At 33.9% G+C, this 58025-nt stretch overlaps 7 protein-coding genes across 34 annotated transcripts; 4 read left to right on the top strand and 3 right to left on the bottom strand.

The window, feature by feature from the left end:
- The first annotated feature begins 3091 nt into the window (after positions 1-3091).
- Positions 3092-6531, top strand: LOC112794773 (WAT1-related protein At3g02690, chloroplastic). Of its 11 annotated transcripts, none has more exons than XM_072236717.1 (9): positions 3092-3644; positions 3810-4048; positions 4187-4234; positions 4347-4469; positions 4566-4590; positions 4634-4808; positions 5182-5414; positions 5600-5660; positions 6026-6531. In XM_072236717.1, the coding sequence occupies exons 1-9, from the start codon at positions 3281-3283 to the stop codon at positions 6126-6128; spliced, it is 1371 nt and encodes a 456-aa protein (XP_072092818.1). In that variant the 5' UTR covers positions 3092-3280; the 3' UTR covers positions 6129-6531. The 11 variants fall into 11 exon arrangements, 10 of the variants coding, with proteins under 10 accessions (XP_072092818.1, XP_072092808.1, XP_072092820.1 ...); XM_072236707.1 differs by having other exon boundaries at positions 3786-4048; XM_072236719.1 differs by having other exon boundaries at positions 3783-4048; positions 4639-4808; positions 5243-5414.
- Positions 6532-7257: 726 nt separating this feature from the next.
- LOC112794708 (pentatricopeptide repeat-containing protein At4g20770) lies at positions 7258-12928 on the bottom strand. 13 transcript variants are annotated; one of them, XR_011881802.1, is made up of 5 exons: positions 12422-12928; positions 9252-12102; positions 7924-8133; positions 7790-7834; positions 7258-7517 (listed from the first exon to the last, which is right to left on the bottom strand). XR_011881802.1 is itself a non-coding variant. In XM_072236694.1 (2 exons), the coding sequence occupies exon 2, from the start codon at positions 12040-12042 to the stop codon at positions 9724-9726; it is 2319 nt and encodes a 772-aa protein (XP_072092795.1). In that variant the 5' UTR covers positions 12043-12102; positions 12422-12928; the 3' UTR covers positions 7258-9723. The 13 variants fall into 13 exon arrangements, 2 of the variants coding, with proteins under 2 accessions (XP_072092795.1, XP_072092800.1); XR_011881797.1 differs by having other exon boundaries at positions 7258-7834; positions 7924-8241; XR_011881788.1 differs by having other exon boundaries at positions 7258-7834.
- Positions 12929-16660: 3732 nt separating this feature from the next.
- LOC112794696 (protein TIC 40, chloroplastic) lies at positions 16661-24758 on the bottom strand. 2 transcript variants are annotated; one of them, XM_025836679.3, is made up of 15 exons: positions 24248-24758; positions 23304-23418; positions 23050-23107; positions 22927-22944; positions 20975-21281; positions 20409-20512; positions 20250-20313; positions 19700-19772; positions 19182-19222; positions 18872-18917; positions 18022-18116; positions 17670-17773; positions 17544-17591; positions 17072-17113; positions 16661-17023 (listed from the first exon to the last, which is right to left on the bottom strand). In XM_025836679.3, exons 1-15 carry the CDS (start codon positions 24465-24467, stop codon positions 16997-16999), a joined length of 1362 nt encoding a protein of 453 aa, XP_025692464.1. In that variant the 5' UTR covers positions 24468-24758; the 3' UTR covers positions 16661-16996. The 2 variants fall into 2 exon arrangements, with proteins under 2 accessions (XP_025692464.1, XP_025692470.1); XM_025836685.3 differs by having other exon boundaries at positions 16661-17000.
- Positions 24759-31519: 6761 nt separating this feature from the next.
- LOC112794687 (jasmonate-induced oxygenase 4) lies at positions 31520-34443 on the top strand. Its single transcript, XM_025836671.3, has 3 exons — positions 31520-32021; positions 32720-33148; positions 33971-34443. Exons 1-3 carry the CDS (start codon positions 31611-31613, stop codon positions 34217-34219), a joined length of 1089 nt encoding a protein of 362 aa, XP_025692456.1. The 5' UTR covers positions 31520-31610; the 3' UTR covers positions 34220-34443.
- Positions 34444-35147: 704 nt separating this feature from the next.
- LOC112794679 (pentatricopeptide repeat-containing protein At1g10910, chloroplastic) lies at positions 35148-39793 on the top strand. The gene is made up of 10 exons (XM_025836665.3): positions 35148-35767; positions 36108-36192; positions 36280-36543; positions 36794-37096; positions 37315-37419; positions 37641-37740; positions 38023-38342; positions 38672-38848; positions 38937-39065; positions 39385-39793. Exons 1-10 carry the CDS (start codon positions 35502-35504, stop codon positions 39598-39600), a joined length of 1965 nt encoding a protein of 654 aa, XP_025692450.1. The 5' UTR covers positions 35148-35501; the 3' UTR covers positions 39601-39793.
- A 1427-nt stretch (positions 39794-41220) lies between these two features.
- On the top strand, positions 41221-44169 carry LOC112794662 (RNA-directed DNA methylation 4). Of its 4 annotated transcripts, none has more exons than XM_025836659.3 (3): positions 41221-41560; positions 41666-41736; positions 42879-44169. In XM_025836659.3, exon 3 carries the CDS (start codon positions 42901-42903, stop codon positions 43963-43965), a length of 1065 nt encoding a protein of 354 aa, XP_025692444.1. In that variant the 5' UTR covers positions 41221-41560; positions 41666-41736; positions 42879-42900; the 3' UTR covers positions 43966-44169. The 4 variants fall into 4 exon arrangements, with proteins under 4 accessions (XP_025692444.1, XP_025692436.1, XP_029153159.1 ...); XM_025836651.3 differs by having other exon boundaries at positions 41221-41578; XM_025836656.3 differs by having other exon boundaries at positions 41263-41588.
- Positions 44170-47079: 2910 nt separating this feature from the next.
- LOC112794646 (F-box/kelch-repeat protein At3g23880) lies at positions 47080-48654 on the bottom strand. 2 transcript variants are annotated; one of them, XM_072236677.1, is made up of 2 exons: positions 47768-48587; positions 47080-47666 (listed from the first exon to the last, which is right to left on the bottom strand). In XM_072236677.1, exons 1-2 carry the CDS (start codon positions 48438-48440, stop codon positions 47638-47640), a joined length of 702 nt encoding a protein of 233 aa, XP_072092778.1. In that variant the 5' UTR covers positions 48441-48587; the 3' UTR covers positions 47080-47637. The 2 variants fall into 2 exon arrangements, with proteins under 2 accessions (XP_072092778.1, XP_072092777.1); XM_072236676.1 differs by having other exon boundaries at positions 47080-48654.
- Between the last annotated feature and the right edge of the window lie 9371 nt (positions 48655-58025).

Here is a 58025-nt window from a genome sequence, read left to right as displayed (position 1 = left end):
AATATATTGGTATCTAAAAAAAAGTTTTGATGCACTATCAATAAAATAATTTTATACATACATTTAATTACGTAATGTGACATTAGTAAAAATAATAACGTGAATGATCATAAAAAAAAGATGTGAAATGGTTGTGTGATTGTATAAAACATTTTCTATTATCTGTACATTAAAATTAAACTAAAAAATTATAAAATTATGATTTGGTTAATATGATTAGGGTCATCAATCACATGTGCCATATATTCAACGTTTTCGCTTTCTTTTATTTTATTTATTATACTAATGTTAATAAGTATATTATTTTTGCCGTCTTGCTAACTTTTCTTGCTTTCTCATTCATGAAAATAGGACTATAGGAGCCTTCTATTGACGCAGCACGAAAGCTCTGATCTTGAGTGTTTCTGAATTTTGTGTGTTTATAATAAAGTTTTTTGTGGGAATCTTTTTAAGCTTTAGTTGTGTTTATACTCATTTTCATTATTTCCATCAATTGTTATTACAATAGTCAACATTTTTGACATAATATAAGTGTGATAGCTGAATATAATAGCGACGTCACCGTTTACTTATTCACACCATTTATTTTTTTTCCTCTAGTTTTTTATTATGTTTTTTTATTCTAATAAAAAAAATATGTTACTTTTTATTACTTGTCCGTTACATGAAATAGTCATAATTTGTGCGTCACATTGTATGTTTTTTTTTTTTTTTAACTAGAAAATAAGCACCGTCGTTTCTAACTTTCAAAGTGTCATGCTCTATTTTGTTTCTAATATAAATAATAATTCGTATTTCAACTATACTAAACTACTGTAGTTAATTAATATCTATATTTCATTATTTCCTCCATATAGATATCAATAATCATGGCATTGCTTACGAGTAAAGGCACCCTTATAAAATAATAAATATCTTGTAAATAGACAAGGATATTTTAGAATGTTCCACTTTTATTAGTTAATTTTTCAGCATCACACCATATAGTACAACGCGTTTGCTCCAAATTAAAGACTATGTTATGCGTGTATTAGTTAAATTTTGAATAGTAAGTAACCACTATGTTAGTTAAATTTTACATAGTGTTTTTTGATGTCTCTAGATAGAAAAATATGAGTAATATATACCCAAATCATCTCTAAGAGATTCTTTTTCTATATTTCATTCTCTAATAATTTTTATTAGTAAATTAGTTTTAGAAAGTTTTATTTTGTAAACAAATTAATCTTACATATGAATATTTGTCTACGTGAAACGATTGATATAAGAATTTAATAGTTTTTAAAATGTTTATATCTTTATTAAATAATAATGAAACTAATTTATCTAAATATTTTAGCATAATTCAAAATAAAATTTATTCGTCTAACAAAAATAAAAAATTAAAGACAAATTTGATAATTAAAATTTGTCAAAAACGAAAATATTAAACCAAAAATGTATTGAAAATTGATTTCGGATATTACTAAAAAAATATAGAACCATTTAAATTTGTAAAAAACAAAAAAAAAGAGAGCTGAAAATAGAAAAAGAATTCTGAATTATTCTTTGTTTTATAGCTTACCAACTTCTAAGAGTATAATCCACTTTCTTTTTTTATTATTATTTTTATGGGTTTGGAATATTCTTTTTTTCTTTCAAAAATTAAAGAAATACACTTTATATTTTTGGTCTTGAGTGTTATGTATAGCTAACACATGTAAGAATCATACAAAATTTAACTTGGACTCAACTTAGGGGAAGCCCTTTCCCTCCAAATGGATTAGGCTCAGCACCAAACTTATTGGACTACTTCTAGGGTTTTTTTTCCTTGAGATTTCCTTTTTCTTTTATCCAACTCATTAGTCATCGCTGTGTTTGTTTACAAAGATAGAATATTAGGACAGAGATACAGAAATATAAAATCATATTTGCTAAAAGAGACATAAACAAAAATAATGTGTCTAAAGATATTGAATTAGTGTATTTTATGCCTATACTGATAGGAAGAACACAGAGACATTGACAAAGGACACAACTTATTTTTTATTTTTTCTTTCATTATCCTTATTAATTTTTCATAATTATACTTTTTATTATTATACTTTTCATCTCAAATTTTTTGAATGAAAAAAATAAGAATAGATTAAATTTTCATCATTTGTTCTAGTTTATCACCAAATAGAATACAAAAATACAAAATTTTGTGTCTCTGTCTATCACTGTCTTGTCTTGTCTTGTTCTCAGTGTCTTGTCCTGTTCTCAGAAACAAACTCAGCCTAAATCCTTAAATAGAGTTCAAAGACTAATGATAAACCCTTAAATAGAGCTCAAATTTGCGACGGATTAATCATTAACCTGTCGGATTAAAAGATACAGTAAAAAATTAAAAAAATATTTTTTATTCTTAATATTTCAATTAAATATTTAAAATAGTCTTTAAACTTTTTTATAGTTAAAACTTATTGCTAAAATTTTAATTCTTAAATTTTTTTCGTATTGTTCTTCTTTCAAAATTATTTCTCTTTTCTTTATCTCTATTAGATCATAAGACTTAATATTAGATATATGATTACTTTTGTCTTTGATAATAATTCAATGTAAACATGTTGAGTTAAAAAAATATATATTGATCAGAATTATGAATAAAAAATTCAATAAATTATTATTATTTTTTACATTAATTTAATTATATTTTAGATTAATTTTAATACATTAATATTGTAAATTATTTTATATAATTATTTAATTATATTTATTTTTTTAAATAATTATTAACAATATCCATATAAAAACAAAAAATATTATAAAAATAGTTATTAAATTAATGATCATGGATTTATATATAAATAAATATATTATTTAATTTATTTTAATTATATATTTTGTATTTTTATGTACTTTATATAAATAATTAATTTAATAATTAATTTTTATATATATAATATTAATATAAAAATAATTATTTTATTAACATAATATTATATAATTAGATACATATTTAGTATTGAATTAATTTGTCGCAGAGATGCAATTTAAACATTATTTAAAAATATGGCCAAAATGAACTATTATATACAAAAAATATAATTTGAACTCTTAATACTTGTTAATCTAAAATTCTTATTAGTTTGCGTTCAATTATAAGAAAGGTTTATATGGAGAAGAATATACAAGTACGTGTGATGCTAGGGACCCATGCTTTGTAAAAAGATCATACATCCATGAAGTGTTTCAGGTGCAGTTAGCGGTTATAACCACCACACATTTTTCCCGCTACATATTTTCCGACACAACACTCATGGCGTGCTGCTGCACCTCTCCCTCCGCCACCGCCGGCCGCTACTTCTCTATTCACAACTCTCGCAGTTCTCAATTTCGCATCAACACTTTCCCATTCCTTCCTTCTCCATCTTCTACCGCTGCATGTTCCATTCGATTTAGGGTTCCGCGCACCACTTCACTTAGACACAAACCATTCACCGTCTCCTGCACTCCCACCGGCACCGAACAACAACAGCTCGACTTCCAAGATCCCCCTCCTTCTTCCCCCCTAGATTGCGTCGGCACCGGCCAAGACGTCGAGTGCGTTGCACCCTTCGCCAATGAAGAACAGGGACAAAACGGCACCGTATCGTTATCTTCGGAGAACAATAAGGAACAAGGTATCAGTCAATTTCCCTAACTAACTAATAACTAACTGTAAGTCTGTAACTGTCAGTAACGGACCACACTACTAACTAATAACTGTCAGTAACAAAAGAAATCTGTTTAACTATAGTTATCTTGTGTGTGGATTGAAGAAGGTGAATCATTGAAGTGCCTTGCAGAAGGGCTTTGGGAATTGACAGTGCTGGTATCACCGTTCTTCTTCTGGGGAACTGCAATGGTGGCTATGAAGGAGGTGATTCCAAAGACAGGCCCGTTCTTTGTGTCGGCGTTCCGGCTAATACCTGCCGGGTTCCTCCTCGTCGGGTTCGCTGCTTCAAGGGGAAGACCATTCCCTTCGGGACTCGATGCCTGGCTCTCAATCTCTCTCTTTGCATTAGTTGATGCAGCTTGCTTTCAGGTCTGTTCATATCTTATGCTCTCAAAAGTTATGAAAATTTCTATGGCAGTATATTTGTTACTTCGTTAGTTTGTTTGTTTAGAATGAAGGGGAATTGAAAGCAATGCTGATTGATTGGTGTGATGTTAATGTAAACAGGGTTTTCTTGCAGAAGGGTTGCAGAGGACTTCGGCTGGTTTGGGCAGCGTATGTTTGCAGTTAATCTCTTATTTATGACTACTGTTATTGTTATTATTAGTGTAACTGCATTTCAACTAATCACATTACGTTAAATAAGTATCGGTGCTTTCTAATGCAGGTTATAATTGATTCACAACCTTTGACAGTAGCTGTGCTTGCAGCTTTGTTATTTGGTGAATCCATTGGGATTGTTGGTGCTGCTGGTCTAGTCCTTGGTGTAGTTGGACTTGTATTACTCGAGGTAAACTTCGAGTCTGCATTTATACCAAAGGCACTAAATTACTTATCCTACTCATTAAACACAACCTGAAATTACCCGTTTTATAAATATATGAAGGGTGCAACAGTTACCAGCCCAAAAGGTACAACTACCTATGAGTTACCTTCTATATGTTTGTTTGGTAGTGAAGGATCACCGTGTTTGTTGCAGTTACCGGTGCTGTCATTTGATGAAAGCAATTTCTCACTATGGGGAAGTGGGGAGTGGTGGATGCTTCTTGCAGCCCAGAGTATGGCAGTTGGCACAGTTATGGTTCGATGGGTCTCCAAGTACTCTGATCCTGTCATGGCAACTGGATGGGTAGGCTCCAAATCTATTTATAGAATCTAATGCTTGTTGATTTCATGTTGGTTACCACATTTGGATACTATGAAACTAAATTGCTTGGTTAGTATTGTTCTTCCAATCTAGGAATGATCAGACAAAATGCAATACTTTTTTGGTAATACAAGATGGCAATTTGTGCTTAACTATATGACCTTGGATGTGTTGGAGTTTTTGTTATGGATCATCATATATCATAAAGATAATTGTCTCTAAACTCTCTATAACTAGTGAAAATGTATCATATAGATCTTAGGCTTGTATCTTATTGATTATTTTATCTAAAAGAAAACTATACCTGTCTAAGAAAAGAGGATTGGGCAAGTGATAGGAAGAAGCTATTTAGCAGATGGCAGCATTGTTTAGGTGGAAGCATAGCTCAAATGTTTACCCTGCCATATTTGTTGCAGCATATGGTTATTGGTGGCCTCCCTCTAGTGGCATTCTCCATTCTTAACAATGATCCTGCTCTCAGTCAGAGTCTTCAAGAGTACAGTTCAACTGATATATTGGCACTACTCTACACATCCATTTTTGGAAGTGCTGTGAGCTATGGTGTGTTCTTTTATAGTGCAACTAAAGGTTTGTATATCTGATGTCATGATATTCCTCTTTTCTTTCTATGCAGATGAGTATTTTATTATTCCTTCAAGCTTCCACGATAAATATGAAGTTAGAATAGTTCATTGGCTCCTGTTTAGCTATGAGATTCTTTTTGGTTTTCAAAGATGCAGTGTAATGATTTTGCAACTTGTGATATGCTGCAGGTAGCTTGACCAAGCTCAGTTCACTTACGTTTTTGACCCCAATGTTTGCTTCAATTTTTGGGTAAGGCTGCCTTACTGTGGAACAGAATTTTCAGGTTTTTTTTGTTACGTAGTAGGGAGAATGAAATCAGAAATAAATAACAAGTGACTGGTGATATAGCTATTCTTTAACAGTAGAATATTAAAGAGAAGAAAGTACCTATTACAAGTTTACAACTAAAAGCACACATTTTTGGAAGAGAACCACCACCTTGATGCATCGTTCATAATCTTCCTAAGTGTGACCTGGCCCTATCATTTTGTTGTACATTGTGCCACTCACATTTTCTCTAGGGATTTACACTTATTCTTTTGAACTTTCAGATTCATGTCAATGTATCTGGGTTTTACCTTTTATGATTCAAACATTTTGCTTTGGTATTTCAGGTTTCTGTATCTCGGGGAGACCTTCACGCCTGTACAGCTAGTCGGGGCCATCGTTACTATAGCTGCGATATACATGGTTAACTTCAGAAACACTTCAGAATAAATTAAAGTAATCAGTTTCATACTGTTCCTTTCAAGTTGCTAATACAATGGACAAAAACTACTCGTGAGGCTAGATTTGTGTCATCAACTCAAAAGGAGGAGTGGTACTAGCAGCTGGTTTGAATTTTGGATATAACACGAATATGATTGGTACATTCTCCAGCACATGATCATCATGCTTTCTTCTCCTGTAAATACAATTTTGGTTAGTTCTCGGTACAGGTCAAACTGCTCGAGCCTCTTGATATAGCTAAGCCTAAAACATGGTAGCTACCTGCGTTGAATTCAGGCCTTATACTGGAATAAATTGTTTCTTTTTCCATGAATATTTGCTTTCTTGTACAAGATGGCTTTGTATGTTACATTATGGCTGAAGAAGAATGTGTAGAACGTAGATTTTGGCTTGCTTGTGAGTTGTGACAAGTTTGTGTTTTGTTAATCACATGAAAGGATAATATTGGTAGTGGGTTCTGGACACTAGTATTTATCAACCATTTAGGAACAGGGAAGTGCTAAAGTTGTGATGTTCCAAATATGATGTCTTCTGTTGAATCTTTTGGGGAAACAATAAAAAAAAAAACCTGACAAACAAACACGTTGACTAAAAGGTGGATATTCTGTTAGCCAATTGCAGATAGTTTTAGTTAGTAGTCACTAAAAGGTGGATATTCTGTTATTCTAATTTGTCCACCTCAACAGCTCCTCTGCTCTAATGAGTGTGTATATATATACCTACTTCAATGTATGAAAAATGATATGAAGTGATCAATTCTGTTTAGAGGTGAACGCGGATTGTATATATATACCTATTGTGTTTGGAATACAAAATCTAAACACAAAATCTAAATTTCAGCATTATTATTCCAAATATCAATTTAAGTATGTTATTGAATTTAGATTTTGTGTTTAAAGGTGAACGCGGATCGGATCCGGATCAGATATGACCAAAATTTCAATCCGATCCGCACTAAAATCATCTGATCAGATCAGATCCAATATCAGCCGTTTTTAAACTTCATATGCTACTTTTGTATGTACATTGAACAAATCTATTAACATGAATGATCGGATTCTTTCTTTTCATATATATAGATATAGATTATAAAGCATGCAACAATAGAATAAGGTGGTTTGAGGAAATAAATATTATAGAGAAAAAATATATGAGTTTACAAAAAGTTACTTAGTAATGGATAAAACCTTTCTTGAACTCTAAACGCTAGGAGCCTCAAGGGACTAAAATCTGAATCACTGGAAAGAAAACAAAATTTAAGGTAAATACTCCCAACACGCAAATAGTAGTGCACCCACCTTACTCCCAAGCTGAGACAACATTTGTTGTACCCTCTTGCATTGATTCCAAACCAAAAAGTCCTAAAGCCACAAATACCTTACCCAATTCATAATTCATAATTAGCAAAAACACAACACCCTGACCAGATTTATTTGCTTGTTGTCTAAAGTGTTATCTGGGAAAACAATAATTATAGAACAATCTTAAAATATTACTATGACAACAATATTACTATGATAACTATGAAAATCAAGCTATGACATTGTGGCCGGATAACCAGCTACTTAAATACATATATCATAGTAATATTGTTGTCACTAGTTCCCTTTTTCCCAGATCTTTAAATCCCATGAATCCGTTCCTTTTACCTCATCATACACATGAAAATTTGTATTTTTCATCTTCTGAAGTTGCTGCAAAACAGAAAACATAAACAATAAATTAAACTCTTGTATCTACTTTCGTAGTTAAATTCAATAATCAAGAACTGAAAGCATAATACTTATCAAAATGGAAAATTAGAATTTCCACTTAGTCTCAACGGCAAAAAAGAAGGGTTGAATCAAGCAATCAATTCCACTGCTTCCAACTCCTAAATTTCCACCAAATCCAATCATCCATTGAAAAAGAAGCCACCACAACTTCAGAGATTCAAACAACTTATGACTGACCCAAGTTGCTGCAGAACAAGCCTTCAGAAGCACACCCGAATCTGCATTTATGCCCAAAAAAAATTACCAAGAGAAGGAAGTGGTCACCCCAATTCCATGGTCTGTGAAATTCTCATGGCCAAACCAAGTCATGGGGATGCTGTCTGCTCCTGCTTCATAGGAAAAAAAATTACCCCACTTTATGAGCATATATATGATCATAGCTTTCCAACCAATCTAGCTTTCCTCTTATGTTCCACATCCATTGCACTTGGTTTTTTAAAAATGCATTCCTTTAAATCATAGGGTATACATCACAGAGTAAATAATAATAGCATAACAAAACTTATTTGGGAGATTGGATCACAAAAGGTTGGAAAGTACAAACATAGATATGCACATCAAAATATAGGGCCCATAAAGGGGTGTTCGGAATTTGCTTTGTATTCAATCAATTTTATATTCATACACTTCAGGTCATAATAGCACAAACCATAATGCCAATTATAACTAGATGAGGGAAAGTCCAAATGGGAAGATACTCCTGATGTTATGATGTTCACATGAAAAGCAGAGAGCACAAACTAAGCTCTTAAATTTGGACAAAAAACTAAAAGCTAAGTTCATAAATCTCTGTCGAAAGACTAAAATAAAATGACACAACTATCTCAAATACAAATAAACAACCAAAGCAAGTCATTGTCGACATATTATTCATAGAGTAAAGTGACAATTAGATCCATAAGGATTTCGACCTCGGACTAATTAGTCCTTAAAGGAAAAAAAAGTATCAATTAGGTCCTCTACGATAATAAATGGTGAACATGTATGTCCTTTTGTCATTAGATAGTGCAAAACGAAACAAAGTTATCAATGTATTTCGTTATCTACAATGGTGCGTGTACCGTTGCAACCACATGAGCATGGAAATGATATAGTTTTGGGTAGTAAAGCATTTATTATCTTTTGAGTTTATATATAACCTTCATCAACTGCTCTCTATTTACTACGAATCCTATCAAAACAGGTGAAATTTCGCTCCAAAAGTTATTATTTACGTGACGTATTTTATAAATAGACCCATCACATTAGTAAATGGTATATATAATCACTACTGTTAAGATTGGGGAGCAAAGCGGAGGTGGTTGGAGCAATTATGGAAGAAGGCGGCCATGAATACCTTTGAATCCCATTCCGCCATATTCCGCCATGGAAAAGACACCGCTTTGCTGCCATCAATGTCTCTATCATGTTTCGGTTCGCTATGGTTACCAACCCCATAAGTGAACTTTGCTATTAATAGGACAAGAAGCAGCTTGCAAAGCAAGCTTACTGCTTCCACTCCCACCACTTGTACGCATCAATTGAAAAAGAAGCCACCAAATTGGGAAAGAACTGCACCACAAACCACATGCCCGCACCCAATTTCACCCTCTGAAGAATTTGCAGTGCGAAGAACTCATGGAGTGATGAACGACCCAATTATGATGTGAGGTGCTGCCACCTCCTACTTCAAGGCCAACAAAATGAGTGAGCTTTACATGTATGTATAGGATTTCTAATGTAAAGATGGCATTGATTTTTCATCCACTATCACAGTGATATCATATTTCTTAATTGAACTTGTTGCCAATCAGGTGGAAGATTATAATCTACAGATTGTTTTCCATAATGTTCTGAATATCATTCTTGTGCTCACTCCAGCTATAACCAGGATCCTTGCGGACCCTATTATCACTCATTAGATGCCTGACAGCCCTTGCATCCTCCCATCTTCCCAAAGAAGAGTACATGTTTGCTAGAAGCACGTAAGATGCCGAATTCAGAGGGTCCAACCGGAAGAGTTCCTCCGCTGCTCTTTTTGCTAAGCTCAAGTTAGTGTGAATGCGGCATGAGCTTAAAACCACTTCCCAAACAACTGGATCATCCTTGCATGGCATAGTATCTAGGATCACTTCTACTTCCTGGAATCGCCCTGCTCGGCCGAGGCAATCTATGATGCAAGTGTAATGATCTGACTTTGGCACCACTCCAAATCTTTGCTGAATTGAATTGAATATCTCAACTCCTTCATCGATCAATGCAGAGTGGCTACAACCAGTTAAGACGGCAACAAAAGTAATATCATCAGGTTTTTCACCAGATGTGATCATGTCCTTGTAAAGGGAAACAGCCTCGTCACCATATCCATTCTGTGCATAACCATGTATCATTTCGTTCCAGGTAACAGTGTTTTTACTTGGCATTATATCAAAAAAGTATCTGGCTTGATCCACATTTCCACATTTACAATACATTTCTATAAGAGAACTGCCAACAAATATGTCATCTTCATAACCATCTTTTATGATCTGAGCATGAACCTGGCGTCCCTGGGATAATGAAGAGAGTTTTGCGCAAGAGCTCACAATGGTAGTAAATGAAAACTCTGAAGGATAGAAGCCGCATTGGCGCATCTGCTTAAAGAAAGAGAAAGCTTCATTGTCCTGAGAATTTATTGAGAACCCTGCTATCATTGAGTTCCAACAAACAACATCTACTTTGGGCAGCTTATTAAATACATTCTTTGAAGACTCCATTTTCCCGCATTTTGAATACACATTGATAAGACCACTTGAAACATACTCATCCTCGTAGAACCCAAACTTCTGAGAGGCTGCATGAACCTGTTTTCCAGCCTCAAGAAGTCCCAGTTCCGCAGATGAACTAAGAATAACTGCTAATGTAGTTCGATCAGGAAGCTGATATTGGAATTGCATTTTTCTAAACATTTTTAGTGCCTCTTCATGATCTGCATTCTGGCTATAGGCTGAGAGTATAGCATTCCATGAACTCAAACTCGGGCAAGGCATGCTATCAAATATATCACGCCCGGTTTTAACATCCCCAGACTTGACACATGCTGCTAGCATATTGATATAAGTAACATCATCCGGTTCATATCCACAACACTGCATTCTCTGGAGATACTCCACAGCTTTCTCACTGTTGCATTTGTTGCCATACCCAGCTATCATCACATTCCAAGAAACAACACTATGCCGACTCATATTCGCGAAAACTTTTTCAGCGCTATCCATGTCCCCTATTTTCGAATACATATCCAGCTTCGAGTTGCTTAAATGGATGTCTCCCTCCAATCCCAGTTTAATTGAGAGTGTGTGCACTTGTTTTCCATGACTCTGATTGCATAGACCAATGTCCCTTTCATCAAATCCTCCTTTTGCGCACACACCCAATATACTGGACAAAGATACAGAATCAACATGAACCCCCTTTTGCAGCATGAGCCTAAACATCTCCAAAGCTTCCTTGACTTGATTCATCTGTGCTAATCCACCCATCATTGTAGTAAAGGTAACCTCATTAGGCTCATCAATGTCATCAAAGACACGAATTACATCCCCAGAAAGGCCACACTTAGCATACATGGACAAAAGGGCATTAACTACATAAATGTTACCGTCAAGACCAAGCTTGATCACAACCCCATGATTTTTCCTACCGCATCCTGCATCCAAAAGAGCACCACAAGCACTAAAAACAGTAGTAAAAGTTATATGGGAAGGTTTAACACCTTGTTGCATAATCAAATCATAGGTCTCCAATGCTTGTCGTTCATAGCCAGCACGTAGCATTGTACTGATCATGGTGTTCAACGAGATGGTGTTCCTTTCAGGCATTTCCAGGAACAAACAACACGCGTCTTGCAAGTTGCGGTTTTTGCAGTAGGCAGCCAAGATGGCGTTCCAAGAGAAGATGTTCTTTTGAGGCATTTTAGCAAACACTTGATGTGCAGAGACAATGTCACCACAGTTGGAGTACAATTGGACGAGGTTGTTGGAGAGAAAAGTGTCGGAGAAAAGGCCCACTCGGAGGATTCTCGCATGGAGAACCTTGCCGGATGATAGAGCTTTGCTGGCAATGCACGACTGAAGTAGCTTTGCCAAATAGGTACTCTTGCTTTCCATCAATAACTTGCTTCACTTTGAACTTCCCAAGTCAGACTATATAATCTATTATTGGTAGCACTGAAAATTAAAAAAAGGACTATCTTGAAACTATAAATACAACAAAATGAATTCAATCTACAAAAAAAAAAAAACGGAGTTGAACCTGTATTTCATCTATTCATGACAATGAACTGAAACTGAGGCGGCAAGCAATGAACCAATTATCTAATTCTAATCAATAATAACTAATTACATCAAATTAAACAAATTATCTAAACCCACATCAAAATTTATAATTGAAAAACTGAAAAAATCAGTATAAAAAATTGATAGAATAAAAAATGAAAAAAAATAAATAAAAAAACAACTCAGCGAATAGTGAAGTCAGTGAACTCACGCACACTGCAGAAGCATAAGCAAGAAGACGGCAACGGGAACGAGGAGGAATCACGAGCAGAGGAAGCAGACGCACGGATGAAGCAGAGGCAAACTAAGACAAGCGGCGCTGGGGACGAGGCAGAGGAGCCAACGGTGACGGCAAGCCGGCAGAGAGAGAGAGAGTGAGCGCTTCGACACGAGCAGAGCAGAGGAGGGCTTACCAGAGAGAGACAACGAGGAGGAAGGTGAGGGACTGCGAGGTAGGCAGAGGCCGGAGACCGGAGAGGCAAGTCGGCGAGGTGAGCGACCGACGGCAAGGAGAGAAGTGGGAGTGACGTGAGCTCGTAAGGGACAACGGCGTGGTGAATGACGCGGGCGGTGGTGATGCAGACCCAGAGGCACAACCATGGCAGCAACAACACCACTGCCGGCGACCGGAGGATACCTTCCCTTCTCTGTTACAATTTCATGGGAGAGAAGAAAGGGGTTGGAGTTTGATAAAAAAAAATGAAATTGTGTTTGGGTTAGAGTTAGATTTTAAATTTAAGGGTATTATTGTAATTTTAAATATTTTAGTTTTTATTTTTATTTTAAAATAAATATAATATTAAGGCATAAACATAATTTAATTCAGTTCACTTTTATACTAAATATAATATTAAGATTTATTTTAGTATGAGATTTTCGGTTTTAGTTTTTTAATATCACGCTATCTAAATGCTAAATTGACTTATGAAAAGTAGTAGTATTAATGTCTAGTGTAATTTTCAAAATCAAATTGCAATTTTTTAAGAAGCAGCTTATAGAGAAGTTAAAAAATAACTTCTCTCATAATACTTCTACTTTTCATCACATTTCTATAAAAATAAGCACTTTTAGAATCCAAACACAAAATAACTTATTTATAAGTTACTTTTAACAGAGTCATTTATTGTTTAAGTTATTTTATCAGAAGGAGCTTAATTAAGTTGATTATCCAAACTGGACCTTATTAGTTTAACCAATTTAACTGTAATTCAAATAAAATAATTAAATTATAATAAAATAATATATAAAATATAAATAAATACACAAAATGAATAGCCAAATTATTATTTATAAATACATTATTATTTTTTTACAAATACATTATTATTTCTAGAAGTAATAACCAAATCAGTATCCGAAAGATTCAAACGTTGACATTTTGGTACCTCACTATCGTTATTGACAAAATGGTCCTTAAAAAATTTTAAAATTTGACAAGCGTGCCGCCGAACTCGCCGGAGCAATTTTCGTCAAGCATAATGCTGATGTAGCTACCGTGTTTTGGTGACTTGGCAAACCACCCCTAAAGTTTCCTCCCCAACGCACACTCCCTCCCCTTCCCTCTCTCCCTGTCACAGCCCCCATCCCAACGCACACTTCTCCCCCATTGTAGTCTCCGCCGTATCACAAGCCCCTCCCCAACGTACACTTCCCCTTTCTCCCTCAACACCACCATTCACAGCAGCAGCAACCTCCACCACTCTCCCTCTCCAACGCACACTACCCCTCCCTCCCTCAACCCCACCACTCGCAGTAACAATAGCCTTAATATCAACAGCAACAATAATCTCCACCACTCCCCCTTCCCCACACACACTCCCCTCTCCCTCCCTCAACACCACCATTCACAGCAACAACAACCTCAACATCAACAGAGTTGTTCCAAATCATGAATTGTCCCAAATTTTTAGGTTAAATTATCATTCAAAAAAATTAATAAAAATAAAACTCAGAGAAAACAAACAAATTCATATACAATAATCAAAATAAAATAAAATAAAACTTAATACACCACCTCCAAAGTAAGAATAGAAGAACACCAGACACAGAGAGGGCACGACACGATGGAGTCAAGATGGAACCCAGACAGAGGAGGCATGGCAGCGACTATGAAGGCGACAGCGGTGAAGACGCACAGACAACGCAATGCCACAAAGGAGATAGACGACACTGGCGTACGCAGAAGATTCGAATGACGAGATGGCGACAGTGCAGTGTCGATGACACTAGCTCTGTAAGACTGAGAAGGTTGAACTCCACTGCTATTTTGGGGGAGAGTGAGTTGAAAGTGTGAGACACTGTGTTGGAAAGGGGATTAGAATTCAAAGGGACAAGAGAAGAGGGATTAGGATTCAGAAAGAGAGATTTTGGATTGAGGAGAGAGAAAGTGCATTGAGGATGGGGGATTAGGGTTAGGGAGGGGGAGGGAAGAATTAGGGTTGGGGGAGGGGGGGAGAGTGCATTCAGGAAGGGGAGGGGGAAGGAGAAGGAGAAGCGCGTTGGAAAGGAAGAAAGGAAGAAGTAGGGTGTGGGGGGAGGGGGGATTGCCATGTCATCAAAATGTAGTGGCCATGTCAGCACTGTACTTGTCGGAGATGTGCTCCGGCGAACTTGTGGGTATGCTTGTCAAATTTTAAAATCTTTTAAGGACCATTTTGTCAATAACAATAGTGAGGTACCAAAATATCAGCGTTTAAATCTTTCGAGTACTGATTTGATCATTACCTCTTATTTCTAAGTACTTTTTTATTTATACTATTATTCATACTTCGAAAAAAAATACACATAATTAAAGCTAATTTTAGTAATGAACAACAAAAATGTTATAACAACTAACAGGTTGTGGGGCTGATTAGTTCAACAAAATGAGAGCCCAAAGCCAAATCAAATCCAAAACTTACAACCCCTAAGTCAAACACAGCAACAAGAATAAACAAAAGACAAAGCCAATATAAAAAATACAAAAAGGCAGTAAAATTGTCACAAGAATGAATAGCCAACGATAAAACTTCATACTAGTTGAGAATCTAAGTGAAAATACTAAGTAGTTAGTTTTTGGTTAAAAACGCAATATGAGAAAGAGAGAAAATGATCTCACATAACAGAATTGATCACTTCATATCATTTTTCATACATTGAAGTAGGTATATATATATATATATATATATATATATATATATATATATATATATATATATATATATACTCATTAGAGCATATAAGCTAGTAAAGCTGTTGAGATGGACAAATCAAAATAACAAAATATCCACCTTTTAGTGACTGCTAACTAACACTATCTACAATTAGCTAACAAACTATTTTCTATTGTCAGGGTTTTTTTTTATTGGCTAACAAACTATGCATCATTGATATTCACAGTTCAGTTCAGTAACTTCAGTTCAATCAGTTCATACTTCACAGCTCAAAGAAAAATAAAATATCATTAACTCACATATCAGTAATTCAGTATCACTATATCAGTACATCAGAGACATGCAACAGAGCTTCAATGACTTCAGTTCACAGAGCTCCACATAATCAAAAAATTACTCAACCATACTCATTAGTGAGACAGAGACATGCAACAGAGTTTCAGTGACTTCAGTTCACAGAGCTTCACAAAATCAAAAAATTATTCAACCATACTCATTATGGAGACAGAGACATGCAAGACTGCAACAATTATTCAATCAATTAATCAAACAATGATATCCAAAAATATATTACCTAGAAGGCTGGAAGCTTGAAGACGCCTTCAGAGACACCGAGTGACCAAGACAAGGAGCAGTGGTGGAGCATAGCACCTTCGAACCGAGTGACCAACAGAGCTAGCAACAGCGTGGGTGCGTGACGAAGGCTTCGACGTTCCCACGATGGCTGCGCAATGGAAGGAAAGGAAGGTTGCGATGGCTGCTGCGCGATGGAGGGGAAGGGAGCAAGCTGATGGTGGCTGTTCGAAGGACGACACCGGCGGCACGAGGAGGTGAGGGACGACGAGCTCAATGAGATTGGAAGGAGCCCCGCGTGAGAGAGGCATTCTAAGTTCTGGAAGTTGGATCTGGTTGGGGGCTTAGGGCTAATTGGTCTTGCTGTTTACCCGAATCGTTTTCCTCAACGGTTCACGGTTAAACCAATTCAACCGACTAGTCCAAACCGGTTTTCAGAACCTTGAAAATTAGTATATCGAGCTCTTGTTTCTTGCAATTTTATGATCGGAGAGCACCGAATCGTACTTCATCTATATAATCTCGCTTTTTTAAAAAAAAAAAAAATCTACTTTAGTGCTCTATGAATATATAATTTTCCCGGATCATGCATGGCGTCTTTTCGACTTAACCAAGTAAATGGCAATAGTTACAATCGTTACACGGTTTGTGTTGCATGCTTTATTTAGGGTATTTGACATTTTGCACTTTACCACTTATAGTACATAGTTCAATGACACGACAGCTTATGCTCATGAAAGATTTAACCTCAATTCTGATAGCTCAAGTTCAAGTTAGCTAGGCCTATCTAAGAACATTATTCCAAGTACATAAAAACCACACTGTAAATGCAATGCCTCAAAAAAAAAAAATTAAATATACAATCTCAACTATTTCAGCAAAAAAGAAAGAGAGAAAATTCCAACTATGGGAAACGATTAGACCCAGGCCAGCCAGTTATTGTGTGTATGGTCACCATGAAGCTGAAAACCAGTGAGCTTGTTGCATGCAGTATGGATCGATCCATGAGAAAATGAGTGTTTGTAAAGTTCCTTGTGGTTAGAGAGAGCTTATCTCATTGCTCATCTGAGAAGGCATGAATGGAAAAACTTGACCAGCAAAACAACAATGCACAAATGAAATCAAGGTGGACTTACTCCGGGGAACATCTCTGATATTTTATTGAACACGTCCATAACCTGTAAAGTCAAGAGGAAATAAATATGAACCAGAACTTTTCATAACCTTTTAGCAAAAGTTTAGAAAAAACAAATTTTCTGCTCGCAATCTAGTCCTGATTTTAAGATTTGAAAGTGAAAAATTCATCCTTTGTCATTTCCTTACAAAGCAAATTTGTCCCTTACCATTCAAAAGATCGGACAGATTCATCATCCCGTACATGTATGATTTTGTGTGGAAGGATTAATCTATCACCCTTTCTGAATGGCAATATACAAATTTGTCATTTTTAAATCTTAAGGAATGGTTTTGTCCTTGTATTTTTTCCTCTAGGACAAGATTGAAGGTTTACTCTTTTTTTTAGTAAGTTGAAAAAAAGTAACTTCTGGAAAGAGTTTTGAGAACACACACAAACACCAAAAAAAAAGTATTAGAAAAGTATCAGCATACCTCCTTATCATTTTGATATTTAGTGATATTCATTGGATTCTCTGAACACTGCAAGCACAACAAAATGCATTCAAAGTTTTGATATGCAGATTTTAACGATAATGTACTTAAAATAAAAGAACATACATCCATGATTGCTGCTTGAACTCTCGGATTTTGAAATGCCCTCGCAACTTCAGGATCACCCATAATCCTTGAAATGACTTCTTCTGGGCTAAGTCCAATTTGATCTGATGAAATGGAAAGAAAAAATTGTAAACTACTCAGTAAGATTCATACTTGAGCATTACCAAATCTTAAAAGAAAAATATTGTCTACGAATTGAACCAACATATGAACAATTTTTTGGGTCAATATTCAAGACAATCATGATGTTCAAATAATTAATAATATTTTCAAGACAAAAAAAACAACAATATTAGATAAAAGGGGGGGGGGGGGGAAGTGGAACTACATTAAAAAGCAATCAATTTCTTACCAAATTGTTGCTTAACTTCAGGACTGTTAATGTCAAATTTTTTCAAGGTGTCCATCATTCGACCGTCCCATTCAGTGCCTCCCCCCATGTCGTTTCTGAAGTTACATATGAAGAAATAGGAAGCGTAAATGAAAATTTACAGATCACCCCAAAGAAGATTGTAAACTATTACACCAAGAAAATATGCATAGATTTATCTAATTGTAGCTGTGCACACAAGATTAAACTCACAGGTAATAGCACCATATGAATCCCAGCAATAGAGCATCTAAAATATAGATCAATCTATAAATAATAACAAGGAAAATGATGAAACTTAAGAGAACAAGCTACTCTACTGCCTTCCTGGAGTTCATTGTCCAGGGAATTCTTATTTTATATTATGATTTTGTTGACAATCATAAGGCAATTCCCCTTTAAAATACCCATTTGTGCTACTATTTTACGATTAAGAAGCAACTGCCCTTTGTACATATTATACAATAAATTACTGTACTTATTGTATTTTTTTTTATTCTTACCAATTATTGCATTTATTTGATGGATCAACAAACCACGAAACCCTTTTTTTTTCCTATCTCTATCCGAAAGTCTACTTTCTTTAGCCATATGCTAGATTGATGGCTCTTGTACAAAAGCGGAAGGAAGATAATCATTTCCTTCAGGATAACCATTTTTCAAAACTCAAAATAGGAGCTTTCTATTTTCTAATTCGTAAAGGTTTAAAAAAAAGAAAAAGAGCATTGATTTCAGTTAGTTGATCAAATTCACCAAACGAAGACAAGGTGATCTAAGTAATGGGAACATTGGTGGAACAAAACACACTGCAGAAAGGGTATCAAGAACTAACAGCATTTCTTCGAGTTGTTGACGGTACTGTGGATTCTGCAACATCCCTGTCAAAAGCGCAACAATACAGCAATTAGAACCCATTGGCCAATCATATTAAGATGTTATATAAGAATTAGTAAGTCTATTACTCTATTTAACAAGCAAAACGTGATTTTTGGTCCAAAGACTATTTTAAACCAATATATACAAAAGGAAAAGGACCTCCAATGAAAAACATATTGTGAACAGTCAGCATTGTGGTTTCAAATGATTTATTAGCACTGCACAGAACCCAAAAGACAAAAAACTTGTCAAGCATAGAGAATTACATTTGAAGGTAGTAGGGTTCCTCATCTCCTCGGGCAAATAACTGCAACAGTACCAAAAAGTAAAATTAAAACTTCTGGGTAAGGGGTAGAAGATTTCAAACAATATACAAAAGCAAACAAATGATATCTGTAACTTTTCATCAAGCAATTAACAATGCAAAAAGACATATTTACTCATCTAGGTTCAGCATAAGGCATGGAGAAATGAGTTAGCTCTAAAGAACAGTCACAACTCAAAAACATAGCAGCTAACCTTTTAACACTTTATTTTGAGGATAAAGGGAAGTTTATAAGGAAAAAGGATAAGAAAAGAATGCAAAGGCAGAGGCTTCCCCTCAAACACTGAGCAAATACGATAAAAACTGAGATATTAACCACTTTGATCTTTAGTTACTTTTCAAATTAATATAGAATAAGGATCTGCTTGAAGTTGTCCATATTCAAACCATCGCAGCCAAAATAAATTTTTTAATAGAAATGCAAAAGACAACCATCTAGATGAAAGGAACTAATATTACGGATAAACCATCTTCTGCACGGTTGGGTCTTCCATCATTTTCTCCAAGGCTTCCACTGATAAGACTGATTTTCCTATCCAAAGAAAAACAAGTGCATATTTAGACCTCAGCAATTAAGACAAACAACAAATATTTAGAAATAACAAACAAGGTTAAATAACATCCAAACAAACCTGTAAAAACATGATTAGGAAACAATGGTTATTGGAACAAGAACTATGCATATTTAATCTATGACATTGTTTCAATCAAAGCATTGAATATATAATTGTGTCAAAAGTTAAATAATATTTGAGAAGAAAGGCTTCATTAGCAAAGTGCAAAGTACAAAGACAAGTGAATTACCCTTGGCCATCATTAAAACAACAAAAGAAAGCAGGATCAATGAGTATGTGCAATCACTACAACACCAAGAACAAATTTCGATTTGACAGGACTTCTCTAAACATTTCCTTGAAATTGAGGCTTGATTACATGTATTACGTTACAAAGTGTTGAAAGCAATAAAACATAATTGTAATAGTTTCAATTTGAACTGAATCTTACGTACGTGTAGATTGAGAACCAGGTGAATCACCAAAACCTTGGTTAGAGGGAGCTCCATTTTGAGAAACCTTCAACAAATGTTCATAATTTTACATATTACGTATTAAGAATAAATACAAACCATTAAACTCTTTTAGCAAAGGTTGCATCTTAAATTACTCACCTCATCTGGAACCCGAGCTTCCGTGGATGAACTCGATTCATCATCATTATAGGTTTCAAATGGGCTCTTCTGAACAGTTTCCTCAGGAGAAACATCTACAAAAGCTGTAATGTAAAACTTATTAGGAAATTCCAGCATGAAAAGTGTCAAATTTTTATGCAAATATAGAAACTATGAACATCGAAGATAATCTCTCTACTTATAAAGATAGTCTTCACGTTTTCACATTAACTATGTAAAATGTACCCTGAGATTTCAAAACACCTATATCTATATGAATAATTTTATATTGAAAAATAAATGTAACGTAACTTAAAAGTAAATTTGTTTATATAGAAAGAATTTCAAAATGATAAGGATGGCCTTCTATTTCTAATTTCCTCTTCTCTTTTTTCCTTTTCACTTTCTAGTTCTTAACAGTGAACAAAGTTCTATATTATATTATTTGTTGCATGCACTTTGTAGTTCATATTAGTCATTTGCTATTGCATATCTCAATAAATTTCACAAGAAGCATGTCTCAATCAACAATAAGGAAATTGGAGAGCTAAGATGTTGTATCTTACCCATTTTTTTGGGTTCATTTTTTACTTCCTCTTCATCTTTGACATTGGTGGTAGCAGGTGCTTCTACTTTTGTTGCAGATACATCTACTGTAACAGAAGACCGAGATGAACTTTGTGTGGAAGGTGACCTAGATTGAGTACCTTCAGAACCGGCAGATGAAGTAGGTCCTGATGCTGGTGCTGAAGGCACTGGAAAAGGAAAAGGAGATCCAGCAGAAAATGCAGAACTGCTAAATTGGTTGTTTTGTGAATTTGTCTGGCCCATGCTGCCCATCATGGTCTTGAAAGCTTGTTGCATTGCATATTTCTGGAGGATTGAAATGTCAATGTCACGAGCAAAAGTTATGACAAAAAACCCCAGTGTAAACCCATGAAACATAGGCTTAATCAGCTTCTAATATACTTCCTCTTTCCATGAAAAAGTCATTATTTGTCATTTTGCATATCTACGAAGCATTAACTAATTTTACTTTTTTCAGTTTCACCCTTATATTTACTACCCCAATTAAATATAGCAATTGTAATCTTATGAAAAGAAAGAGTAATGCAGTCGGTATAAATGTATTTTCTACAATTGAGCTAATTTAATGGTTTCTCGATTCTTGTACAACATTCTTTCAAAGACACTTATTCATGTACACAAGGAGTAACCACCACAAAAATATAACAAATAAAAGCTGACATTATAAAGAAAACACACGCACACAAAATATTGTATACCATATGGGATTCAATAAAAAAGAATGAATGACAAACAACACAAATATTAAAAATAGGCATACTGTTGATTAAAACTGGTATATACTGTACAATTTAAGCATATGCAAATATCTCAATCTCTAAAATTCAAGAAGAAAGAATGTTGCTCATCTAAACTAGCATTGTGTTCCTTCTACAGTTGTAGGAGAGATGATCTTCATTTTATCTTGCTCTTAAAATTTGATACATCATGTTTTGGGGTCAATACTTTTAGAAGTGAATACAAAATATGCATGGATAATCTCCCTAGATCTATCTTTTTAGCCTTTCAACTGCACTATATTTTCACAAGAACTGCATCATAAAGGGTAATCTAGAGAAGGTGAACCGTAGCAATGAAAATCGTTAGGCAGGATTTTAAACAATTAGTTAACCATGAAGCACACATAAATAACACATCAAATGGATTTATCAAATTATTCACCCAAACTTTGATAATCATTTCTTAGTAGTAAAGGTGCAAATACCTATTTAGATTAGTTTTGCAAGCAGCCTGCAATCATATCTTGAAGAAGGAACCAGGTAAAAGTACCACGAGAAGGCTCGAGTAATGCTACTTCACAAAGGATCAGACACATCCATGATTCCCAATATATGAGTGACTAAGAGTATCATAATTTATCATCTTTTGGAGTGCAACGAATACTAGTATTCATTTAATATCTTTGATGTTAGGCTTACGCCTTATGCGATCAAAGACCAAAGAGGAGATCATTTATTTCTTCTTCTTTTTTTCTTTTCTTGGCTTTCATATTGGCCTCTTATCCTCCTGTCTTAGAAATTCTCTTCTTTTCTAATGAAATTATTTTTCTATCTATCTGAAGTTTCCTTTTTGGTATAAGGAAAGTATTCCGAAAGTTACTTTTTGGTGACTATGAATAAGATCTAAGCTATTGTTGAGAATGTTAGACTAAGATAGGAGGAGCCAGAAAACAAAGATTGAAAATTTATGGCTATATTATTCTAACTGAATATATTGTGATAGAAATGAAGATCAACTATCCCTATTTAACTGAATATAATAGTTCAAACCCTAACCCTAATCAAATAAGGAAATAATAGCAAATATCAAAATTAATCCTAGAAGATCATATATATAGTAAAATCTCTTTTAGATCTTACACCGATTACCACAATGGAATTGAAAGAACGCACCCGATCAAACCCATGCCTTGCAATAAAGGGGCACTCACCTTTAATCTTCCAACTCCCTGGAAAGACAATTTAATAAACATACAGAAAAAAATGTTAAAATAAATTAATTAATAAAAGGACTAATTATTTATGTAGAAAACAGTTGGGGATATGGTTCTCACCCATGAAAACAGCGCAGATAGCCCAACACCAACACTAATCCAGAAGAGAGGAGACCCTCTATAGCAAATAAATAAATAACAATCTTTAAGCACAAGATACAAGTAAATTGAAAACAACACCAAAGAACTCATCCAAATGTCTCTGATACCTTAACAAAATATTTTCCCCAATAAAGACCAGCAAAAGAATTATGAGATCGGACAAATAATCAATGCAACATTTAGACAAGAAAGGGAAATCTGTTAAAGATTACATGGTTGAAGAAGGAGATGGTGATGTTTGTGGGTTAAATCCAACTGATGATGTTGTTTCTTGACCACTCGAAGAAGAGACGCTAGCAAAATGTTTCAGGATCAGCTTCTCCTGCACTGTATACCAAATTTGATACTTATACCAACATCGATATATATTCACTTGTACAGAAAATAGTCATTGACAAATGACAAGATACAATAAGGGGATCAATTTAGATGACAAACACTGCCAAGATGGAAATTATATTCAATGCACTTTTCCTCCAAACTTGGATAAACAACAGAATTGCATAAAAACCAATCAACCTTGTGCACAAACTAAGTTACTCAAAAGATCACATTCCGCCCCCTTCCAATTTCCAAAAACAATTGGTGCCTACCACCAAGCATATCTAACTGGGAAAAAAATGACTCTGAATTATGAACAATTATTAAACCCTTGAAATCTCAACATATCTCAATATAAAGGCCTATCCTCACTAGCATTCACTATGCACTTCTGAGTTTCGGTCCATTAACAGAAGTGCCATCATAGTAAATCCAGTTCACAACACAGCAATAGCATCAATGTAAACTATGACTACCACTTCAGCTTCAAGTCTACAAACTTTATAAGGCTCCAGCATACCCCATCACCTATTTCTTATTCTTCAATACTAATCATAACAAATATAGACGTGGTAATCTAAAAATAATAATAATAATAAATACATAAATTTGTGCATATATTTTGACAAGATTCTAATAAAAAGTCAAATAAAAGAATAATAAAGTTTTTATTTTGATTCAAACATACTATTATCCCATAAGCTTATCCAATTACATTCATTATATGTATCACAAAACCTAAACAATATAATTACATATACAAGAGAATAATCAACTAATCAAGCAAAAAGAACACGGCTAATTAAAATTAAAATATCAATACAAATATAAATACCAGATTTCTGGTTTTGAGTTGGTTCAGCTTGAGCCCTAGTAGCATTCGAGTGAGAAAGAGCAAAAACACGGTATCTGGAATTCTGAGGAGCAATGAAAACGCTCCCAATAGAGAAGTGCTTTCTGTTGAAAACGTCTCTAGCTTTAGCATCTCTTGCACCAAAATGCCCCAAAAGCAATGGTTTTTGGGAAGAAACAAGGGCTAAATTAAGGTTCTCCATTCTCTCTTTGAATTCCAAGCTGTGAAATTGGAATCCAAAAATTGAAAAACAGAGAAATTAATGAGAGATGAGAACGATATGATGTATTGAAATGGAAAAGGTGAATTTTGGAAGATTCTGTGGGAAAGTTGCGAACTTTAGAGAGTTCAGTATGTGGGGATTTCTACAGAGAAGTGATTGGGGAAGAGAAACAAAGCGGCTTATAGTGAGAGTGTGTTTTGGGTTTTGGGTTTCTAGGGATAAAAACCTTGGACATTTTTACAAATATTAAAAATTTAAAATTGTTGAGGTACTTGTCGATGGAATATACTTTACTTTTTAAAAAAAAAATAATAATTAAAAATAATTTGTTCTTGGTAGTTGCTGCCTTGCTGGCTGCTGCACTAATTAATTTTACTATTTTTTTATATGCTGTATTATAAATTAGAAATTATCTCATAAATTTAGGGTTGAGTTTTATAAAAATAAAATAAAATAAAATTAGGTTGAGGTTAGGTTTGAGTTTGACTAATCCCAAGCTAACCTTATCTGCACATCTTCCTAGATAATAGTACATCTAATGTTAATTGTTAAACAAATATTTTAAATAATTGGTTAGAGTTTCACTTAGTTTTTTAAAGTATTTTTAAAAATATAAACATATTAATTTTATGTTTGTTGTGATAAAAACAAATTGAATGTCTATTTATGAGAAATAGTGAGAATTCTTGATCTTTCTCAATATCTCTCTCAATTCGAAAATTAGGCAGCCAACTTTTCCTATGCTGAAGGAATAGTTTTTTAACACAAATTGAAAGTTAATGAAAATTAAAATTAAAGGTTTGTCATCTGTATAAATAGGTGAAGTTTCGTTTGTTTTACACACAGCAATAAAATAAAAAGCAACTCTCTCTCTTTATATTAAATTTTTATCCTCCCTCTTTCATACGCTACTAATATATAATAATAGTAAATATATAAGTTTTTTCTATTATTATATTAAGATAATTATATTGGTGAATATTAAAATTAGAGTCTTCTATTTATACTTATTTATTTTATATTTATTATATCTTCGTTAGTTATTTATTTTACAATACGTTATTAGCACGAGACTCTGATCAAATTTTTAGGAAGACTCAGGTAACAAATTTTCATTATGTCGAAACTCTCTCTCATATTAAATTTAATGCTCTTGATATCTGGAAACAATTATTTATCATAGATATTAGATGCTAAAATCCATCTTGATTCAATGGATCTTTGAGATACCATGAAGGCTGAGAATAATGCATCCCAGAAGGATAAAGCTAAAGCCATGATTTTCCTTCGTCGTCATCTTGATGAAGGATTGAAAAATGAATATCTCACATTAAAAGATCCTGCAGATCTTTGAAAAGACCTTGAAGAAGGGTTTTATCATAAAAAAACGGTGATACTTCATTAAGTCCGATATGAATGGACGCACTTGCGTCTCCAGGATTTTAAATCCATAAATGAATATAATTTTGCAATATTTCGAATCACCTCACGAATGAAATTATGTGGAGAAAATATAACTGATCATGATATGTTGGAGAAAATTTTCTCAACCTTTCATGCCTCGAGTGTGCTCCTGCGCAGCAGTATCGAGAAAAAGGATTTAAAAAATATTCTGAGTTGACTTCTTGCCTTCTTGTTGCTGAACACAATAATGAGTTGCTTTTAAAGAATTATGAAGCACGCCCTGCTGACGCTGCCCCATTTCCTGAAGTAAATGCGGCAAATCATTACCCCAGAAGAGATAAATGGCAAGGTTTTAATAACAAGAAAATTTATGGAATAAAAAGGAATTATGTTCAAAAGAGAGGATCTCACAAAAAATGGGATAAAGAAAGAAATATTGGGTAAAATAAATCAACAAAGAATAAGTGTTTCCGTTGTGGTGGAAAGGGTCATTGGTTGCGTACCTGTCGTACACCAAGGCACTTAGTCGATCTTTATCAAACATCTTTGAAAAAGGATGATAAAGGAAAGGAAACAAATTTCGTTTCAAATGATGCTGAAAATTCCACCACTCATTATGATGTATCCGATTTTTTTGAGGATCTTGAAGGAAATATTGGTCATTTGATTAATGATGGAATAGTTTAATATGTGAAATTGTTAAGTATTCATGTAAATAAATCATGTATGAAACTTATTGTTAAGTTTTATTTTCTATATATTTAAATTTCAAATATGATGTATATAAATAATGAAATATTAATATTTATGAATTTTGAAATTATTAAATGTGTCATGTTTTATAATAAAATGTTAGTATATGACATTATTTTTATATACAGTGTTTCTTAGAAAAATAATTCCGATCAAATATTCAATTTAATTGTGCATACTACTCATTTTATTATTATTTGTCTTTGAAGAAAATGGCAAGGATATGTAATGAAGATGTATGCCTTGCGGATAGTGCAAGTTTGCACACTATTATCAAAAGTGATATATATTTTACCCATCTTGTGCCAAAAGAAGAATATGTTAATACTATTATTGGCTCAGGCAATGTGATTGAAGGCTCCGGAAGAGCTATAATTTTGTTTTCTGGATGAACAAAATTCATAATAAATAATGCACTATTGTCTACCAAGTCTCTAAGAAACTTGTTGAGTTTTAAAGATATTCGCCGAAATGGATATCATATTGAGACTATGAATGAGGGAAATCATGAGTACTTATGTATCACAACTCATGATTCAAATAAAAATGTTATATTGCAAAGTTGCCCTCACTTTCATCTGGATTATATTAAACCAAGATTAGTGCAATTGAATCACATGCCACTGTAAACCAGAAGTTTACTAGCCCAAATGAATTCATAACTTGGCACGACTGATTGGGTCATCTGGGAACAACCATGATGCGAAAAATTATTGAAAACTCCCATGGACATTCACTAAAAAACTAGAAAATTCTTAAATCTGGTGAATTTTGTTGTGCTGCATGTTCTCAAGGGAAGTTAATTTTAAGGCCATCACCAGTAAAGATTGGATTTGAGTCCCCTAAATTCCTAGAAAGGATTCAAGATGATATATGTGGACCTATTCATCCACCATGTGGATTTTTTAGATATTTTATGGTCCTGTAGACGCATCTTCGAGATGGTCACATGTGTGCTTATTGTCTTCTCGCAACCTGGCGTTTGCGAGATTACTGGTTCAAATTATTCGATTAAAAGCACAATTTCCAGAAAATCCAATCAAAGCAATTCGTCTTGATAATGCTGGTGAATTTACTTTCCAAGCTTTTGATGCTTATTGTATGGCTAATGGAATAAGTGTTGAACATCCAGTAGCTCATGTTTACACACAAAATGTGTTAGCAGAATCACTTATTAAGCGCCTCCAATTAATTGCTAGACCCTTTCTTATGAGAACAAATCTCCCAACCTCGGTTTGAGGGCATGCTATTTTACATGCCGCAGCACTTATTCGTTTGAGGCCAACGAGTTACCATCAATTCTCTCTTATGCAATTAGCTTTTGACCAGCAGCCAAATATTTCTCATTTAAGAATATTCGGGTGTGCGATATATGTTCCCATTGCACCACCTAATCGCACCAAAATGGGACCTCAAAGAAAATTGGGGATATATGTTGGATATGATTCTCCCTCTACAGTGAGGTATCTTGAGATACAAACTGGAGATGTATTTAAATCCCGGTTTGTCGATTGTCATTTTGAGGAATCAAAATTTTCAACATTAGGGGGAGAGAATAAGCTTCCTGAAAAGGAACTTAATTGGAATGCATCATCCTTGATGCATCTAGATCCTCGATCAGGGCAATATGAACTAGAAGTTCAAAAGATTATACATTTGCAAAGAATAGCAAATGAATTGCCTAATGCATTTTTTGATACAAAGAGGATAACCAAATCTTATATACAAGCGAAAAATTCTCCAATTCAAATTGATGTCCCAGTAAGACAAGTAGCCACTGAAGCATATTCACACTAGAAGCGTGGCAGGCTTGTCGGTTTCAAAGACAAAAATTCTCGAAAGAAAAAAGAGATAAATAATATTCTTGTTGAAAAAGATATAGTAAAGACATCTGCAGTTGTCCAAAATTCTGATATAGTTTTAACGCTAGAAGACGTTCAGGTACCTGAAAATTGTGAAAATGATGAGATCTCGATAAATTATGTCTTTACAGGAGAGAAATGAGACCGAAACAAGATAATTGTCAATGAAATATTTGCATATAATGTGGCATTAAATATCATGCATGAAAGTAAAGATCTTGAGCCAAGATCAGTCGAAGAATGTCGACAAAGAAATGATTGGCCAAAATGGGAAGAAGTCATGAAGGCTGAATTAGACTCACTTGCAAAACGTGAAGTCTTTGGACCTATAGTCCGTATACCTGAAGATGTAAAACCTGTTGGAAACCGATGAGTATTTGTGAGAAAACGAAATGAGAAAAATGAAGTTGTGCGGTACAAAACCCGACTTGTGGCACAAGGTTTTTCACAAAGGTCTGGTATAGATTATGAAGAAACGTATTCTCCTGTAGTGGATGAGATAACATTGCGTTATTTGGCCAGTTTATTTGCATATCATAAATTGCATATGCATTTAATGGATGTGGTAATAGCCTATTTACACGGCTCGTTAGATCGTGATATCTATATGAAAGTTCCTGAAGGACTAAAGATATCTAAACCATCCAATGAATATTCGCAGGGGTTATACTTAGTTAAATTGCAAAGATCTTTATATGGTCTAAAGCAATCTGGACGAATGTGGTATAATCGTCTTATTGAGTATTTGGCCAAAAATGGATTAAAAAATGATGATATCTGTCCATGTATTTTCATAAAGAGAATTGCATCTGGATTCATTATAATTGCTGCGTACGTTGATGATTTAAATATCATTGGAACTCCTGAAGAGATTCCAACAATTATAAAAACTCTAAAAGAAGAGTTTGAGATGAAAGATCTTGGAAAGACTAAATTTTGTCTCGACTTGCAGATCGAGCGCATATAAAAAATGGGATCTTTATTCATCAAACAACATACACAGAGAAGATCTTGAAAAGATTTTATATGGATAAGTCACATCCATTAAGTACCCCAATGATTGTAAGATCTTTGGATGTGAAAAAAGATCAATTCCGTCATAAAGAAGAAAATGAAGATATCATTGGTCCTGAAGTACCATATCTTAGTGTCATTGGAGTACTAATGTATCTTGCTAATAATACGCGACCTGATATATCATTTGCTGTGAATTTACTAGCAAGATATAGTTCCTCTCCAACTAGAAGACATTGGAGTGGAATTAAACAAATCTTTTGATATCTTCATGGAACGATTGATATGTGATTGTTTTATCCCTATGGATCAAAGTCACAATTAGTTGGCTATGCAGATGCTGGATACTTGTCTGATCCACACAAAGGGAAATCTCAAACAGGATACCTGTTCACATATGGTGGAATAGCTATATCATGGAGGTCCACAAAACAGACGATTGCTGCAACATCCTCTAATCATGCCGAAATACTAACGATTCATGAAGCAAGTCGCGAGTGTTTTTGGTTCAGGAGTTTGATCCAATATATTCTGTCATCATGTGGGCTGATTGATCATAAGATAGCTCCAACTGTCCTGTTTGAAGATAATACAACATGCATTGCTCAACTTAAAGGCGAATATATCAAAGGTGATAGAACAAAGCATATTTCTCCCAAATTCTTCTTCACTCATGATCTTCAAAATCAAGGGACAATTGATGTCCAACAGATCCGCTTAAGCGACAGTCTGATAGATTTATTCACAAAGTCACTCCCAAAATCCTCATTTGAAAGATTGGTACATGAGATTGGGATGCGCCGATTTCGAGACATCAACTGATGTCGATAAGAGGGGGAGACTGTACTCTTTTTTCCTTGGTAAGGTTTTTTTTCCATTAGGTTTTTTTTTGACAAGGTTTTTAACGAGGCAGTCCCCATCACAAAAGATATTGTATTCTTTTTCTTTCACTAAAGTTTTTTTTCCCATTGGATTTTCTTTAGTAAAGTTTTAACGATGTATGATCCTAAATGGGCATCCAATGAAGAGTGTTGTGATAAAAACAAATTGAATGCCCATTTATGAGATTGGGCGGCTAACCTAATAGCTTTTCAAGGCAAATTGAAAGTTAATGAAAGTTAAAAGCAAAGGCTTGTCACATGTATAAATAGGTGAAGTTTCCTTTGTTTTACACACATCAATAAAATAAAAAACATTCTCTCTCTTTATATTAAATTTTTTTCCTCCTTCTTTCATACGCTACTAATATATAATAATAATAAATATATAAGTTTCTTCTATTATTATATTAAAATAATGAGACACCAAAAAAAATATTAAAATAATTATATTGGTGAATATTAAAATTAGAGTTTTCTATTTATTTTTATTTACTTTATATTTATTATATTTTCATTGATTATTTATTTTACAACAATATTTAGTAACTCGAAAAATTTGTGTACTTATATTTGTAGTTAATAGTTGAGAATATTTTTTAAATTATTTAGAGAAATATTTTTAAAATTAATTATGTTTATCAAAATAAAAAATTTAAAATAAATTTATTATAAATATCAAAATGTATCATTTTATTTATGTCTATTATGATAATTATTGTTATTTGTAAAAAAAATTAATTTATCAGGTAAGTACTATAGTTTTTCTAAAAAGTTAATTTTAAAATCAATTTTAATAAAATATTTTTAAATAATAAAATATTTACTAGAATAATTCTTATTAAACCAATAAAAATTAAACTCTATTTCATAATTTATTGGATAAAATATAATTTTTTTTTAAAATTTAACTGTCAAAAAGTATATTTGATATAAATTTTAAAAGTTTAGAATAAAATTAAAATAAAATAAAATTTTAAAATATTTTAAAAATATTTAACAAATTTTAACAACAAAAATTATATTCTAATTTATTTTTTCTAAAATAATGTAAATAGAGGGAGTAGCAGCAGTGTTAATTAATGTTAAGACTAGTCACCCAAAAAAAAATTAATGTTAAGACTTATGGGTAAATAGAATTTATCCATTTGCCACCTTTATCGTCCAATTCGTTCTTCTTTCTTCTTTCGTATGTGAATGTGATCCAAAAAATGGAAGTAGCAGAGGGCGAAGAAGCAATAAGAAGAGTTCAATCCCTCACACAATCGGGTCTCTCTCAAGTCCCACCCCAATACATCCAACCTCCTCAAACCCGACCCATTCTCCCCTCTCACCCGCCCCAAACACAACACATTCCCATCATCGATTTATTCGGATTCGACCCGACCCACATACAATCAACCCGCGATTCCATTGCACGCGCCTGTCGCGACTGGGGCGCCTTCCACGTCATCAACCACGGCGTCCCTACCTCCCTCCTCCACCACATCCGCCATGCTGGTCTCTCATTCTTCAACGATCTCTCCATGCCGGACAAGCTCCGTTACTCCTGCTCCCCCGGCGCCGCCGCGTCGGAGGGTTACGGCAGCCGCATGCTCGTCAACCACGATGACGCCGATCAGGTTAGAACCACATTTTGATGCTTTTTAATTTTTTATTTAAAACCTGTGTATATGTTTGAGAGAATAGTGTAATTTAGCTTCTATTTTATTTAGGAACAATATGATAATAAGTATTGAACCCTAGATCACTTGATTCTACAGGGAATGGATCCTCTCAATATTTTCTTATCAATTGTTTGATCAAGTATGATCTCTCGCCATATACTCTTTTAAGTGGGACCAAGACAAGATATTGAATTGTGAGTGATCACACTTACAAAACAATTGAGGGAAAAAATTAAGAGGATCGACTCTCAATATGTTCTAAGAGCTTGATTTTGATGTGTTGAGTTTTACAAAGTCTTCCAATCACATCAATGCAATTAATTTCGCTGATATGTTCTATATATAATTGGATGCACGGTTAAAATTGTTTTAACATTGCATCAAATTTAAATTCTATGTTCTAACAGTATACTATGTATCAAGCTGATATCAGAACTTGCAAATGAAGAGTGAAAACTGAAGGTAGAGAAAGAGAATTTGAAGAAATTATCAAAATGATTAGCTGGAAAATCTATTAGGAGCGAGTAGGCTCAGCTACCTTGAGTTCACTGTTAACTAATTATTGTTAACTACCATCTAGCTAACATTTTGAATAATACCTTATAGGTACATGAATGGTTTTATATCTAAGTATCTAATGCTACCTAATGCAGGTGCTCGATTGGAGGGACTACTTTGACCACCACACATTTCCGCTCTCTCGCCGGAATCCAAATAAGTGGCCGGAGTTTCCATCCGGTTACAGGGAGACAGTTGCGAAGTACGGGAATGAGATGAAGAATTTGGCGCAAAAGTTAATGGCTTTGATTTCAGAGAGCCTTGGGTTGAGACCATCGTGTATTGAGGATGCTGCGGGTGAGCTGTACCAGAACATTACCATAAGCTATTACCCTCCATGCCCGCAACCAGAACTTACCCTTGGGTTGCAATCGCACTCTGATATGGGTTTCATTACCCTCTTGATCCAAGACCAAGTGAGTGGACTCCAAGCTCTCAAGAATTGTGGTGGTGATAGCGAGAGTTGGGTCACTGTGGAGCCTTTGGAAGATGCTATTCTTGTTATCTTGGGTGACCAAACTGAGGTAACAAAACAACTCTCTATAGGAATACTTCATAGCTTACTGCTATTTAGCCAAAATCTTTTGCTATGTGCTAGAATTTGTTAAGATAATAACTCATTGTTTTGGCAAAAATTCGGATGCTGCTCTTCATTCCTTTTCTTTCATATATATAGATATGTGATTCAACATTCAATTTGTGTAGAATAGTGTGGCTAATGATAAAATTGCATCAATATGACTCTAAGATTGAATAGAATGTCCAATAGATGATCATCAGGTAGACACTACCTATCTAATAATATCTCTGTTCTTTAGTTTCTTGCATGTTCTAGGAAATGGGTATGTACTTCTTAGCATGTGTGCGTTATGACATAGATATTTTGAACTGAGGTTAGGGATCTGGAAACTGTTTTGTGTTGAATCTATTACGAATAACTTGTTTGACAAAACTAAAGTTAGGTTGCTTGGGTTGCTGGTGAAGATGTTTTTGGGTCATAAATCTTGGTATGAATAAAATTATAGAAGTGGAAAAAGGTGGCTTTTTCATTTGGTAAAACTACGGTTGACAAACTATCATGAATATTGAGTTTAGATGATGTGTTTTTCATTCACAATTTACAATTTTGATTATGTGTTATATTCTTCTTGAAATCATAACATTGTATGATATTCCATCTTCTACAATGTGACATCTTAATAGTGGATTCTTATGATATGTGTGATTTATCTATGTTCTCTTGATAAATCATTCACTTGTGAAATTAAGGCTGTGGAAAATGCTGGTTAGTTTCAATAAGAAAATATAAATTTGGCGCAACCTGCCTAATAAATTCTCTGTTCCAGATCATAACAAATGGGAAGTACAAGAGCTGCGTGCATAGGGCAATTACAAATCCTGATCGTGCAAGACTATCAGTGGCAGCATTTCATGATCCAGCGAAGACGGTTAGGATCTCCCCAGCTTCTGAACTGATAGATGAATCATCGCCAGCCAAATACCGGGGTGTTGTTTATGGAGACTATGTAAAATCATGGTATACCAAAGGCCCTGAAGGAAAAAGAAACATTGATGCTCTTCTGCTTGAATCTTAGCTTCTTGTGTTTTCTCCTTAGCCTTGTGGCTCAACTTTCTTTGATTTTAGCTTTGTATCTTCTGGACAAAAAGAAGTAAAATTATTCATGAAAAGATCTAATATAGACATCCTTGTATTTATGTATGTTGGAAATTGGAATCAAACCGAAATTGAGTAACCCGAATTTGTGAATTTGAATAATGAAGTATAGGAGAGTAATTTTGCCACTCTCAAAATTGATCATGTCATTCCTTTTTATATGATTTTTTCAACTCATTCTTTATCCTTGTTATTTTACTGACTTTCAAGATTAAGTGCTTCTCCTCAATTTTTTCCCCCCAGAAGTCCATATAGCGTCTGGTTGTTGAAATGATCATTAAGAATTTACTTAGAATGAAATGTAAGGTCATATAAGAACAAAAAATATATTTTGTACATTAAAAAATGAGTTTAATTTTGACACTGACAGTGTCATTTAATTGTATTCGTTTTAGATAATCATTTACGCTGTCATTTAATTTTGACATGGTATTATATAAAGCTGTTTTTATATTAAAAATACATTAAAATTAAATTCTTAAAAAATATCTTATATTGTATTGTATATAATATGCCTACAAAAACTAATCTTCAAAAAAGAACTACAAAAACTAAAGTGAATATTAGCCCCATTTTTTTTCAACAAGTATATCCGGGTTTGAGACTTGGCCACAGGGGCGGAGCTACATACAGGAAAAGAGGGCAATGACCCCCCTAATTTTAATTTTTTACATATAAATTATGTGTAAATTTTAGTTTAGTCCCCCTCAAAAATTTATTTTAGTATTATTTTATTGTGTAAATAATTTTAGCCTCCCTCTAATATTTTTTCTATGCCCCTGCTTGGCTAGACCAAGTAGTGGGTGAAACCCTTAAATATTGTGTGTGAGTTTGTAATGCCTAAAATTGGAGACGGTCGAATCTATTTGATAAAAAAAAAACTACAAAAAGAAGAGTGGGCCAAGCCTACACACAGGGAAGCCCAAAAAAACCGACACAAAACAAATCAACCAAGCATGCTTATCCTTGGTTCCCTCGGCCATTAGAGGCAGCAGCTGAATGCAACATAAGCATCAAATCTTGATTATTCTAATCCTGGCTTCCAATTTTCACGTCATTGATTTTATTCTTATTCTGACTGATATATTTAAAGACTTGGTAAGCCCAATAATCAAATACACTGTCCTTTAATTCCAACGGTTCTTTGGGCATTTTTCTCAAACAGTTGGCAGACACACCTGAATGCTGCTACGCTAGCAGCTATGGAGATTCAGATATTTTCATTATCATCATCGGTGGTTCTTCCTTTTCCTTCCCAAGCCGGGTTAGCGTTTCGCCCATTAACACCACCACCAAGAGCCACCACTTCCACCACCACCACCACCACCACTCCACCACCTCATAGTCAAAGCTCTAGCTCCGTCCGAGTAATGAAAATTCGAAAGGATTCCAACAATTCCTTCTCCGCAAGAAATTCCGCCAAACTTGAAATTCAGCAAGCTTCTCATTTGCCCTCTGCTCTTGCAAGGTTCTCTCTCTATACAGTTACTGTCACCCTTAGAAAGTTAGTTAGTTCGTTATTAAACAGTTGTAGTTAGTTATTACCTTCTTGAATAAATTCCCTATGCATTAGCCATTAGGATAACAAATATACATAATTTCATAAAATAAAAATAAGAAAAGTTTGTTATTTAAATGCATATACTTACTAACATGCATTTACATGATTATTGTTATAGAATTCCACAAGAACTCCTGAAAGTAGCTTATGACAACTATTTTGAAGTATCAGTGCTTAGACTGGGATTTGAGTTTTTCATGTATATGACTATTTTTTTCATTCTGTGAAAATTTCTATTTCACCACAGGGTAGGAGAAATTTTGACAGTTAAGGACCTAAATGCCATTTTGCACCACTTCGGCAATGCAAACATATCTGAACACGCATCTCAGGTGCTTGCAAATCCTATTTCCCGGATACATTTGTTTAGTTTCGGAATTAACTCGTAGATTGTATGATTTTACTATATGCATTTGCAGCTATTTTCATGGATGCAAGAAAATGACAAGCTTGATGCATCATCTTACTCTCATTATATGAGGTTCATGGCAAGTAAATTCGATGTGGCTAAGATGTTGCAGCTGTACAGCAGCATTCAAGATGTATCAATCAAGAGCAATGTCTATGTGTGTAATTCTGTTCTTAGTTTTCTGGTCAGGAAGGGCAAGCTCGATACTTCTCTGAAACTGTTCCAGCAGATGAAAGAAGATGGTCTAGTTCCTGATGTTGTTACATATAGCACGGTATGTGATTATAAATCATATGAGAGAAATATTGTTCGGAAAACAATGACCTATATATCATTTATAGGTTATGTAAAAGGAGAGCACCGTCAACAACCCAATCCTTAGTAATATCTTATTGATTCTCCTCCATAACTCTTGACTCTTATTCTTTTGGAGTTCATGTCAGAACATATACCAATCCTAACTACATTATATATCTTCTTTTTTTTCCTTTTATTGGATCTAATTGTATTGTTATCATCCTTAGCTTCTTTCAGGTTGCATTAAAGTTAATGACAGATATCCTAAAGCACTGGAGCTAATTCAGGAATTGCAACACAATGAACTGCAGATGGATGGAGTAATTTACGGGGCGATTCTAGCAGTGTGTGCTTCCAATAGTAAATTGGAAGAAGCAGAATACTATTTTAACAAGATGAAGAATGAAGGTCAAGCTCCAAATGTCTATCATTATAGCTCTTTGCTCAACGCGTATTCAGCATGTGGAAACTACAAAAAAGCTGATATGTTGGTTAAACAGATGAAATCTGAAGGGTTAGTACCAAACAAGGTTTGTTACTTTTGTTTTCTTTGTCGTTTACTAATTTTACAATAACCGTCTTGAGGAGATGTATGTTTGCCACATTGGTGTTTCTATTTTCTGTTTTATATTTTTATTGCAAACAAAATCTTATATTTGTTTTCTATATGTTGCTTTTTAATATTCTGCTGAAAATAAAGAATTCAATAAATATGAATGACTAATGCCAATATAAAAAAGAAATGCAGGTCATTTTGACAACCTTACTAAAGGTTTATGTTAAAGGAGGATTGTTTGAGAAGTCCAGAGAATCATTAGCTGAACTAAAATCTTTGGGCTATGCTGAAGATGAGGTAAAAAAAACTTTCGAACTTAAAACAGGGAGCTGTTTGCTTTATTTGACTCTGACACATTACTAAATTATTTTATACAGTTTATCATTAATTAATTATATTACTTTGTTGATGACTAAAAGTTATCATTGTTTCACAGGATTAATTTATTTATACTTTTAAATTTTTGTTCTTTCTTCTATCTTGACTTATTTGACTAATCAATCTAAATTTATACATAGATGCCATACTGTATATTGATGGACGGCCTAGCTAAGGCAGGACAATTTGAAGAAGCTAAACTAATTTTTGATGAAATGATTAAAAACAATGTCAAATCTGGTAAGTTTTCTTGTGGACTTTCTCGTTAACAGAAAGGTTTATTTAGCATTAGATTAACTGGTGCCATGGGTTTTTGGGGACCAAAAAATGTACACAGATACATATGCAACATAGATCAATAAGACATCTAGAAATATTTTGAAATCCTGGAAATACATATGATACGTATATTGTTTTACAACTCATAGCTGAGCTGTTTTCCTTTTTCATGTTTAGCTTCAGCTTTAATAACTATTTCTTCTATATCCTAGCAATTTATACTGATTTAATTTCGTTATGTAGATGGCTATGCTCACAGTATCATGATATCAGCATATTGCCGAGCCAAGCTTTTTCGGGAGGCAAAGCAGTTGGCAAATGATTTTGAAGCAACCTCGGACAAATACGACATAGTTATATTGAATTCAATGCTCTGTGCTTTCTGCAGAGCTGGTGAAATGGAAAGCGTAATGGAAACACTAAGAAAGATGGATAAAATGGCAATCAGTCCTGACTACAAAACCTTCAATATACTAATCAAATATTTCTGTAGGGAAAAGATGTATCCATTAGCTTTTCGAACAATGGAAGACATGATTAGTAAAGGCTATCAACCAACAGAGGTATGTATTTTGTTATCTGTGTATGATTGAACTTGTCTTTTAGTCAGTTTAAATCTGTCATTTCAATTTTTACGATAAAATCTTTTCTAATATAAACTCACATCTATGATATTTGCATCCTTGTCGGCCAAATTTTACATTTTCGTAGCATAGACCTATTGTATGTTTCTGCTGTCTCGCCCAAATAGATTTATGTGTACCAGTTTATTATTCTACCAAATGTGAATATGAATAACAGGGAGAAGGAAAGAGTTTCTGAAGATGAAGTTTAACATTAAAAAAAAGAAACAGGTTCTGCCATATAACGCCTTCCTTTTTTTTCTTTGTAGGAACTCTGTTCTACTTTAATATATCACCTTGGTCGAATCAAAGCTTATGTTGAGGCATTTTCCGTTTATAATATGTTGAAGTATAGCAAGAGAACGATGTGCAAGGCAACTCATGAGAAGATTCTGCACATTCTCCTAGCAGGAAATCTTTTGAAAGATGCCTATGTGGTAGTCAAGGTATAGTTATACCAGATTTTGGGAACACACAAATCTTAAATTTTCTTGTAGTATAGCAATTTTGTCTGACAAGCCTTATTCACTTCAGGATAATGCAACCTACATTTCTCGCGCTGCCATCAGAAAATTTGCATGTGCATTCCTGAAGTCTGGTAACATCAACTTGATGAATGATGTTATGAAGACCCTCCAAGATAGTGGCTACAAGATTGATCAGGTATATCAAATTCAAATATCATCATTGAAATGTCAATTTATTTATGGGTTTATATCCGTGATTTAATTTGTGGCCAACCACGTCCATGTGATGTTAAGATGCAACCAATCATTTTGTGGTACGTGAAATTAACCTGTCATGTCATCATGCCACATAGCACTTATCGATTTGTTTTTCGAGTGTATCTTTCAAAGACTAATATGACTACAAAATCTCTCGAAAACCAATTTAAATGGATTATCTTTCAGGGATAAATTTGAGTATTAACTCATTGTTTCAACTTTTACTTCAAAACCAGTCATATATTTTTCTTGTGCAGGACTTATTTCAGATGGCTATATCGCGGTATTTAGGTCATCCTGAAAAGAAGGACTTGCTTCTACACTTGCTGCAATGGATGCCAGGTCAAGGCTACGTGCTTGATTCATCAACAAGGAACCTAATCCTCAAGAATTCACACTTATTTGGTCGCCAACTTATTGCTGAGGTCTTGTCCAAGCAAAAGCTGATGTCAAAATCACACAAACCTCAATAGAATGGTCCATGTTACATTTATTTATGATGATCTATGATGAGATATCCAAAGCTAGATACTATCATCCATCATACACTGTAACAATTCAAATTCTTTTAGGGTTTAGGATCTATGTACAATAACCTATGAATGTGTATATAAAGTGATTTAACCAAATAGTAATAATGATATCCTTTTATGAAGGTATGTAAAAGGATCTCTATAATTCATGCCATATGTAGGAGGAATGGACCATGCAAAATGGATCCCCTTCGACTTGCTTTTGTATTTTAATTATCAGGCATCCAAAGTTTATCGTTAAGAATATTGATTAATTTGGTTTGGTTTGGGAAAAAAAAAAAATTCATCAAGCAAACATAGGTCTTTTATCATTCTTTCTTCAATTTTTATAATCCAAACTTGAGAGGTTAAGAGTTTGTTTGGACAAATTTTTTTAGAAAGATCTCATTTTAAATATTATCTTTTTAAAAATAAAAGTTATTTTATGTTTGAATGTAAATTTATTTGTTTTAAAAAAAATATGCTTGCATGCAATATTAATAGATTTTATTTTATTTTTGAACAGTTTTTATGTCATAAAGAAATTTTTATTAGAAGATAAAGTTATAATTTTAAAAAAATTATGTATTTTTGCTTTTTGTAGTGAGTTTACTTTTCTTACACATATGTTTCCAAGTATATTAAAAAGTTTAAAAGGATCATTTAACTTAATAAATATATTTTTTAACAAAATAATTGCATTTTAAATTCCAAACAAGCTAAAAATGATGGTAACAAATAATATATATCATGTCAACATTTAACTTATTATATTATTATTATTAAAATATACAATTTTTAAAGTTGACTAGATCAAAATTAAAAGCAACTTTTTATATATACTATACCAAAATCAACTAAAAATAAATAAATAAATAAAAATTTAATTTTGATGTGCTTAATCTAAAGAAATAATTTTTTTTAAGTGGTCAAATTGTATTTTTTTATGAATAAATAATTATTTTGATGCGAGCTCGTGCCACAGCAGTTCCGTACATTCTCCTTTCTGTTGTTCACCTAATGCCGGCTGTACAAGCCCATCGCAGTCTCATCGTGCGTGGTAGACATCCAGCGCCATACATTGCTACATTTTTATACGTGCATAACCGTCACATGCACGAAAATAGAGTCTAACTTGGATGAACCATTTTGTGATGTCCAATCGTCATTCATCAACGATAATTCTTCTTATTCACATCTAGTCACCAATGAATAATAAGTCGGATGTTCAGTTTGCTAGTATGCAAATGATTAGTCTAATATTTATGCTCCTGATTTGATTAAGTAGTTACTAGTAACATATGCCGGATGTTCAATTCAATAGATATGCAGATGGTTATGTTAATTCTTAATTGGATGATTATTTTTTTTATTCAGTTTACTCATGCACAGTTAACAATAGTTAGATGTTCAATTCACTAAGTATTCAAATGATTATCCTAATATTAAGGTTTAAGAGATAATTTAAGATAGAATATTTTTTTATTTTATTGAGCCAATTTTAAAACCCGTTATTTACAAAAGTCATTATCAACCCAAAAAAATCGTTTATAAAAATACTAATTTATGCTTGTATTCGGCTATAAAATTACAAATTTAACCAAACAGCAAACAAAACCCGCCCCCTCCCCCACTTCTTCGCCGTCACCGTTTCCTATCAGCATTTTCCCCATTCCGGGGTCCACCTCCTCCGTCACCCGCTACTCCGAAACCCTGAATCACTCTCTCATTCACCGTTCACAGCGCCTCAATTCTCCATTCCATCACCCATTACTCATCACTCGTCACTTTTCTCTTCTCCTTCACAGCGTCCACAATTCTCAACGCCTAAAGCTCTTGCTCCGCCGTCCTCGATTAACCGCGCCTGGAGTTCCGCCGTCCACAATTCACCGCGTCTCAAGCTCCGTGGTCTCTCCATCTCGTGAGTTCTGCCACCAAAGTACCAAACCGTAATCAAAGCAAAATCCCATAATTCCTAATAACCGAAACGCAATGTATCAATTCCCTAATTCCTAATTTTTGCCAGGTCCGTCAATACGAAGAGTTAGAGAGAGATTGAGCTTGAGTTGGATCTTCTTGTCGAACACAACTACTCTGGTATTATTTTTCTTTTTGCTTTTTTTTTTTCCTGAAGAAAGCTAGTTGCTAGATAAAGTTGACAATGGCAACTATGTGCCATGTGTGTTTAAATTCCACTCATTCAAATAGGGTTGACAAAAATGCTTTACTCCTATGATTTAGGTTATTCAGGATATCAGATTTTAGAGTTGATAAAATTGCTCACAACCTGTTTGATAGAATGTCTCTTTGATTTGCCCTTATTTTAGAATAAACTCAAAACCTTGATACAACTATAGACATTATATAGCTAAAACAAACAAATGATTTGTGCCTATTTTCGTTGTATATTGTTTAAGGCAAGGAGTGTAGTAGTATTCAGAAAATTTTGGTAGTGACATGTTCAATAGTCTCCAAAGAATGTTGGTATGCATTACTCTTCTCTTAGTGTGAAATATGGTTTAGTCTCTGGTTTTGAGCAAATGTAACTGGTTTTCCAGCTTGCCGCTTAAATGTTGTTTGTCTCCATCAACTAGAATATGCGCCTGCAGTTAAGCATATTCCAACTCAATTATATAGATCAACTTTCAAAAGAAGCTAAACAGTTCTTGCTGAACTGATTGCTAGCCTTAATACATTGCGTGCTATGTGCTATACTATATTTAGCTTTAAATAAAGTAGTAGTTCTGCATATATGACCTTAAAATTTCTGATCTCATACAATTGGATTATGAGAATACAATTGCGTTATGGGAACTTGGTAAAATGTCTTCACCCTTCAGCTTTACTTGCTGGAAATTTATTACTTTGAAACTTTTATGAATAATTTAACTTGCTTTAGTTTGGATGGAATTGAACAATGTTCTTTTTTTCTTTTTTTCCGTTAATTGAACTATAAGTTTAATTTGGATTTAAGATTTAGTTTTCACTTTGATTATTGCATGCAGATCTTTTCTAGCAATACTATAATATAACTTTTTGGTTTGGGAAGGGTGGTGGACTGGTTGCTGTTATTACTTGTATTGTATTATATTGCTGCTGAATTTTATTCTCACCACGGGTTATGCCTCTGAAGTTACTCATTAAGTGCCAAAACTTGTTCAATATAGAGCTAGTCATGTTTTAGTTCATATACTAGGCTTTCTGGGGAAAGTCACTCTTCTCTGAACTTGTTGGAACAGACTGTGCAGGAACATAGCTACCATGGCTGAGAGCTCTTCGGTTGCACCGCCACTGAAGCCTGTCGTCGTTAGGGTCAAACGGAAACCCTCTCAATCCCCAGTTGATGCTTTCTGGCTGGAAATCAATGAGAGGCCATTGAAGCGCCCTCTTTTGGATTTTGGCAATCTGTCAATCTCTGATTCTGCCCAAAAAGTAGAATTTCGTAACAAGAAGGTTTTCATGCAACATGTGGAAACAATATGCAGCTCTGAAGTAGCCTTTGATGTCGTGCAATCTTTCATGGATCCTGGTTCGAGGGGTGCATCTGAATCTAAATCGAAAATTGAGGAGAGGAAGAAGAACTTCAAAATGGATAATAAGCAAGAGCAGTTGTTGCAAAAAGCTAAACAAGAAAAAGAGTCTTCAGCAAAAGATGCTCGCTTTGAACAAATATGGAAGAGCAGGAAGGGTGGCAAAACGGCAGAGCAAGAAAAATCACTACAAGAAATATGCCAGTTCTATGACATTGTTCGTGTTGATAGTGAAGAAAACTCTAAAGAGGTGCAACAGGAAGAGTTGTCGTTGGAGGATCAGAGACTCTTGTCTAGCTACCTCCCTTTACTGAGAGAGTTTATTCCTAATGCTGCTGAAGAGATTGAAGCTGACATGGTTGCTCAATCCAAACAAGAGGCTTATGTCTATGACTTCTATACTGTGAAGGATGAGACAGATGTAAATAATGTTGATGATTCTTCTTCATATTCCTATCCGCTAGTCCAAGTCAATGATGATGAGGAATATTATGATGGGCCAGATTATTCAGATTACGAGACTGATGATTCAAATGCTGAAGACAATCCGCTGAATGATTATCCAGAAGAGATTTCTGAAGAGGAGGATGAAGAGGTTAAAGACTCTGAGCACGAATCAGAAGAATGCGAGCATGAGAAGGATAGTGATGAAGATGAGGATCTAGAGCATGAGGGCTTTTCCAAAAATGATGATGCTGATCCTATGTTTGATGAGGAATTTGATGATTATGATGGTGATAACACTTCTGATGCAGAAGATGTGGATAATGAAGATTGGAAATGGTCTCACCGATGAAGCTTGTTTGAATTTCTGTTAGAAAACTAGAACAGACATTGAAATTCACTCCAACATAACTTTTTTTTTTTTTTTTTTGGTCTTGGACTCCAACATAACTTTGAGGAAAAACTCTCTGTTTGGATACTCAAAATTAATTTTGGTTCTCAATGTCAATGTCCGTTTAGCTCAGAGCAAGAAATACTTGCTTTTAGTTTGAAGAAATTGCGTTCGATGTTCCAAATGTGAGTCATGTCTCAATTACTCATATTACAGATTCCTTTTTTAAAAACAGAAAATTAAACAGGTAATGCTCACCATACATTGGTTCAGGTTTGGAGGGAAATATGTTGCAAATCCAGACCAATTAAATTTTAATCGATTGATCAGAACCAATTTGATAACACTCCTTGACTAATAGCGAATATTTAATAGTAAATAAAATACTAATTAATCCCAAATTATTTGAGTTTATTCATAGAAACGATTGAGAAACACGCTTTTCCTTTAAGAATAGATTCTATAAGAGAAACAAATAATAATAGTGTTGGAACAAAGTAGACTTTCTTTGTAGGATGCGGTTCTCCTATCTTGTATAAGCTAGCAAGCACAAAACTACTACATAGATAAGGCCATTATTATCTCCTTCATTTCACATAGGAACAGTGCTGAACATCTTCAACCCACCCATCACTCACTCCTTTCTTATATTTGTTCTTTCATCCTTATTTAATTACATGGGAAACAATTCAAGTGTGGAGAGTAGCGAAGAGTTCTCGTACGTTGTTCAAAAGGGTAGTTAAAACCTTGTATTATGACAGGATTCATTCATGTAGAGAAGTTTTTCGCTATTCAAATAGGTATTTTCCTCCCCCGTTCGAGGGAGGTTAAAGTTAAACTATATCGAGGGACGCTTATTTATATGGAGGTAAAAGCGAAAGAAAGGGTCTTGTCTTGGTTGAAAGGTTGTGGAATAATCCACCGGGGACAAAACCTTACGAAATCACATTGACACATTTTCTTGCTGTTTGCAGTGAAAAGATTGACATAGGCCTTTCGGCGACCGTGACCATTACAGATAACAGGTGGAGTGCTAGCTCTGACCTTGAGTTCAAGGGTCCATTCCAGCACCCTGCTTCTGCATTGTTTCATATGTTTGATGAGTTCAGGAAAAACAAATATCCACACTATTTGCCACCTAGGTGACTCCACTGTGAGCATCTGTTGTCATCTGGAAGCGGCGAAAGCAACAATTCTACCGCGTCTTCCCCACTTGAACAGATAACAGGAACGAGCTTTCTTAACAACACAGGAAACATTCAAGGAGATGGTAACGGTAATATATTAATCAAGAACTTTCTGTATAGAAGGTAGAGGAAATTTGTCATTGCGTCGTTAATGGAATGTTGATTTAGACTGGAAAATTGTTGGAAGTGATGATGTTTTCGTTTTGGCATTGAATGAGGCCAAGAAGGACGTTTCTCTTTCATGAATCTAGCATGATACACAGTTCTGCTAAGGGTTTAGCACTGTATACATGATAAATAATCTTCAAAGTTTATTTCTAGCATGTCATTTTATCTAAACAATAAATCTTATCACCAATTTATGTATATGTTTTTTAAATCTACCATAAAATAAACTATTTAAAATAATAAGAAAAACATTTTTCAACACACCACATAGCCAAACAGCGGCAGTTTCAATGTCGAGTAACTAATTTTGTGGCACTTTTAGACCCGCCACAAATTTACAAGTGCTGTCTAAGCTTTTTGACGCAATTTTTGGGGTAGTTTGTCCGCCAAAAGGTTTTTTGTTGTATTGCGGCAATTATAAACTGCAGCAACTTTGCATACTGCTTTCCGTGCTTATATCCACTTCTATATGTTTCTTGTAGGAGTAAAGCTAGAGGACCAGCAGAATTTATTATTTTTGACCAGCAATTAGCTAATAATATTTAAAAGTGTGGGATAAAAATACTGACTAAAAAATAATAAATTCTGCTGACACTTGAGCTGTATTTGTACCTCCTCATTGATATTGGCATGATTTAAAGTATCTTAGAAGCTTAGACTAAAACTGCATAGCAGTCAGATCAGTTCCCTCCATTAGTTTATCCAAACCACTTGTTTTGTTTTTTTCAATTATTATTGGACCACTTAATACACTCTTTCTGATAGCTAGATTCCTCTATAGATGCCCTACGGAGTGAGCCCAAAATTTAAGACATGGATTCATCATTCATCTGAAGCATGTAATCAGCATCTACGAATTGCTTAATTATTCAATGCAATTTCTCTTAGATCCGCGTGGATCCGGTTAGAGTTGGAGAATATATGCAGCCACACTAGCTAGTGCTAAAGTGATCAAGGCATCAATCCACACAAGATATGCTTCATTATTATGCGATCATAACAGCTTTTGTTATTTGGTTAACCTCATACAAATATGACATGTCAAAAATGTCAAGACAAACGCACCATGTATGATAGTTTAGGATAACATTGATTTGGGTAACCTTTTGGGCAAAGATTCATTTATCTCGACACCAAGATAAGCCAATCAATAGGGCACATGCTAAAATTATAGAACTCATTTGGTGTTTTAGTGTTTTTTTTTTCTTTTGACAAAAATAACTTTTCCACCTGAATTTTTCGTCCAACCAAACATACCTTAAAGTTAGTTGTGTATTGGGTCTTATAGTTTTCTGCTAATCATATTTAATGCACTTTCAATGGTTAGTTCGTGTTCAAGAATGCATGAGGTATTATGCATGGAATAATGGCAGGGTTATTGCAGGTATGTTCGTTTTATGCTTCAAGAAGTAATCATTTATTCGCATATATATATATATACACACCTCTTTTTAGGACTCATGGGTGTTTCAGTTACATGGTTGGAGATAGGGCCAGAAATGTTCTGTTGCTCTCTTAATATGTAAGCTATTGAATCCATAGCTATGGATAGCTTTTGGTCAAACTATATCCCTCTTCTTACACATACTAAGTGTAACTCTCCTTTTGTGATTATTTTTCCCTCTTTAATGTCTTTCCATTTTATTTTAGACTAAGGTTTAAAGTTGTAAAACATATTGTTACAATATCAAAAATACATTAGAAATTAAACATATTGTAATGACTGAATATCATCTATGATTTCATAGATCAATTGAAGATGAATATAAAAGCTAGTCATAAGAGAGCCTATCTATCTATATACTCACACTAACAGAATTGGTTAACAGATTTTGGACCCTATGGGATTCTCCATATAATAATAGAGTAGTTAATAACCATGACAGAGTAATATAATTTCTTCAAGGCTAAATCAAACAAGCATACCAGTGACATTGCTTTCAGTAATTCTCACAAACCTACAAGCAAAAATGTGCAGATTCTTCGAAAAACCTTGGCAGCAAGTAACAATAGAATGCATCATAATAAACAAGGCGATATCAAACTCTCAACATATACCTCCGAGGCTACGCGGCCGCCGAATTTCTCGATGGCAGCAGGCCTAAAACTGTCATCACTGAAATTATAGACAACAAACTTCTGCTCCATGTCCAACCACAGCTCCAATAGTATCTCATCATCTTCGTCGGAAATACAAATCGCCCTCGTGGCGCGCGGAACATTGAAATCGAATCCAAGGAATTCAGGATAATATATCAAATCAGGCACACACAACAGCTTAGTCCAAGACTCTGCAATTCCATAATCCTTCATGATCCAAACATCAGTGAAATGGCTACAGCATGAGAGAACACATAAACTGTTCTTGAAGACCTCTAATGTCAATTCAAACTCATCAGTATTGTTACCTCCGAAATCAGGAAGCGAAATTCGTCGATACGACTCCAATGCCAAATCGAGAGAAACAATGAACCGATTCTTATCCAACCAACTAAGCATGCCGCTCACGAATCTTCCAGGACAACACGCAGTGCTGCTGAGAGGAAAGTGCTGAATCCTTCTCCACGAATCAGATCCCAAAGTATGAACCCTAGAGTCGAATTCATGATTCTTAATGTAAAGAACAACCACCACCTTGTAACTGTGAGTCACGTGATCGTAGCCGAATCCCGAGGTAACGACGGAGAAGCGTTGATCTTCCAACGACGGCAAGTTTCTGAACTTTCCGGTGGACGGATTCCAGAGAAGGAGATTTCTGGAAACGGTGAAGAGACAGAGGAGGCCGTTACAGGATCCGACTATGGAGTGGTGGAAGTGGGAGCCGGGGACAGCGGAAGGGAAGAGGCGAGTTGCGGCGGCGGAGGTGGAGGCGAAGGCGGAGGAGAGAGAGTAATCGGTGAAATAAGGATCAGCGGGGCGCGTGAAGATGAGGCGGCGGGTGGAGGTTGCATGGAGATGGTTGAGGGCGAAAGAGGGATCGGTGATGAGGGAATTCCATGACTTGCATACGGAACGGAATCGGAGGAGGGTGGTGAGTGGGAGACGAGTGAGGATTTCGATGATGAGCTCGAATGGAAGCATGAGTAGTACGCACAGTGTTGCATGTGCTTTCACGACGCCATTTCTGCGTATCAGTGAATATCACTCAGTTGTTGTTAGGTGAAGTTGCTAGTTCAAATTCATCACATCATTTCATACCAACTTTACTTTTCAATATATGGCTGATTATTTGTGATTATAAATTAAGTGTCCAAGCTTATTTTAAACCAAATTTTTAATTAAAGTCTCCTCTTACTATATATATTGTCGCTGCTATTTCTTTTTCTTTCTCCTCTTTTATTATTTTTTATTTTGTTTATGCATTTCTTTTTTAACGTCGTTATTGCTGTTGTGGTGATCGTTGCCATTATTCTTCTTCTTCTTTTTTTTTTATTCTCTTTTATTGTTATCATCAAAATTATTGCCATCGTCTTCTTTTACATCTTCTCTTCTTTTATCGGCGTAATTGTTGCCTTCTTTAAACCCAAAATCTAAGATCAGTAATATTAACGATAAAAAAACCAATTGTATCTCTAAATTTAGTAAAAATTAAAAAAAATCACAATTTATTTATTCTGATACACATTAAAAACAAAATTAAATCAACTAATTTTACTAATCATCTTTTATCTTTTGATTTTTCATGTATTTAAATTTTTTTTTCATATTTTGAAAGTCAAGTGTTATTCGCCGCTTTTTAATTTTCATATAAAAGTAAAGTATGGGTTGAATGTCATTATGCATAAGAGGGTGCTTCACCTGAATGTGATGTCAGGAGAGCCAAAAATCGGATCGTGCATCTTGCATGCTGCTACTCGGATGGTCTGTATTGCATGTGAGAAAACAGACCTTTCGTGTTGTCCTACTCTTGCCACTTGTTGCGCTCAGATACCTCCTCTAACAGTGCCCTACCCAACATTAATCCACGTTGAGACTCACACTCACCATCCGTTTTCATTTTACTCTTTTCACCAAAGAACATCCATTACTACTTGGTCTTCTTCCTTTGCCTCCAAACTTGCATGGTGATAACAAGCTGAAAATGCCAAAGAAAAAAAATTTAGAAACGTTGATCGTCCTGAACTTTATGTTATACATTATCTCAGTTATTTAAAATATGTAAAAAAAATTTAATTTTTTTATATTTTATAATTATAATTATTATTGTTAGGAAGTTAATTATTATTGTTGTGGTTAGAAATTGAATTTATGAATTATTATCATTTTTACTGGGTGTAGGTTTTTTTTATTTTTTTAATATTTTATAATTAAAATTATTATTGTTAAGAAGTTGAATATTGTTGTTGTTATTGTTAGAAGTTAAATAGAAATGTATATTATTTTGACGTGATTACGATATTTTTTTGTTTGGAATTTTTTAATATTTTATAATTATAATTGTTATTGTTAGAAAATTAATTATTATTGTTATTGTTTTTAGAATTGAAATTAGGAGTGTAAATGATTTTTTTTTTACCTGATTATGGTATTTTTTTTTTCAAAAATTCTTTTAGGTTTTTATAATTATAATTGTTATTGTTAGGAAGTTTATTATTATTATTATTATTATTGTTATTGTTGGTAGAATTGAATTTAGGAATGTAAATGATTATTATTTTTTTGACCTGATGATGTTAGGTTTCTTTAGAAATATATGTAAAAATAATACAGAAAATATTTGTTTAACTGTAGTTAGAATATTTTTTGTAAATATTTTTAAAGTTATAATTTATAAAGTTGTAATTAGTGAATTAAATTTTTTAATTAATTTTAGAGATTATGATTTTAGTTATTATAACATTTTTTCTATTACCGTGAATGAATAAATAAATAAACAACTACTCTGTAATTGTTAATTAATTAGGAGCATTATTAGTTTATAAGAATTGGAATTATGTATTAGTTGTTATTGTTAATAGTTAGTTCCGAATAATTTTTAGGATTAGTAAGTAAATTTGGAAGTTAGAATTATTTGTTTTAGTTGGATTTGGTAAGATAATTTATGATGCTTGTGTGGTTTCAATTAATATGTTGTTAAGTTAGTTGTGTAAATTTTGTTACTTTTAGTTGCTCTAGTAGTAAATTAGTAAATGTTAACAAGTTGACTAATAATAATTTGTTATGTTTTTGTAGAGTTTGAGGATGTTGACATGTGATCACCTAGTTTTTTCGGATCGGTACAATGATAGCGTGGAGGAGCATTTACGATTAACTGAATTTTATCATGCGTCTCAGATTGGGATAGTCCAATGTCAGAAAGCATTGGTGAATGCTCTAATCAAAAGGTGGCACCCAGACACGCATACTTTTCACCTTCCGATTGGTGAATGTGCTGTGACGCTTGAAGATGTGGCAATAATTCTTGGTCTTCCGACGGACGGTCTTCCAGTTACAAGGATGACAATGAGTAGTTTTGAAGCCTTGGAGGCGGAGTGTTTACACCAATTTGGAGTTGCACTCGTAAGTTAGCATGTAGAGGAAGTTGTATAAAACTGACCTGGCTGCGGAATCTAAAAGAAAACTTACAGTTGACTGATGAAAATAGTATACAAAGGTACGTGAAGTGCCACATTATGTTGTTGATTGGAACGATCTTGTTTGGGGACAAGTCTGGCGCAAGTATGCATTGGAAATTTCTACTTCTGCTTCGTGATTTTGGGAGTATTGGACAGTACAGTTGGGGCTAGGCATGCCTAGCACACCTATACAGGGCGTTATGCAGGGCATCTCATTATGACTGTAAGAAGATCGATGGTCCGCTAACATTTTTGCTGGGTTGGGCTTGGATCTGCCTGCCATATCTAGCGCCGGTTTCTAGGGAACCTCACAGTTTTCCGCTTGCAAACAGGTAATACTATCTTAGAGTCACCCCGTATCTTATTATTTAATATCCAATTGTGTTAATGAAATAAGTCATATTAGGTGGCGTAACTAGGAGCGTGGAGACCGTCGCTTTAGATATCTTACGCTTGCCCACTTTAGGAAGGCCTTGGACGATCTTCAGGAGGGCCAGGTGTGTTTTCATTAAGTAAGTATTTGATTCGGATTTAGTATTAGTGTTAATCTTATTGTTATTGTTATTGATCTTATTAGTGTTAATCTTATTGTTATTGTTATTGTTACCTATATTGACGACCAGTTTTTGTAGGTACGGTGCCTTGAATTTTCTCAGAAAATTCGACTCTATATGCCTGATGCAAAACATGTGGAAAGTTTTGAGAGGTGACCAAGCTCTGTTACTGCGTGTCACTGCTGCATTGATGGATTCGTGTCGGTCGGATATCAGCCCCACACCATCCCGAGTGACAACATGTTGTCGCAGGTTACTGAGAAAAAAGTGTCACGCATCAGAAGTCTCTCCCTCCACAATAGCAAACACAATTGGGACGATATTGTTGTTGTCATCCTGTGAAACTGCCACTAACAGACAACCCTTATACTTTCCGTACAAGTGAGTCCCATCCACCTAGACAATCGGCTTACAATGTCTGAATGCTCTAATGCAGGGGTAATAACTCCAAAATACTCAATGCAATACCCGAATATCAATCACCAAGTCATCGCCTTGATATGTGGGCATAGTCTCAAAATGGACAACAACTGATGGCTCCTTACGACACATGACTTCAAACCATATAGGCAATGCTTCATACGATGCTTCCCAACTTCCGTATATTTTTTCTACTGCCTTTTACTTAGCCAACCATGCTTTTCGATAACTGACGGTGTAGTTGAACGTTGACTGCACTTCTGCAATAACTGATTTTACCTTTAACGAGGGGTCAGACTCGACCAACGGCTTGATGGCTTCTGCAATTTTGATCGAATCCAGCTTAGAATGATCCTGAAAAATGGTGGCTCTGGTACAGGTGTGACTACCATTATACCTCCTTATAACCTAACAGTGCTTCCTGCTGATCATGCTAACCCTGACAAGCCAATCACACCCTGATCCATACTGTGTACACTTGGCATAAAATGCCAACGGATCCGACTCATACACCCGGTAGTTTACACTTCTTCAAATGGTATACTCTTTTCATTGCCTTAATAACAGCTTCTCTGGAATTGAATTCCATCCCAACGGCAAACTCACCATCGTGACAATAGGAATTTCTGCGACGAAGGCAGCCAAATAGAAAATACTTAATACACAAATATTTAATACTCGAAACCACAACAAAATCAATACTCACAGCATCAATTATGATATAAAAATAACTGTACATCTGGTCACTGTCTCATTCTAAACAAAATAACAACATAAACACATAATCAAATACTGATTAATAAATACTAATTTTTTTGAAACTAAATCAATAGCTAACTAACAACATTATTACCTCAAATTTAACTAAATAAATCGACACACAAAGGCTAGTTTAGTATATTTTCACACATTACTTTACTATTTCCTCCATCGATCAATCTAATTAATTCCAAGCTTCTAATCCTATTTAATAAATATAGGTAACCTCGTACTTGCACTCATATATTCCGGAAACTCCGGAACATGCATGGCTTCTAAATCCAAAACTCGCATGAAAGATGGCTCCTCAAACGGCACTTCATTTGCAAATGCATTTGCAATGTCCGTCACATCTGGAGCCATGATGCCGTCACTTTGATCTTCATCACTGTCTGGACTAATAACTTCGTAATTGCTTTCGAACTCTTCTTCACTGTCACTATTGTAATCCTCGCGTACAATATTTCGGTCGGCCTCAGATTGTTCGAACTCAACGTACAACTCGATGAACGAGATTTGAGCACGACTTTCAATATACATTGAAAATATCTCTTGCAAACTAGCTTCATCCGTTACTATTTGGTTTGAAATTGGACGAATCCACTAAACACCGGTATGGGATATCTGTATAAAACATAAGATATTCTCCTTGACATCTCAGAATCTATCTTCTCACAAATCACACCTTTAAGCTCTTCAAATGAAATTGTGAAGGGAATAACATCTAACGGATTTTCACATATGAATTTTATATCCTCATATGTTTGTAACAAAATCTGACCAAAATAATACACTTTTAAAAGAACTCTATCATCCATTTCTCATTCTACTAAATAACAACAGAAACCACACTAACAAATTTTTGGGTTACATACCATAAAGGAGAAAAATACAAATGTAGAAGAAGTAGAGGCAGAAGACGAGCAAATTTAAAGACGAAGACGGGATCTGAGACTGTCGTACGAGTTGCACACTTTTATATTTACAATAACCCTAAATCGGACCCACTGATCAGGGTTGGCTGATTCAAATTATTATTAAAAAAAGAGAACTCGGACGGTACGATTTCATTTTCGGATTGATAAATTATTAAAACGCACTGTCCGTTTTGCATGGATTAAAATTCAAATTTCAACCATGCACAACTCATACCCTCCAACTTGTTTGCTAATTTTTTTTAAACAAAGTATTCGGATCCTACAAGTTCTAACACCTACCAATAACATAAAGCTGTTCTGCCTTTTTGTGTAGCACTCCCTATTTTCATATCTGAGGACAACACACTCATAGTCATGGGTTCCATAACTAAAAAATTGAGCCATTATTAGCTCTAAAATAATTGTTTAATTTTCTTTCACGTTTGTCTCCGTTAATAATAATAATAATAATAATAATAATAATAATAATAATAATAATAATAATAATAATAATAATAAGCTCCTAAAAGAGAAGAGTTAGGAAACCAAATTTGTAAATTTAAGAAGCATTTAAAGTATTTGAATAATGCTAATATTTCAATAATTTTAATAATTAATTTTAATTATAAAATATATAATTAATATTAATGCTTAAAAGTTAAAATTATTAGAATATTAATATTTTTAGAATATTTAAATTTTTTTATAAGAAATTAAGGTAGCAACTCGCATACAGTTATTTTTATATAAAATTGATAGTTAAAAATTGTTAGATAACAATTTAATTAAGGTGGAAATTCAAGTACAGTCGACTTCACATGAAATTGATACCTAAGAGCCGTTAGATGATTTGACTGATTTGACTAAATTTTCATCTAACGACTCTCAAATATTAATTTTACCTGTCGACTTCACTTGAGTTTTCACCTTTAATTAAATATGTTAAATTATCTGACAATTCTTAACTATTAATTTTACGTAAAGACAAAGTGTACATGAGTCTCTACTTAAGATTAATAATCCTCCTAATGATATAATGAGGACACTTATCATCTTCTTCTTATTTCTCACGTTTGGTCTCAACTAGACCTTCTGTATAATTTAAACCCGTTTGTCCATATCTCAAATACTCAACGTTTTATTAGTGATGTGTGAATGAGAACTAACTGGAATTAGAGTATATTATTATCTTAGATCACTGATGATTTCAAGAGAATCATACAAAGTTTACCTGTTTCTAGTCTTAATGATCAGATTGCAGATGGATAGTATTAAACTGAAAATACAAGAGGAGTTTACTCAACTTCAAATGATTTTCAATGGCTTCTCAAAAGGTCAATTCAATGAAAAGGTAAAGTTTTTACTTTGGCTAGCCTTACATCAAGCCTTACCAACAAACTCCCTTCGTCATGCTCGTGGATTAGCTACTTCAGCACTTTGCCCAATATGCAACCTTCATGAGGATACTGTCCTACACTGCTTGCGGGATTAGATTGTTATTGTTGATTTTTGATAGTGTATCATTTTTTGTCACTTACTTGATTTGCCGGATAAGGTTAATGGTTCAAATACAGACTTATATGTTTTTTATTGCTTCTTTTTGGTGGATTTGGCGGTGGAGGATGAATTCTATCTTCGATGATAATGTTTGGTCAATAAATTATGTCTATTGGAAGGTAATTCGGTTCTATTTTAAAAAGAGATATGCTTTCTCCGTAATTGATTTGTATCAAGATGTTATTTGCTGTTGATGCTTACCACCTTTAAATGCGGCTAAGCTCAATGTTGATGGCAGTGTTCAATTAATGACAAGTTTGAGTGGGTGTACAATTAGACTTTGGCTTTTTGAGTTTTCTATACATTTTTTCTCAATTTTCTTCAAAAAGTAATTTATAAATGGAGAAAAAGATAGTGTAAGTTAATAATATTATATTATGGTGTGTTATGCATAAATGTGAATCTATAAAATGACAGATTTGTAAAATATAACATGTGTTTATCAGTAACAACAAATTAAAAAAAAAGAAAAGAAAAAAGATCCTGCGAAACGCAATTTACGTCTTGCATGAGAATGGATGCATGCTTAAAATGTATCCCTCAAGCCCTATTGGTTTGACCAAATTTTTGTGAGACAAAGCAAAATGTAACTTATATTTTACAAGTATGAGACGTATTCAGCTAAGAATAGAACTACATAAAAAAGGAGAAAAAGGGGGGAGAAAAATAGCTCCTAATTTTAATTTTTTACGTGTAATTAGAGAAAAATAGCTTCTAATTTTAATTTTTTACCTGTAAATTATATATAAATTTCAGTTTAGTCTCTTTAAAATTTTATTTTATTGTGTAAACATTTTTAATTTTCTTTAATATTTTATCTAACTCTACCCCTATAACCTGCATTTTGCAGGACATTGCATTGAACATTCGTACATGTGTAATACACTAATAGGTATCGCGTCCTTTGACTGCTTTTTTCCTTTAGTTGTCCTTTATATGCGTTGCTCCATCTGCATTTTGGGGCATGTTGATGAGTTTAGTGTATTTCTTTCATGTGTGTGAGAGAGGGCTAAGAATTTCTTCTCTTCTTCTCTTTTATTTTTTATTTTTTATTTTTTATTTTATTTAATTTAATTAAAATGGTTCGTAATTTTCCACTAGTTACGAAACACATGTTATTGAACATATAGATAATACTCAATAGGTAAGTTTTTATTTTTTTATTAGTATATTATACTATTATTATTAATGTTGTTATTACAAATTTATAATATTTTTCATAACTTCAACCCTCATCTTTTTCAATTTTTTTGACACTACTAAATGTCACAAAAAGTCACAAATATGGAACAAATTATTGACTCTCAAATTAAAATATTATAATTACACAAAACACAATCTATAGTTTATAATTAAAAAAAAAAAAGAAAACACAACCTTTTACAAGTTTCAAAATAAAAAAATTAAAATTTAAAATGCAACTTATGTTTTGTAATATTCAAAAGGAAATAAAAGAAATGGATAAAATGCAACCTGTATTTTACAGATTGCATATTTAAAAAAGGATTAAATTTCTAATTAGAATCTGCGATTTTGCAGGATTCAAATTTAAAAAAATAAATAAAAGAAGAAATCGTAAACTGTATTTTTTATTGACATTATACAAATATAAATACTTTATTCATATTTATTTTATTGTGTAATACCAAATTTCTTTTCGTACCGGCATTTGTTCTTCTTTCATTTTTCACTATATACAGAAAAAAAAATCTTATTTATCTCTAATCTCTCTCTACAGTTTTTTTTCTGTTCTTATTTTAGAAGGATTATTCATTATTGGTTATAACTAAGGGTGGCAAACGGGCTAGTCCATCTCGCCTAGCGAGGTAGTCTCAAATTCCTCCTCCGTCCTATCTAACAGTGGGTTGGCGGGCTTAGCCCGCCAATTTTCTTTTCTTTTTTTATTAATAAATTATTAAATACTAAACAATATATATAATTTCACAACTATTTCAATAAATTTATAATTTCTAAAGATATAAAAAATCATAATTTCTAAATTCACAGATATTAAAGTATTTATAATTTTAAATATATAATAAACATAATCATCAACCAAGTTTTTTAAAACAAAATAATAAAACTAATATTGTAAAAACTAAAATAAAATATTGTCTAAAACATATAATTAAATATCTTCAAGTCTCTAATCAATCAAACATATAGAACATAATCCAAATTATAACTTAGAACATCTTTAATTACAAAAAAAACGACAGAACTGCCAAAAAAGTCTATGAATTAGACGGTGCGAATTAGGCAGGTTTTTTAATTATAGCAGTTTCAAATTTTTGGTCAAACCTGTCTTTTTTTTGAGTTATGCGATTTTGGCCCGTTTACCATCCCTAACCATAACTAAGTATTACATAACACCCTAACTTTTAGCACCTCATGATCGTACTAAAAGTTTGAGCACTACTTATCTCTGTTTCTTTAATTATATACTATGTTTATTTAATATTGAGCCTTCGTGAATACGAACAGAAACTTTAGTCAAGAAAACAAAAGGTCCTTACTTTACTTTAAACTACTTAATTACAAAAGTATATATATTCACATAGCTTTATATACATAGACTTATTTCAAAGATCCTCAATTACAAGTCCTACCCCTCTGAAAACTAAAAACAATAAACGATGAAGGAAAAATAAATTCTAACAACTCAAATCGTGAATATAATCTTCTGTGATTCTGTAGCTCCGCATTAAACCTTCGCACCTGTAGCTAAAAGGGGTGGAAATATGGGGTAAGAACTAAGGAGTTCTTAGTAGGATCAGGGTTAGAAGTTTAGTTCATTTTATATATACTTGGTCAGCGTTAACAGTCAACAAGGGACAATCCAATTCAATAATTATAGAAAACATAATTCAAATCGCCATTTAGCACACCCACAATCACAGGAAA

This window comes from Arachis hypogaea, chromosome 1 (assembly GCF_003086295.3).
Source record: "Arachis hypogaea cultivar Tifrunner chromosome 1, arahy.Tifrunner.gnm2.J5K5, whole genome shotgun sequence".
Taxonomy (NCBI): domain Eukaryota; kingdom Viridiplantae; phylum Streptophyta; class Magnoliopsida; order Fabales; family Fabaceae; genus Arachis; species Arachis hypogaea.
This window is presented reverse-complemented; position numbering and strand designations above follow the sequence as displayed.

Excerpts from the sequence above, each read along its gene's own strand:
- LOC112794773 (XM_072236706.1), top strand. The coding sequence starts at position 3,281 with ATGGCGTGCTGCTGCACCTCTCCCTCCGCCACCGCCGGCCGCTACTTC. Across the intron at positions 4,470-4,565 it reads TTGGACTTGTATTACTCGAG|GGTGCAACAGTTACCAGCCC; the intron begins GTAAACTTCGAG and ends AAATATATGAAG. Across the intron at positions 5,661-6,025 it reads ATGTTTGCTTCAATTTTTGG|GTTTCTGTATCTCGGGGAGA; the intron begins GTAAGGCTGCCT and ends TTGGTATTTCAG.
- LOC112794708 (XM_072236694.1), bottom strand. The coding sequence starts at position 12,042 with ATGGAAAGCAAGAGTACCTATTTGGCAAAGCTACTTCAGTCGTGCATT.
- LOC112794696 (XM_025836679.3), bottom strand. The coding sequence starts at position 24,467 with ATGGAGAACCTTAATTTAGCCCTTGTTTCTTCCCAAAAACCATTGCTT. Across the intron at positions 18,117-18,871 it reads CAACAACTCGAAGAAATGCT|AAACGACATGGGGGGAGGCA; the intron begins GTTAGTTCTTGA and ends ATGTAACTTCAG. Across the intron at positions 17,774-18,021 it reads TGAAGTTAAGCAACAATTTG|ATCAAATTGGACTTAGCCCA; the intron begins GTAAGAAATTGA and ends CCATTTCATCAG.
- LOC112794687 (XM_025836671.3), top strand. The coding sequence starts at position 31,611 with ATGGAAGTAGCAGAGGGCGAAGAAGCAATAAGAAGAGTTCAATCCCTC. Across the intron at positions 32,022-32,719 it reads ACCACGATGACGCCGATCAG|GTGCTCGATTGGAGGGACTA; the intron begins GTTAGAACCACA and ends TACCTAATGCAG. Across the intron at positions 33,149-33,970 it reads TCTTGGGTGACCAAACTGAG|ATCATAACAAATGGGAAGTA; the intron begins GTAACAAAACAA and ends TCTCTGTTCCAG.
- LOC112794679 (XM_025836665.3), top strand. The coding sequence starts at position 35,502 with ATGGAGATTCAGATATTTTCATTATCATCATCGGTGGTTCTTCCTTTT. Across the intron at positions 36,193-36,279 it reads TATCTGAACACGCATCTCAG|CTATTTTCATGGATGCAAGA; the intron begins GTGCTTGCAAAT and ends ATGCATTTGCAG. Across the intron at positions 37,097-37,314 it reads AAGGGTTAGTACCAAACAAG|GTCATTTTGACAACCTTACT; the intron begins GTTTGTTACTTT and ends AAAGAAATGCAG.
- LOC112794662 (XM_025836659.3), top strand. The coding sequence starts at position 42,901 with ATGGCTGAGAGCTCTTCGGTTGCACCGCCACTGAAGCCTGTCGTCGTT.
- LOC112794646 (XM_072236676.1), bottom strand. The coding sequence starts at position 48,440 with ATGCTTCCATTCGAGCTCATCATCGAAATCCTCACTCGTCTCCCACTC.